The following is a 72,089-nucleotide window of genomic DNA, read 5'->3' as shown; positions in this document are numbered from 1 at the left end:
ATGGGATGGATTCAAACTGAAAAGCTTTTTATCAGCAAAGGATACAATCAATAATGTGAAAAGAGAGCCTACAGAGTGGGAGAAAATCTTTTCCACATGCCCTTCAGATAGAGAACTAGTATCCAAAATTTATAAAGAACTTACAAAACTCAAAACTTTACACCCAAAATACAAAGGACCCAATCAATAAGTGGACCAAGGAACTGGACAGACACTTTACAGAAGAAGATATACAGGCAATTAATAAATATATGAAAAAGTACTCAGCATCTCTAGTAATTAGAGAAATGCAAATTAAAACAACTCTAAGATTTCATCTTACTCCGAGTAGAATGGCTATGATCAAGAACACAAACAATAACTTTCTTTTAAACTCACTTTTTTCAGACTTGAGTCCCTACCCTTTACCAAGCCACCTTTGAGCCCCCAGTAACCTTCGTGTGCTCCTGCCAGGTCTCTGTCCTCACTCTCTCCACTCTGTCGCCCATAACTGACATGCTTATCGAGCTTCCTTTCCTAATGCAAATCCAGCACAAACTCCAGCACAGCCCAGGCTCCTGATCTTTCCCACACCTCACTCTTTCTCATGAGTTCTCTTGATTGGTTCACTGAGATCGATGACCTCATACAACTCATGATTCTGAATGTTATGCACAATCAAATGATTCTCGTATTTATATCTTTGGCTCTTCTGAATCCCAGAATGCATTTTCTAATTCCCATGTGATTTCCCACTAAGATTTCTAGCCATTATCCCACATTAATAGGCCCACATTACATTTTGGATATATCTCCAAATTTTAATATAGGATCCTCTCCACCTTTAGTCTTTTCAAACAGAGCAAAGTCTGTACTTCTAGATACTTAGGACAAGAGTCTTCGAATCATCCTGGTTTCTCTACTTCTTTCACACATCCAGTTTTATTTTTAATTTCTCACCAATAAATTTATAGGAGAAAAATAAATTTCAATCAAAACAAAAGTGAGATACCATGTGCCTATCTATAGCCAAGTTTGAAGTAAAGAAATGAGGACTCTCTGTTGCTGACTTCAGGGAAAATTAGATTAAAATAGTCATTGCCAATATGTTAATTTCTGTATTTCCAAGTTGACTAATTTTAATAATAATTAAGAATGTACATAAATCATAGTTACAAAGATGAGCCTAATTCTTCTGGAAATTTTTAAAAATACAGAACAATATGAAGAAGAAAGTAAAAATGGTAAGAACTATTATCAGTTTGGTTTATTTATTTCTTTGTTTACTAATAATTATTATACTTGAAATATCAACTGAATTTCCTCCTGTCATTAAACATTATTTTAATATATAATTTAAAACAATTGTTTTGTGTATCAGTTGAGCTAGGGTCAGGCTATATAGGTAAAAGAATAATATGAAACAGTGGTTCAAACAAATGGAAGTTTATTTTTCTCCCTCTCACAAAAAGAACCCTACCTGCTTTATTCTTACTTCTTTGCATTTCTGAGACTTGGCCTTCTGCTTCATAAACCATAAAGGCTCCTAGAGCTCCAGCCATTACATCTGTATGCCAGAGAATGAGTTGGTCAAAGGGCAGAAGTATGGCCTCTCCTTTTAAGAGAAACTTGGGAAGCACCGTATAACACTGTGTTTGCATGTCATGGGCTAGAACTCATTAGTACCCAGCTTCAAGGAACTTCTGGAAATGCAGCATATTTTTAGTAAAGTTTTGTAACTGCATTCAACTTCCAGATTCATTTTTCACTCAGATGTATATGCACAGAATAATGATGAAGCCAATCCCCGCACCAGCACAAGACACTTTCAAAAATCTACATGTTAACATGCTTGAAGATGGAGAAAAACTAATTCAAACTGAGATATCAGAGCAGAACGACCTACATAGCAAAAATAAAATCCCAGTTTCTTCAGTTTTTAGAAAGAAAAACAAAGAAGTGACATCATCCTTCCATCCTTTGCATATTAAAAGACACACTTCTATTAGGAAAAATCTCAAAAGCTACTACTATTTTTAATCCTGGCCGATAATATTTTAAGAATATAAGAACAAAGACTAGTTTTTGTTTAGTAGCTGAAATACTAATGTTCAGCCAACAGGAAACACTCATTCTTCAAACTCTACAAATCCCTGAATGGGCTCTGTTCTTTCCCATTGTAATATATAATGGTTCAGCCTGTTGTGAACGCAGTGACCCATTCCCATGGCGCGTGGCTTCTTTGCAGCAGGGTTTAATGTTCAAGGATCTATAACATGAGTCACTCTCCTTGATTTTGACCCAGTTTGAAGAACCATTTAGCTCTTCTTAAGCTTATTCCACAGGTGAAAAGGGGGTTGCATTAGTAACTCCTACACCACCTCTCCAAAGGCCTGGGATTTTATGGAAATACACATGTCTTCAGAGATCGGGCGGTCTGGTGATAACACTGTCAAAACATCGCTGTATTTCTTTCGTGCTGGCCACGTGGGGAAGTTCTCATTACAGAATGACAGCCACAGGCCATTTTCCCTGTTAAAGTCAGATGAAAACTAAGCTCCTTTGATCCAATCCTTTTGAAAAGATAAGACTGGTGTTATGGTTAAAACCTCTGCTGACAGATTTCAAATAGGACCATGGTTTGAAGCTATGGGGTTTAAGAGAAAGAACAAAGCACCTCTGGATCTGCTTACAAGGGAACAGCTGGTTGGATGGAATAAACTGTGTGGAACCTGAACTTTTCTTATCCGGTGAGGCACCCTTCACTTCTACAGGACGGTCCTAACTGCTCAAGTCACTTGGTTGGAATACTTTTCAGGCTAATTACCTGTCGACTATCATTAGAAATATTAATGGCACTTTTAAAACCGCCTATTCCTCAAAGCTTCCTTTGGGGACTCTGACAAAATGACATCCAATTGGGGACCTACAATAAACCACAGTGATCCTGGAGTGATCCTGGAGTGATCACCACAGTGGTGATCCTGGAGGGGTGGGTGTATTATAACCAAACCACAATGCGTGGTAAATAGTCCATTTTGTGCAGGAATGTGTGGCCGGCATTGTGAGTGACGTCTCAGGACCTCCCACTCTCTTGCTGGTTGCTGGAGGAGACCCTTGTCCCCCTCAGAAGTTCTCACTGTCTGCCGCCAGGGCTTCTGCCTCCAACCCTTGTCGATCTCCAACCCCAGAAGTGGAGGCACCCTGAGGCTCACCAAGCTTGAGCTCTGAGGCCTCTCAGTTGCAGAGTCCCCGTCCAAGTACCTGCACAAAACTGTCATTCACAATATCGCATGCTTGTTCTCCTCCCCTATATGATACTCTCTTTAGGCCACGGCGCCCTGAGTTCCTCCAGAAGATTCCTGTGTACGATATGAAAGCAAAACCAGACCTCTGAAGGTGTGCTCCTTTGACTTCAAGCCAGGATAGAGAGAGCCAGCAGCATATGCTCCACATCCACACATCCTTTGATCTCTCTTCCAAGAGTGCTGTCTGGCCAGGTCTTCCCAACACTCCTGACCCGCTCCTGTCCCCCTGCTCCCTGGTCTGCATCCTTGGTGCCACCCGTATCTGACCAGCGCCACACGGGACATTCGTCTGTTTTCTTCTCCTACTGTAATGTGTACTCCAAAGGGGAGGGTGGCCTCGTGTCTTCCTCTCAATTCCAACATCCAGAACAGCGATCACCACATCGTGGAAAGTGACCATATGCATAACGCATTGTCCCAACATGGACACTTTTGACAATAAAGGGAGAATTGTTAGTAAGTAAACCAGAATATCAGCTATAAACAGTGCTGGTTTTAGAAAATGGAAACCAAAGTCACCCTACCCTAAACCCACATTGAATTTATCGCCACGAGAAAGTGAGAGAAGACGACAATTTCAGAGGGGGCCTGTCCTGACTTAGGTCACCCAGGGGTCTGGCCTACGTCCACCTGTTCCTCTGAGGGATGGATGAACCTTTTAACAGAGAAGCTCCGTCTAGTCCCCCTTCACTTACAGTAGTTCTGTGTTCTCAATCAGGAGCCACCTACTCTCGTCCCCAGCCTACCTAGGGGACAATGGATGATACTGGAAGAATAGTCGGTAGTGTGAGGACAAAAAACCACTCAGTCACCAAAGAAGAGATCCAAGAAAACAATCTCCACTTTTTAATCCAATTATTCCTCCCATTAAATAGTCTTTTTTTTTTATAGTGTGACACAATTAAGTGTTCTTCAAGGTTCTTTTTAACCCTTGACCAGATCAGAGTCACTCCTTCCTAGACATGGATTTTGAGGGACCAGGAAGGAAAGAGAGGTTTCCAAAAGTAGGAAAATGTTGGAAACATGCCAAAGTCAGTTTTCATCCTGTTATTTTTAGATAATGGGAATTTAGCAATTTTATCAAATAATAATAATATGATACCTTCACAATATTTATTAGGCTTCAGATTTTTTTTTTTTAAACCAGGCAGATTCTCACTAGATCCTCAAAAAGATGTGCAGGTATTATGATCCCTGAAGCAAAGAAACTTAGCCATGAAAAAGTAAGACGTGCTCAAGATGGCTTATCCAGAAAGAGCTAAGTTAGCGTAAGGTTCAAAAGGGGGAGGAAGGGGTGGAGTGAAGGCTGATGAAAACTTAACTCTGATGCAGGGTCTGTTCGTGCTACACAGTTCATGGCACTTAGTCCTCACAGTTGTCCTGACACGTGCATCCTGACCAATGATTGAAACCCAGGTCTCCTCACACCCTGTCTAAGGCCATCCCAGAAAACTATGCGACACTTAACCTTTCTTCACTCATTTAATTCAGCACGTATTTATTTTTAACATACACACAACGTGTAAGACCCAGTCCTAGGCCCAGGAAAAACAGTCCCAAACAAAACCAAGTGTGAGCCCAAAGGGAATTTCATTGCCCTTAAAACAAAACAAAACAAAGCGCTGGCTTAGATATTCATTTCCTTCTCCCTGGGAACAGAGCCATTACCCAGCCATTCACCCCAAGAGCACCAGCTGGCACATGGAGTTGGCGGGGTGTTGGGAAATGACTGTGGAACACTTTGCAAATAATTTTTGCTACGTTATGTTGTTTTGAAAGTGTTATGATGTTAAAAGAGCAAGGTAAATTCTTTTAGCATTTTCTATAAGAATCAGACTGGCTGCGAAAACTAAGTTACTGACGTGTTGCTGTTTCTTCTTTATGCAAAGTGAGCTCTCAGAAAGCCCTGAGCTGAAAGAACGAGAGGAACGAGCCGTCGGGTTAAATAAGGATGAATAATCACAGTCACCTAGGGGAAGGCACGAAGTGGACATGGAAAGAGTCTAAATTTTCAACAAAGAGAGGAACCACATGATTCTATTACAATCAATTCCTTAGCAGGCAGCATGCCATCTGAGAAAACGGTACGCACATTAGGAAGAAACTTCCAGTGGATTGCCTTAGTTGAATCGAGCAGTACGACATAGAAGAGAGGTCTTTTAAATTTGGACTGTGACATTTGAATTCTATTTCTACTTCTGATTGTGATTGAATTCATTTATGCATGTACTGTCTAAAGTAAGAAAGAAATGCAAATGTGTCACGTGATGCTAAGTGCTACAGGGCTGAGGTGGGTATGTCACAGAGTGATGGAAGGTTCTCTTTTTGATGAGGTGTGAGTGGAAGGACTCTGGGAAGTGATATTCCAGTGGAGACTTCATGAAGGAGTGAGCCGTCTTGACATCTAGATGGGTGTCCCAGGCAAAAGTAGACTGACCAGTGCAAAGTGTTTGGAGTGGGAGTTGTCTTGTGGTATTGGAAAAATCGTACTATGCTCTGGAAATGGGGGGATCCCACAAAAGCTTCCAGGTTGATGCAGGGATGGTGAAATGATTAGCTCACAGAGCTGCAACCTACTCAGTTCATTAATTCATTTGATGGATTGATAATTCATATGCACTAAGTGGGTACTAACTATGGGCAGGTGGGGCATGATTGAGGAAGAAAGTCACTGGAGTGTGCACCTGGGAAAATACACCTGGTCCCCGATGGCTAGTTCTTCCTCTGCTTTCTGACTGCAATGACCTGAGCAGCTTTCCTCCTCCACATCCTTCCATCTTGATGTTCTGACCCATCTCAGACCTAGAGCAATGGAGTCAGCCAACCATGGACTGAACCTGGGAAGCCATGAGCCAAAATGAACTTTCTTCCTCTAAGTTGTTCTTATCCGGTATTTTGATCACAGTGATGTAAAGCTAAAACAAATGGCAAAGCAGTCAGGGTGGCCGGAGCACAAGGTGCCAAGAGAGAAAGCAGAATGAGGTATTCAGAAAGGAAGACTGAGGAACCATCTTGGAGGGACATGGTAAGGAGGAAGTGAGGGAAGCCATTAGAGAATTTTGAAAACAGAGATAGCATGACCTGAGACACTTTATAAAAGATTACTTTGACTACTATGGTGCTTTGTGGGACAAGGAGGAATCACGGAGACCCAGTAAGTTAATTTGCCAGGGTGAGGGTGGTAAGCAGTACCCGTGTTCTAGGTGTCTTTCAGAGAATTTAAGATTGGATAGATGAGATATGGGATGTGAAAGCAAAAGAGAAGTAAAGAATGACTTGTTTGGATTAAGCAACTGGCAGAATAAATTGCATTTACTGAAACAAGAAAGACTTCTGGAGAAGCAGATTTTGTGAGGAAATTTGAAAGTTCAGTTTCTGACGTGTCAGATTTGAGATGTCTAATTAGCATCTAGGTGCAGATGTCAAGCTGAAAATTGAATACGAAAGCCTGGGTTTCAGGCCTGAGATAAGGGCTAGATGTAGAAAATCAGAACACTCTAGGGAATAGATCATGTGCAAAACCCTAAACTTGGGTGACACAGAGATAAGGAATAATCAAGGACTGAGCTCTAGGGCTCCCCAATATTTGATGTTTGGGAAGTTGGGGTTAATCCTGCAGAAAAGTGAAGCACAGTGAGGTGTGAGGAGAGTTATTATTAAAGGCAAAGAAAGTGTCTCCAGAAAGAAGAAGTGATGGGCTATGTCAACCTCCTGAGTAGGCTGTGTAGACCAATGAGTTGGCAACAGGTGGGTTATGAGGTTTGCTGAGCAGCTACTGTTGAGAAGTGGGGGCAAAAGCCCTTTGAAGAGATTCACAAAGCAAGCAGAAGTGAAGAAACCAGCAAGCTATCTCAAGGAGATTCTCTGTCCAAAGGAGCAGCAGAAATGAGATTAGTATTGAAAGAGATGGAGTCAAAGAAGCCTTTTGTGTGTGTTTAATCAGTGACATTACAGATGAAGATTGCAACTCCTAAATTTAAATCCAAAATTATCCCAATTGATTTCCTACCTTTCCCACATGAACCTGTTCATCAGTACGGGCACTAGGTCCCATGGAGAGAAGCTGGTCAAACTCCTCCACGTTTGCCTCTCTTTCAACATCCAGGAATTCATTCATGTGTGCATCCCGTTACCCAAGTTCTCACTGGGTGTTTACAAACTGACAGGAACCATTCATCCCAGACTGAGGTTAAAGAATCCAAAACAATGAAGACAAGGTAGGTCCCTGTCCTCATTAGGCCTATGGTCTGTCCTGGAAGAATGACACTAAAATAAGACGAAAGTCAATTAGTTATGAAAGGGGAGCACACAGAGTCGCATGGCACTGTCCCTTACTGGAACTCAGGATGGACCCACCTGTCATAGGAGGCCTCCACGTCAAGGCGTGAGGAATGAGTCTGCACTGGCCCGGGGCAGCAGCCCAGCGAGCTCTTCCCCAGTAGCTGCAGAAAAGAGCGCTTCCAGCACTTGGAGGAGCTTCAAGAAACCCAGTGCCAAGAAAGAAAATGGCCAAGGGACCAGAAAAAGAGGGCCCTGGAGGAGTCAGGGATCGAGTCCTGACAAGCCTTACTAGCAACATTAATTGTTCTGAGTTTTCAGCAGAGAGAGGCAGACAGATCTGTTTTTATGTTGGCCTCCTGGCAAACTCTTCCCCTCCTCAAAGCCTTTGCATACATCTCTCCTTCTGCATGAAGCACCCTTTCCTCACTTTTCACATAACTGATTTATTACTGTCCTCGAAGTCAGTCTTGGCATCCCTTCCCCGGACACCTTGTCTAATGTTAGGTCCTCAGTACCCTTCTCACAACATATCTTTCAAAACATCTATCCTGAATGCCATGCCTGACTCCTTGTCTCGCCTGACCCCTTTTCCAGCTCAGCTTTAAAATCCACGGAGTCAGGGATCTGCCTATTTTGTTTACTACCATATCTCCAGCACTAGGCAAATAGAGCCTCCAAAATACATATAAGTGGATTTATTGAATGCAGTCACAAAAGAAGGAAAGATGTTGCCAAACTTTCTGACGTGAACACCAGGAAAGATGGAATAAGGTGCATTTTAAAAGGAAATTGATGTATTAATGTTCTAGATTTAAAGATGCAAGGAGAAAAGTGGAGAATGAGCTGGAGGCAAAGACTTCAGTCTTGACATAAATAAACAGCAAATCCTAAGAATGGATAAGCATTAGTTCTGGAAAACGCAGAGTGAGAATGGAGGAGGACCTACACCAAACAGCATCTGGGGAGGTACCTGGATGCCTGGTTAGTAGTGGGAGGTTACAAAGACAAGTGGGAAAATTCAGCGCTGTGGGACGGTGGCATTTCCAGTGCCCAGAGACGTCAACCAGATGCTGTGAGACTATCAGACAAAGCAAGGGTGAAAGCACCCATTGATTTGGGGAGGTGAAGGCCTTTAGTCGTCATTGGTGGGAGCAGCTGGTGTGGATGGAGGCAGATTGCAACCAGTCGAGGAGTGAGTGATTGACAAGGGCCACCAATTCCTTGCACGAGGCAACTGGCAGAGTCTTGTGGGGACTGTGGAAGTTCACTGGCTCATGGACTGGAGATAATCAAGCATATGTGAATTCTGAGACTACAAAAGAGGAAGATAATAAGGGTGCAGAATTCTCCACTCCACTGGTTCTTCATAGGACAAGGACATGGGGCAAAAAGACATGTGGACACATTGGCCTTGCAGAGGAAGGAGTTTCCTATGCCATAGAACCAAGAGAGAAAAGACAAAAGAAATCTATGTGCAAGTAAGTCTCGCCAATTTATTGGTGGAACTGAAAGACTTTCTATGAGATGTCTTCTAATTTCTCTGTGAAGTAAGTTGGTATATGTTCCAACGTTTCTACCTATTTCTGAACTGTCACAAAAGTCCCCTAGGTCCCTCCTGCTCCAGACCTGCCCCCTGCAAGCCAGTTGTCCCTGTCACCTGTATGTGGTCTGCAAAGCTGGTGTTACACCCTCCTCCTCCTCCCGGCCCCTCCCTCTACACTGTGTTTGGCATCTGCATCCGCAAAAACATACTGCCATCACCATACTGTATCACTAGCCACCCTCATTTTAAGGGACATTACCTTATTTGTGTCACCCGCCTTGGTGCCTAGTCAAGCACCTCAGACATATTAGTTGCTCGGTTGCAGTTCCCTGACAAACAGAGGAAAAATCACAGAGAATGTGTCTGGATAAACTGCGCAATGAATAGGTAAACAAGCCTACGTCCTCATGTTTCTTTAAATCTTATTCCAGTTTATATTTTTATTTGTCTTTACTATGTAAGAACTGCTTGTGAAAGTTATACAGTTAGATTTTAATAGATTAGGATGACATTTTTTAATATCTACTTATGCTGTGAATTATCTAGGTCAACCAAGTCTGCTAAGGAGATTTAAGATCATCCCTCTTACCCAATGATAACACCGACATCTAGTGGTTATTACTCTGAATTTTGGTTAGCTCTCTCATGCCCACGAAGGACAAAGCTATTTTAAAATTTTTGAAGTGCTGTACAAATACCAGCTCATATCTCAGGAATCGTTAGCACAATTCAGAAAAATACCGTCAAGTGGAGGGAACTTTTGAAATGAATTCTGTAAAGAAATATGAAGTGTGAATCCAGAATGTGAACTGTTCAAGGCTCTTGTCGGAGGGTCCACCTCTGTGGATCCCACGGTGTTTCCTGCAGCGCTTTAGTGCACCGCGGCCTTGATAAGTGTGTGCAATGCAGATTCCGTGGCCAAATAAATATTCAGCTTTTCCAACCCCACTTGTGCTTCTTTACCCCTTTATTTAGCTCCGCAACACTTGGCACAACCTGACATACTATTTATTTTATTTATTTACTTCTTCATTGTCTCTGTTCCACAAAGGATGGTAAGTTCCATAAAGGCAAGAAATTTTACGCCTTTCTTCTCTTCCATGTTCCCGGAATGCTTGACTTACATTGGGAGCGCAAGGAAATATTCACAATTGAAAAAATGAAATTGGAAACATGGGTAAAACAAAATTTAAAAAAAAAAAAAAACAACTACTCCAAGGATTCTCAGGACCATTAATATGCTAATATGCCTCTGGAATTCCCAAGGAAGGCATAGAACATTTCCCAAATATCCTTCCTGCCCAACCCTCTTCATACCACAAGATTAATGTTCTGCTGAACACATCTTGACAAAAACTGATCTGATTCATGGATCTAACTCTAAATCCATTCACATTGAATTCTGTGGTTCCTGCCATACTATTTGGTCATATTTAAAATTAACACGCTATGCAATACTTACAGTACACTAAATTGAAGAGAAAACACAGAGAATAAATTGCACCTTTAATACTGAATCAATACACAAAGAGGAAACAAAACCTATTTCATTGAATGGACTTTGACAGACCACATTTAAATGCTATGTATACCTGAACCCTGCTTCTTCTGACCTTGAGCATTATCAAAATGGAAGTATGAATTACATAGAAAATAAAAGAAAGGGCTTATCATGTGGATAAATCAAGTTGAATGGAACAGCATGGCAGAATAATTGCTCTCTTTCATCTGAGAAAACATGGGCATGATGCATAAGAAAGACAAATCATTTCAACTGCTACTTATTTAAAGCAGCAAAAACCCTGTATGACAATCTTTAGGGGTGAAGCTTGCAAAAATGTGTAATGGAAGACCATGACCTCTTAACATCCCAGTCTCGTTTTACTTTAGCAAAGCCCTTTCTGTTTCATTCCTTTCTTATTTTAGTAGCTGCATGGGGAATAGACAGAATCCTTTCTGGAAACGAATTGCATGGTATTGTTATCCCCGCACGCTTGCCATCTTTCATGGGGAGCACAGGTCGTTCACATAGCCATGCGCACTTTGTTAAGTCTTTAGGAACGTTGAGAAACTCAGCATAAAACTAAGGTGGTACTATCCATTACAAGACAGAAGCAGAGTCTGCACGGCAAAGTTAAATTGCCTGTCATCTTTTCACATATTGAGCTAGTCATAGGCACTGCATTACTATTAAAAGCACTGTATATTTAACAGTCAGTTTCTTTAAAATAGACATTTTTTTTAAAAAGCATAACTACAAAAAAAAAAAAAAAAGAGAGAGAGAAGAAGAAACAACCACAGAAACTTCTGGAATATATCTGCTTTATCGGCAGGAATTAATCATCATCAGTCTAGGCTTGACTTCAAAACCTTCCCAGGAATCCTAGAAAACAGGTTGACCAAAACAGTTTAACTCTGCCCTCAGGCTGTCATTTCCTCTAACTAGGTATGGGACAGTGTGTTCTCAGTGAGAGGAGATGGTCTCTTCATATCAGATCTCAGGACACCTGGGTGGAAGTGCCAGGTCAGCCACTAACTAGTACTTGAACAGCCCAATTCATGTAGCATCTTTGACCTAAAATGTGGATCATAATTCTCGTTCTGTCTTCCTCACAGGCATGAAATAACAGATTTGAAAGCATCCTTTGAAACCACAGATAATCTCCAAAGTATTGTGGTAATGAGAGGATAGAGAGAAGAGAAAGCCTGTTGTGAAAAAGAACATTGAATTTGCTGCATGGGATTAGGTCATCCTAAATAAGGATATTGCTGTTTGCCATTTCAATCAGTCTGTGAGAAATTTTAAGAAAAATTAGAACAGGAAGTTCATATCCTACCTGGAATAACTCCTCAGTACATTAAATAGGCAGCGAATGCTAACTAATTCTCCTTATGTCTCCAAGTTGTTAACAACTGTTATTCATGATACCAAGATGTTTGCTTAAAGACTTAATCAAGTATGACACCATTCAGTAATCTGGTTTGCAGCAATTGACTAATAAAACTAAATAGTTATTTTGGAATAAAAGTTTCAAGAACCAAAAGTTTTGCAACCTGAGCTATTTTAAAAACTGAAGAATGATGGTTGATTCTATGTGTCAACCTGACCGAGTTAAGGGATGCCCAGGTTGCTGGTAAAACATTACTTCCGGATGTGTCTGTGAAGGTGTCTCCAGAAGACATCAACATTCAATCTGCAGGTGGAGGAAAGAAGATCGCCCTCATATGTAAGTGGGCATCATCCAGACCACAGAGGATCCAAATAGGAAAGAAAAAATGGTAAAGGAAGAATGACTTCACTCATTCATCTTGAGCTGGAACAGCATCTTCTGCTGCCTTTGGACACCAACGTCAGTGCCCCCAGTTCCTGGATCTTCAGACTCGAATTGGGCCTGTGCCATTGGTTCCTGGGTCTTCAGACTCAGATTGGTCTTGTGCCATTGGTTACTATCCACACCTCTGAAGCACTCTGGCCTTCAGGTGTGGATGGTAATGACACCCATGACTTTCCTGGGTCTCCAGCTTGCAAAGGACTCAGCCTCCATAATCACGTCATCCAATTCATCATAGTAAGTCTCTCCCTGGATGTCTATATATCTGTGTCTGCTTCTAGATCTGTGTACATAGATCATACTTGTAAAGTCTGAAGAAACCTGCCTCGTATGGGATCAAAATATTCTTCTCATGAGAAGAATCCACTGCCCTTTGATTCACCTTGCTCTTTCCTACAAACCCCCTCCTCTCCACCTAATGCCAGCTCTTTCCCTTTTATGCTAATTGGAGGGAGGGGGACGTTACACCTTTCCTGCAGTCTTGTGCACATAGATGCCTCTCCTCCTCACGCTGCCCCTGGGGCTTTGTTGGATGGTGCTTCTCAAGCCCGGCCCTCTGTAGGAAGGTAGGTTCGTGGAACTGCATTAGCTCCCTAACCTTCCTCCTTACCACCCTCACATCTGGATCTTTGTCAGGAAGGCAGGTTTCCTCTGGGCAGTCTTGAACTTCACAGCCATCAGCTCTGCGGCTGCTACCGGCAAACGTGCAATGTACGAGTGGCACTGTGTCTCATCTTCACGGGAGGAAAACCATGTGCTGGCATTTGCCCACATTTCCAAAGGGGTAGAGTGTGACTGGGTATGAGGATGAGAGCACTGCGTGACCTGAGACCCGGAGACCTAGATACAAAGGCAGCCGCCAAGATTGCTCCTGGTGACGCTTGTTGTCAGGAAGTGCTAGGTCTGACGAAGAGGGGCAGCTCTGAGGAGTGGGGAGTGATGGTAAGTCACCACCATTCATTTCCATCTGCCACAAGATCACTCAAATTAAGAGCAGCAGTGATCTTGTATATGGATGCTTGGTGTTTTCTGGCCCTTCGTGCAGTACAAATGAAGTCATCCCTCACCAATCTTTTCCACTTTTATTGAATCTGTTAAAATTTTTTTTTTTTTAAATAGTGTGCTCACTCTATAAAAACAGCTCTGAAACTTCAAGCCTGTTCTAAGCCCTGCTCCTGTGAACATGTCCTCCCAAGTCCATCCTCTGTACAATGCTGGAGACCCCTGTTGATAGGGAACTAGATGTGTCAGTGACCCCCAAGCTTTGACCAAGCGTTGAGATAGCCTTTCGCTTTGTGTGGCATGGGAAAGGTGTCCGGGGCGTGCTGCGTGGAGGGAGGTCGAACTCTACCTGCACTCCAAGGAAAGGAACGATTAGAAAAGCCATCAGGACGCCCCTCGCAGGACGGCCAGGCGCTGCTCTCAATTCCCGTCAGAAGAGGAGTAGATCAATCTCTGGGGCCCCCAGGTGACTTTCATATGAAAGAATGGAGATTTTTTTTTCCCCCTAAAATATAACCGTTGATGTATTAAAAGCTCAGTGAGTTTAGTCACTTTTTATCTTTCCCTTTAAATCTGAATGATTGTACTGAGCTTTTAAGGTCCGTGCCAGCTAACTAGGGCATTTTAGTAATCTATTTTTAATATGTACCAACTTCTGTTCTTTTTAGTTCTGCCTTAAGACATACTTTTATCTTTACTGGTATGCAGAGATCATCAAAAAATATAAGTTCTCCATTACATGACAACTCATAATGAGTCTTAATGAAGCTGGGGAACAGCTGTTTAAAAACCGCCGTTGAACAGTTTCCTAAGCCGCCACCACTTATGGTAGCCTCCTGCCGCAGCGACGCCTGAGACTCGGAACCCGCCACATATAATGGGGAGGGTGAGAAAGAACTCTTCCTCCCGTTTCACTGGATTTTTTATTTTAATCAGAATGCTAATACACTATTACGAATTAGTGCATTATGAACCCTAGCTCGATGCTGTTCACCTTTTTAATTATATTCCTTCATGGAGCAGAAAAGAAAGTAAATGTGACTATGCAAATTTTTTTTTCTTTAAGAATTCATGTCCTCTGTAAAAAGGAGAGGAGGGAGAACACAGAACAAACTCACTTTTTAATTATATTGGAAACACGTTGCTACTGCAAAATGTTGAAAATCAAGCTAAGCCCAGATGATTTCAAATAAGATCCACAATCTGAAATTTAGAGGACTTTAACTTCACTGTGTAGGTTAATATGTGTAAAGAACAACTAAAACAAACTTCCAACATGAACTTAATCTCATTCCTTTTTTCATTTACACTTTGAAATGGACTCATCTGGCTCTCTTAATTTTCTCTCTCCACATGTCGGGAGCCTTAGAAGAGAGTTAATGGTCAGGAGAGTTTTGCTATCTTCTTTATTCCCATGGTCCTCATTACTTCAAAAAACCAGTTTTCTCTCTATGGAAGTTTCTTCTTACTTTTCACTTTGATTTGTTCTCTGTCAATCATGTCCATGGCAGAAGCCATTTCCTTTTGCCCTTGGTCATGAAATGGCCTGCACTATGCTAAGCCCAGGAATAGACTCACCCAGCAAGTCTTACCCAGCAAGTAGAACTCACCCAGTAAATCTCTTTATCCTTCATCATTAGGACCTTCAAGTCCTTTGCATATTCCTTAAATTATCCTGCTAATTGCTTAAATCATAATGTGGAATTTAATTAGTCAACCACAGAGAGCCCTGATGGATTTCCCATGTGTGTGATCACAAGAGCGCTATGTGTGTGTTAGATATTTACAAGGCCGTCTGAAAAGAACTTATTGTTCATTCGCAGTAATGGCAAATTATATTTCTATCATCTTTACTGTTTTACTTCACCCTGTTTTTTCCTGAATGTTTCCTGGCAACATATTCCAAGATAAATATATAATCATGTTTATAAAAAAAAAATAGACCTTTTGTTTTCAAATATAGGACTAATGTGAGCATTTTCTTCTTCTCTTTTGAGCAATCATACAAATACAATAAAGAGAACAAGAAACAGAAGCCCAGTCTCTATCTTTGAAGGAACTAAATGACATTTGTATGTCAAATCAAATATCTAAATAAAATCTGCAAAATGTAGTAGTAAAAATTTAATATGAGTGTTGTAAGTAAGAATCTATGCGGGGCTCAGTGGTAGAGCGCTTGCCTAGCATGTGTGAGACACTGGGTTCATTTTTCAGCACCACATAAAAAATAAAGATATCATATTCATCTACAACTAAAAATATTTTAAAAAGAAAGACTATATGGAACTGTTTCCATGGCTTCAGGTCTCAGAGAAAGTCATCACAACACTGTTCTCTGAAGCAAGTGGCAGAAACTTGTGACTAAAATCAATAATCTTTCATTTGCAGAAATGATACAGGTCCTGGTGGCAACGTATTTTCTTGACAGACTTGGATATTGTTTCTATAAGTAGCAGATAGAGAACTAAATGGTACGTCCCTTCCTTCTCTCTCCTCCCTCTCTCTCTCTCTCACACACGCGCGCACACACACACACACACACCTCATCACCATACCTCAAGAGGGCAGACAGTTTCTGAGCAAGTTGAAGGACAGAACTGGGTGGGAGGTACTTTGCAGGAAGGGTCTCTATCCTCTTTGATAAATAAAGACTAAAGGATTCTTTAGCACATTATTTTGTTACCCAAGGAGAATTGCTGTTGGCATGACAAGAATTGGATTTTTTTTTTTTTCTGTAAAGAAATGATAGTAAGTATGTTAGGCTTTGTGGACCACAGAGTCTCCATAGTTATCACCATCATCATCGTCTCCCCTACCCTCATTTCTCCTCCTCCTCCTCCTCCTCCTCCTCCTCCTCCTTCATAAACTTTTACAAAATCCCCAAATCATAATAAAAGAATCTGTGAGCTATAATAGAACTACTGGTTACAATTTGTTAAAGCAGGACTAGAACATTGATTTGATATTTTCTTCACCAAAAACCAACAAAAAAATGCATTTAAATAGTTGATTAAGAAAGAAATAGTTGCATTGAAACATGAGCAATAAAGGACCAATAATAGACATTTGTATAGAATTGTACTACCAAAAGAATTTTTAAAATAAAGAATCATTTTTCATTATTATTCCCTTAATTCTGACAAAGTTAAAATGTTACCAAAAAAATTATTTTATTCAGATAAAAATATCGGAAGAATTTTGTAGAAATTCAAAAAAGCACTCACTTTAACCCGAGATCATAGCAGAGAAACAACATTCAAATGTACATTCTACCAGAAAAGAAATGCTTGTCCCCTTCTTCACTCCTCTATTACCAGCTCCTTGAATGTCCCTGGAATGGACTCAGTGTTTCACATATATTTTAATAGAAAAAATGAATGACAAATGAACTAAAGAAAAAAATAAGAATCTGCTCAGTTTAGAAAACAGAAGGAAAACTAAGCCTTGTTAGGAAAACTAAGTTTTCTTAGGAAAGCCACTTTAGGGGCAGCAGAAAGGGCATAAGACAACTGTGAAAATCACTGAGTGAAAGATGAAAGTGAAGGATCAATAAAATAATTAAAAAGATAACAAAACTGCACAGGTAGAAAACAGAGAAAAAGACATAAACTGTATACATAGATGTAGTGACCAAAGAAAAAATTCAAGAAATAAACCACAAATATACAGCAGCACCATTAAGAAGTTTTCCTGAAAGAAAAGACTTAAAACTACCGGCTCTAAGAACACACCCTGTCCTTCCAACACAAACCAACAAATAAGTGATCAGGAAGGATACAGAGGCTCAGAGATTTGCTGCACATCAAAGGCAATAAAAGAATTCTTTGGGCATCCAGCATAAAAGATCAATTCACTTAAGTCAAGAAAATGTAAGCCTTTTATAAGACTTTCTTCTGTATTGGAGTATTTAATGATAAAATCTGAGAGAGCAATTAAATCTTCACAGAGATGACATGGTGTGATCCAAGAACTGACAACCACTCACTGCTATTCGAGTGCGAAGGAACAGACCACACGACCTGCGCCGTAGCTCCACGCTCTTGAAACCATTAAAGGACTATTTCAGCCCATGAGAGGTGAGTGGGAAAACGAAGGCAGGGACATTATGGAGAGCACTGAATCCATGCCAGGGTAAATCTCAGGCTAGAAAAACGTAAGGGTCATCATTACAGAAAAAGACCTAAATGCTGTAATTCAGTAGTGGGAAATGTCATGAATCACAAAAGTCAAAAGAAAAGGCTTCAGTAGGTAGTATCAATGCACTGGCTTCCTCATCGTACAGCCTGAAATACAAAACCTCCATGACACTTGGACAGGAATATGCAGGGCTGCATTACTTGTAATGTAAACTATAAGCAAGCATCAGTAGGAAATTGAATAAATAATTTGAAACATTACCTATACAGAGAAAACTGTGTCATGAAAAGAAGGAGGACACTTTAAAAACTAAGCAGGAACAACTTCCAAGGCAATGTAAAATTAAACGAAATCAAGTTGGAGGCCAGTATGTAGGAATTGCTACCATAGATAGAAAGATAGGAGATAGATGACAGGTGATAGGGGAAGAGAGAGAGAGGATAGATAAAAGATAGATAGATCGATAGAGCTTTTAGAAAATTACATATGGCACTAATGTCAATGATTGGTGTCACCTTATAACTGAAATTGCCCTTGTAGAGAAAACATGAGGAACTAGGTATGGAAATGAGAGAAATGTATGTTTTTCAATATATTCTCTGCGCCTTTTGAGTTTACATTGTACATGAGATACCTAATCAGAAAAAAAGAAATACATAATTTTGTCAGTCAAACACAAGGCAATCATTTCACATTTTGCCCTGCCTCATGTTAGATAAATGGTCTAGAAGGAAGCAAAATAACCTTCCTGGATTTAGGAAGAGCCAGGAGTTCTGTTTGGGTAAAATGATGTGCTGGAAAGAAAGAGGATAGGGGAAATGCAGGGGTCCACATTAGGCTAACTTGAGAAGGGTCAAGTAAACTCATCAAATGTGAAGCAAAGATGAACTCCAAAGGGACACAGTTAAAGAGATTACATAAGGGTCAATCGACGAACTGGCCAGGGACACTTTGCTCCATACCACACACTAGGCCTAGGTGAGGAGCTGAGCAGATTGAAGCTAACCACAGAAAAATCAAGTAGGTGGGGAATCTCCCCTGATGCTCCCAGGAGATGCTTTCCTACTCCTGCACATTTTCTCCTGGGAAATCATGATGCAAACCCTGGCTGATCACATGATCTCAGTGACAACTGGTCAGAACCATGTTCACTCCATGTTTTCTTGGGTCAAACCTAGAGGCACGCCTCTGCTCTAAGCAGAGCTGCATCTCTGAGTCCCAGAGGGATTATCTGTCCTTTCCCATTCTGATTACTGTCATCCAATAAATGGGTTTGCTTTAACAGCTTCTGTGTCAAATATTTAATTTGACAGGCTCCATAAATGTTATAGGAAATAATAAACGGGATTCAGTGTTAAAAACCATAGTTATTCCAGTAACTAAGACTTAACTGACCATCAGCAGGAAATTGCTATAGTCATGGGCCCATCCCACTTCTAGTAGGACTATGGAAGGCAGGATTTTATGGAGCTATGAGAAGAAATGATATCCCTCTATAAAATAAAAACTGTGTATAATTGACTACATGCTTGATTTTTGCATAATTATACAAAGCGAAATATTAAGGAAGATGGAGCTATAAATTCCCTATCTCTATTCACAAAGACCCAATGCAAACTTTAGTTCAGCTAAAGAATGCTTTTTCTTTGGTTTTAGTCTTGATTCTTCTATTTAGATTTGAACTCTGTGCTTCAAATTTCCTTGGTTCCAACTTTATCTATACTAATGTCATTTTCTTGTGTCAGATAAAGTCCTTTTTCACAAGATAATGGCTTGCATTTCACTTTAGATTCTCTGCATTTATCTATTGTACCTGTAAGAAGACTTTAGTTTTCTTCTTGTGTTCCTCAAAAACACCTGCCACCTGCAACCATGAGCAGTTTGTCCTCCTCTGATCTTTTCCTCCGAGTCTAATCTGAACATTCTGCATTTTCAGCTCCCTTTCCTGCAGGAAGGCATGTCACTCCCTGAAGAAGGAAAACGTTACGTTCTGGGTCCAGAGTAAAAACCACCCAATCAAAGTCTGGCTGAAAACATATTCCCCACAGGTGGATGGCAGGCTCCATTAGACTTCCTGAATGCTCAGCATAAGCTCCACTCTATAAACAGGTGCTATGGATATTACCATGTAGCTATTTTTGATTATCTAGTATTTTTGAAATTTTTATTAAAATACCTGTTCTGTTTAAGGTTTTTAGTTATCCATTCCATCCTATATGTAGAGACACAACCCCAGCCAAGAATTTAATTTAGTTATATCATCAAATATTTCATCGAAATTAACATTTTGACAAATATATATTAGATAAATATCACCTATATGCATATACATAAGACAATAAAATATTTAGGAAGCAAAACTAGGAAACTTATTTGCATTATTGATCGTCAGCTCTATACCATTATGGTTTTACTAAACAGGAGTAGAATAGAATTTCAGCATGGAGATGGAAATCTCCATATTAAGCAGAGTTATTCAGCTGCTTGCATGCAACCTTCCCTGCAGAAAAGGAATCTTAAAAATTGTTCTTCCCAAATTCCATCTTTTAACTATAGGGAAAGGTGGTGAAAAAAAAAATGTTCAGGCCTGGTTGCAAATTAAAATATCCTCTCATATTTATATAGAGTAAATTACTTCTGGGATGAAAGCATTGGATAATTCCTAAATAGCATGTTCAATCTCCATAGTGACTTCTTAATATGAATCACACATTTTAAGGTGTGAGTTTAAATTTCCATGCTTTCTTTCATTCAATTTTGCTTGTTTTATAAAGTATATGATACACAGCAGCAAAGGATTATCTTAGTGCAAATTATTAAAATAATCAGCATTGTATACCAACTTCAAGTTTAAGTGGGATGTGTGTTTATAAAATAAGACCTCTTAAAGTCAAAAACTACTTTTAAAAGACTTGCTTGAATACCTGGAAAAGGAACACAAAAACACAATAATAATAACAATTTTTCAACAAGGAAAATGTGTTTTATGTAATTTCCAACAGAAACCTTGATAGCATCATTCACTTTCACACCTTTACATAACCATGGTGTAGACAGTGCATTTGGTAAATAGAATTAAATGTAGATTATTTTACTCCAAGAGCGATAATCAGGGCAAATTCAGGAGAAACTACAATTTTCCTCTTCTGATTCTAGGGACAGTGAAGACAAATTCCCTGACTACCAACAGCCAGGAAAGAAGAGGGACTGACAAATACAAACCCCCACTGTGAGCCAAAGGGCAGTCCCATGAGGATACCTGAGTAGTCAGAGCAGGCAGGAAGAGTCAGATTAAAGACAGGGGCCAAACCTGGTGTTGGTCAGCTTTTTACCACTGAGACCAAGAGACCTGGCAAGAACAGTGTAGAGGAGGAAAAGTTTATCTGGCTCATGGTTTCAGAGGTTCAGTCCATAGATGGTAGATTCATTGCTCTGTGCATAAGTGAGGCAGAACATCAGGGCAGAAGGGTTGGCAGAGGAAACAGCTAGGACATGACAATTGGGTAGCAGAGAGAGACTAAGCTGGGCTCACCAGGGATAAAACTTACCCCAAAGGCACTCCCCCACTGAACTACCTCCTCCAGCCCCACCCTACCTGCCTATAGTTACCACCCAGTGAATCCCTACCAGGGGATTAACACACTGATTGGGTTAAAACTCTTATTACTGAATCTTTTCACCTCTTATGGTTTTGCATTGTTTCACATGTGAGCTTTTGGGGGACATCTCATATCTAAACCATAACATTGGTAACTAGAAAAATCAGCAACAGTCATTTCAATGCCTTGGAAAAAAATCTAAGTTTAATGTATGTGCTGAAAGAAAACTAAAAATGAATCAAGCAATTTCAAAATTTCCAAAGACAATTTTTATTATAAAAGAAGTGTGTATTTCTTAAAAAGAAAACACAAAACCTTCCACGAGTGACTATTGCTAAGGAAATCCCAAATTCAATACCCATATTAGTTCTGCAGTTGTATCAGGGACATTACAAAGCAAACATAATCACATTTATGTGACACCAACTTGGTGCCCAAACTTTTTACAAGAGGCATGAGCTGCATAGGAGGTACAATGAATAGAGACGCTGCTGCATCTCCCACACAAGAGAGTTTTTAAAATGTTCAGGACTATTTCTAACTGTGGACATCAGCTATACCCATGCCAATGGCGAGCATAGGAATGAACATGAAATGCATCTTTCTAACATGGCGACTCTCAGAAGACATTTGGAACTGCTTCCTGCTCTCAGATTCTAGGCAAGGAGAACCAAAGGTCCAGAAAACCTGGTGTTAACCTGGGATGCCATTAAATCTTGTGCACATTGAACCTCACCCTCTGGCTTCCATCTTCGCTAAAATGAAGGCGTCAGGCCAGGTGATCTGTGCCAAACACACTTTTTATTTTATATGACTTTCCCTACATAAATTCAAAGATGTGAAAATTACAGCAATCATCCAACTGATTTGATGAGTCCAGTCTGCATGTCTAGGTCACCTAAGTGAATACAAATCTTTTCTCCTAAATAGAAAGTTTAAATGTCCATTTTAGACATGTAATTTCTTAAAGCTAGCTTTTCAACCAATTCTCTATGGATGGCAATGGGTAGAGAACAGTACGGTCCTTCAGAAGGGTAAGCCCTGTTCCACCTGCAATAGCCAGGAATATTTTTTCCTTTTTAAAGATCTGAAAGTACCCAGCTTGGTTTCAAGTCTTCTCTCTCTCTCTCTCTCTCTCTCTCTCTCTCTCTCTCTCTCTCTCATACACACACACACACACACACACAAAATTTTCTTACTTTTACTTTGAACACCAGGTGGAAGTGAATTTCTTTCTACATTAATCATAATATACCCAAACCATGCATGATTCCCTCAGAAACAGAAGTTCCATTTGTAAATAATGCCCAAGAAACAAACAAGCACTTTGTTCTGGTGCTTAGTTTATGTTTAACATACTGGCAAAAAATGCATGTCTGCCAGAATGAAAATAAATGATATAGAGAATAAGGAACAGTATATAATTCCTGACCCTAAAGTAGAGTTGGTCATTCAGTTAATCTTTTCTTGGACCTGTGATATAGAAATGGTGGCCTCCTGAAGTGATTAAAGCTCATCTGGAATAACTAAAGAAGATGCCCATATAGGCTTGTTATTCTCCCACGCAAGAGGAAGTCAGACTGAAGCAGGATCTCCCTGAAGCAACAGCATCAACACTGTGACTGGAAAATATTCTCATCATGGAGTAAGGGATGGGACTAGGGAGTGTACTCAGCAAACAGAACAGCCCTGCCCAGTGTCCAAGAAGAACAGAATGCAAACACATGGAAAACTTTCAATTTTCTAGTGTGCAAACACAGAAGCAATACATCTTATTTAAACTGATAGATCCAGAATATCATTTCAACATACATCCAGTATTTTGAGAAGATTGGGGATATTGTGCCTTTTTGTATTATGACCTTGAAATCCAGTGTGCATCTTCATTTGAAGCACATTTCCATTTGAATTAGGCACTGGTAATCTATTCAGTAACCACATGGGTCAAAACTGGAGCGAGGTCTAGATAAAGTTCAGGTCGCACGCAGTTGTGTCCTCCCTCCACTGAACACACACACACAGATACACACACGCTAACTCTACCACCAAACTCAGTATCATCAAGTTTCTATCTATTTAAGATAAATACTTTGTGGATTTGGAGAGAGAGTGAAGATGGTTATTAATATTTCTTCATGAAGTGCCTGGGGCACATTGTTTCTTAATAACAGGTGACGAAAATAAAGAAAAAATTTGTCCTCATTTCCTGGTGCTGCCTTACTTTAGATATTGAGAGATGGTTTTATAAATTCATGAGTGTTATTTGACTCCACGTACATGGTACTCTTCCAAAAATCAATGCAGATGTACAAAAAATATATTTTTATTTCTCTAAAATTCCTATCTACTTCTATGGTCTCATTATCCTTAAGTCATTAGTTCTAGCAAGTGTTTATTGGGCATCTGCCCTGTGCTAAATTTTATTATAAGAAATAAGAACTGAAAATTCCTACTGTCTTGGAGCACATATTCTAGAGTAAAGGACACAGATGACTTGACAGAAATATATGTAATATATTGTATGCTACAGGACAGAAATCTTATTCTTTTTCTCTAGGACTTTCCTTCATTCTGACTTTCCGAAGTGCCTGGAACAGTGCCTGAAACACAGGAGGTGCTCAGTACAGGAAAGGCCGCTCATCCCCCGGCGTTGGCGATGTCCCCTGAAACCCAGACACCCCCCCGAACCACAGCTCTTGTCACCGCTGAGACATCTGCATCTCAGCCTGCTCCTGGCCCACAGGTGCTGCGGTCCACCACCAGGGTGCCTCACACTGCCACACCTTCCCGGGAGCCTGGGAGTGCCCTGCTCTTTCACGGTGACATCGGGGGTCATGTGTGTATCCAGGGGCTGTTTCACGGTGACCTGGATGTCACAGGACTTGGTGGGGCTGCCTGGAGGCCCTCTCTTCCATGGTGCCTCTGGCTTTCTGAATGTCGTTGGGCCATGGGTTCATGGCTACTTGTGGACCTGGAGATACTGCCGGACTCACCTCTTTCAATCTTCTTAAGGGTTTAGCAAGGAGAAGGGACTGTGGGGCAGAGATGTCTTCCAGAACCCTCAACTGTGTCTCCTTTTCTTGTTTTCCCCTTTCCCCTGGAGAGGATTTGTATCTCATTTTTTGAGGAAAAATACTGTTGATAAATGCATGATCAAATGAAGTGTTTTTGTCCAGTGTCTTAAATGACGCGTGGACTCCCTACACAAATTATTTCATTTGGCCTAAGGGAACCTCATGCATTAGAAAATGATATTGTTTTCCCTTCTATTCAATGCCTATTGGTAATGACTGACTTTGTTAATACACTGAAGATAAACAGAGGGAAATAGTAGAACAGAAAGTTAACCTAACTCACGCTCACTCTTTCACAAGTTGGTGGGACTTTCTGCTCCAGGTAACACTAGGTGAAGAGAACACACCACCCAGTTGAAGCAGGAACAGCAGGAGAATGCACAGAACAGTCACAGGCCTGATCTTTGCTCTTAACCTATTTACCTGCACACATACAGGAAAGCTGTGCGCTCTTCCTATTAAAAGTATCCCATCTGCTATTGCACAATAGGGCCACCATAGATACCAAAGGTGTGCCGTGCACTGCAAAATGCTGGAAGCAAGGATTTTGAATGTTTTCTCCATAAGAGATGATAAATATTTGAGGAGAGAGATGCGTTTAATCTGATTTAAACATTACACAATGTATATGTGTATCAAAATATCATACTACTCCAGTCACATGGAAATTTTGTTTTTATATATTAGTTAAAAATGAATTTAATTCAAAAAAATTTTAATGTTTAATAAAGTCATGTAAATATGATACACAAGGAAAAGTCATCTTAGACATTGGGGAGAAGTTATATGATAAAACCTCTTCAGAGAAATGGGAGGACTCATGTCAGCTCAAAGGAGCAGAGCAGAGGGACCGCAGCGCACAGCATCAAAGGCCAAACCCAAGGCAACTGAAGCCAGAGGTGGACACAGCGCCACTGTCATCTGTTTTAGGAAGAGCTCAGCGTGCAATTATGGGGACAATGGCCATAATGCTGCCTCTGAAAGGCCTACCTGGCATTGGTCCTGTTTGCAGGTGCAAAAAGCAGCCATCTGCATCAACCCTTGTGACACAGCGTTTGCCGTAACAGAAATGGCGTCCTTCTTTCCACTTCCTCAAGATATCTCAAATGCACGTGGCTCCACATTCACTTACACCAAGCAGACTAAGCATTCATTTTCAAAATAAACTGTAATACTTGCCTATTTACTATAATATTGCATTTATTTGGAATCTGAACTACTTAAAACTGTGACAGGATTTTATGTTTTGATTAACTCTACCACTTACAAGACTATATTGAATTTGTGTTCTAGTCCCATGCACTTTCTGCATAAAATTTCCTAGTATAGTAATTTTTAAGAACATGCACATTAGGTTATGTGAGAAATGACTCTACATTTAAAATCATGGTATATTCGATGCTTTCCATTTCTTAGAGCACTATTACCCTTTAGAATGGTCCTGATGGATTCTCAAGTCATCTTTAATTCTAAGATAATACTACTGCACAACAAAGCTGTGTTGTGTACGTAACAACCCATAAAGACTGATTTCTATCAGGATATGTGTACTACGGGACTCAAGATGCCTGGTTAGAACACCCAGCACCTATCCTGATTAACATTTGACCCTTTATTTTTAGGCCTACTTAGAAATTCATCCTTTGCTAAACTCTTTTTTTATTATTAAAATATTTTCTATTTTTACAGACACATTTTGATTCATTGTACATAAATGGGGTATAACTTTTCATTTCTATGGTTGTACACAATGTAGATTCACAGCATTCATGTAATCATACAAAGATACAGGGTAATACTGTCTGTTTCATTCTACTGTTTTTCCATCCCTACCCCCTCCCACCCCTTTTTCCTCTACACCATCCAAAGTTCCTTCATTCTTCTCTTTCCCCTCTTCAACCCCCATAATTATATATTGTCATGCACTTATCAGAGAAAACATTTAGCCTTTGGTTTTTTGGACTTGGCCTCTTTCACTTAGCATGATATTGTCCACCTTCATCCATTTACCAGCAAATACCATAATTTTACTCTTCTTTATGGCTGAGTAATATTCCATTGACTATATATACCACAGTTTCTTTATCCATTCATCAATTGAAGGGCATCTAGGTTGGTTCCACTAAACTCTTGATAAAGAGTTGCATTAGATTTTTCTAAAACTTTGAGTGTTGGGAGAAGATGAAGACTACAGATTATGCAGTTCCCAGGCTCAGGGAAGGGGTGTAAAATGGGACAGAAGAACGTGAAGATAAAAGCAATAACCATAAAGTGGATAAAGAAGGTATTTACAACCGGAGGAAAGGGGTGTCACCAATTTCTAGTCAGGGTTTTAATCTGCTTGAAACATCAATGGGGAATGAAGGTGGCTCCCATCCTTCATGTCCCAGATAAGCTAGTACTCAAGTGTCACAGTCGAGTTTATAGTTTATTGAATGCCTATCGTCTCCTTTCATTCTTTCTGAGACAATATAAGCATCATCCCCAATTCACTGAGGTATACATGGAGAAATCCACACAGGTTCACACAAGTCGTTCAAGACAAGGCCAGACCTGGGACTCTAGAGCCACATCCACTGCCAAATAGGTGTCATAGACCTACTGGGAATGCCCTCTGTTGTAACCAAGTTACAGATTTGACTCTACAAAAGCCAGTGTCCAGAGTCTATGAACTTCCTCGCTAACTTTGTCAACAGGTTCTTTTGTTTTTTTCCACTTCAGAATTTCTAAAGTAACACAGACTACTTTCTCTATCTCTGCTGAAAGGCTCCTTGCTGTTCCTTTTGGGTAAACAAATTAGGGATCTTCTCAACTAGAAGACACATACTCAGAAAATTTTTTAAATGTCAGATTATAATGGAAGAACTTCACCAGTGGGGAGGTGGAAAGACAGGATCTGAAAAGCTTCCCATTCTTCCTCCTCAAGTCAGATGTACAGGTTGTTCATCTTTTCACTTTCCATGTGGATCTTTGATACTGAGAAGGTTTACATAGTCGATTCATCCAACTCAGTTGCAAAAACAAGAAGCCACCATGGGTCAGGAGTTATGCACACCAAATCATAAAGAAGGAGAACTTGCTAATCAACCAGTTGTCAAGGAGGCTTGAAAATAGAGCCCAATCAGCACACAACAAATTTCTTATCTCCAAGATGCACTTGCCTATTTCAAATAATTCTATAGCATTGTAGAAAGGAGAAGTCTATTTTTGAATGCTAGCATGTATTGGAAAAAAATCCAAAATGATTAAGTCTTCTGGCATGTATTTTAGCTATTACAGCTGTTTGCAATATATATATGTGCTACATCTATATTTGAAATCTCTGCTGTTGCCATTCACCATCTGCCCAAAGATGGGAGAAAATGCCTCTGTTTTTTGTTCGTTGCTTATGAAACTGAACATAGCAATTTACCAAACCTGGATTATTTTTTTTCTAGCCTTTTTCAAGCATCTAATCAATATCCTAGAAATGTTGGAGTAGAAACTTTGAAGTTGCTCAAATCCACAAGTGTCACCCGGCATTTACATTAGATGCTTAGGATACCATTCACAGTAGTTTTGACTACAACATTGACTATTTTGTAATAACCTGATTGTTCAGAAAACTGGCTTCCAGAAATGTCAAGCTCAGAAATACAGGGAAGAAAATAATGGAGAAAGAGTAAGAAATTTTCACGAATTGCAGCGTCACAAACACATCCCTTAGGCATGGAGTATCCAATGGTGGGATCCTTGGAGTCCCTTGCTCAGTGAGTTCTCTCATAGAGTTCTCACTCTGCTGGTCCTCTGATATATATACTTCAGTGGATTTAGGGAATTAGAAAATTATTAAGGTTCACCTACAGAAAGACACAATGATAAAAGAGAATATAGCTAACTCATGGTACAAATAGGGAGAAAAAAACCCTGAATATTATAGTAGGATAAATGTCAAAATTCTATAATCTACTGCAGAAGTAGAGCATACTATAACCATCATAATACAAGAGGAAAATAACATTCTTCCAAAATCATTTCTAAAACTTGTCATATTCAGTGGTCCCAATTTAAAGTTTAAAAAAGCAAACTCTTTCTATCAAAATTGTTTAAAATCCATAAGCTTGGGGAACTTAATGATTAAGTTCCAGTTGCCAAGAAAGTTTGTTTACTGTTGTGAAAAGATGACACTGAGGAAAGTCACTTCTATAATATAGTAGTTGTATTAAAACATAATGTCGTATCATTAACATCCATGATGTAAAATCATGTGGACTGAGCTAGAGTTCATGATTCCAGTCTCAAGAATTCTGCCTCAAACAACACTCCACACCCAGATCTGAAAGTAAGTTCCACTTGGCAGAGGTGGTTCCCACCGGCTTTATACACAGGACTCCTTCCTCAGACAACTGAATGCACTTGAAATCAAAAATCAGAATTCTGGCCACTCAGATTCTTCTGTCTCTGCAGAATTTTCTCTGAATATATATGACAATGGTAACCTTGCTCTGCACCATCTTGAGTTGATTCCGAGTCTTCAGGAATTTTTTTTTTTTTTTTTTTGCATCAGATGAATTGCTTGAGATTCTTTTATGGATTGGTCAGTGATCCGTCCTTCTCTCTGCTTATTCTGTAATTATTATACTTGAGAAGCACAGTTTCACATTCAGATTACTTATGCCATAAACACAGTCGAAGCCTGATTTGAAAACAAATGTCAAAACTTGTAATGGGAGACTCAAATACCCCCCATTTCCCTTGGTGACCAGAGGAGTCCCTTCTTCACTGAGTGGGTGTAGTGGTCAGTCACAATTTCCACCTGGCCTCCAGCCAGAGACAGTCACACCCTGTGCCGGAAGACAACACTACAACACACTTTGGCTTTGCCAATTCTGTAATGGTTGAAGGAAGACCTTACTTGACAATCAGTTTAGTGATGGCTAAATCTATCTGATGAAATATGTTAAAAGTTCTCTTTCAAAGTTCAGGGACTTGCTGATTGCCCTTTTAAAATATGCATTTATTTCTAATTATATTTTCTTTATAAATCTTGGCCCTGAAATTATTCAAGATTGGACCATTAAGTAAGAGAAAGTTAGAATACCACATTAAATACAAAAAAAAGTTTGCACTGAATGAGGAAATAGAGTTCAGTTTCAGCATATATATCCTAGATGGTTCTTGCTCGATAACAAATTAAAAAGATTTGAGAATCTCCTTTCCAATAATTCAGTGTTTATTATAGGCATTGAAGTCACTTAGTGTATGATGTGAGGATGCTACTTCCTCACTGAAAATGCTACATAAATTTTTGCTGAAGCAAATTGAAACAAACTGTGACATACATGTAAACAGATAAATGACAATTCAGAATAGTAATTGCTTGAACAGAGGTCAAATAGGTTGCTATGGAAAAACAGAGCGGGTAGCAACTAACTGTGAAGAAGGATTTTAAAAGGTCTGACCAAGGAAGTTGCATCTGGGTACACTCATAAAATCCTTATTTAGTACCTAATAGGAATTTAAGGGGTTGGAGGAATTCTAAAATATGACTTCAGCTGACTCTGTGCAGGGATTTATTTTCTTTTCTGCCTTAAAGTCTCTGATTATCATTAACGGCTTTTGAGCTAGTAGCATTACTTGGTATTAACGGAAGCATAACTATCATTTTAGCCAAGACACGGCAAAGAGAGAGGCTGGGAACCAAGAAGAGGGTGAGAGGCCTCTTTGTCTATGACAGTCATTACAAAGCAGAGTGTATATTAGAATAAGCTCAGTGCTGGAACCACCAAGGGCCTCCCTCGCCAGCCTCTTTGCTCACCTCTCCAGCTGACTCCCAGCTCAGAAAGTGTAGGAATGAAGATCTTCTTGATTTTCCTTTCCCTCTGAATGCTTGGGACCTACAGGTTTTCTATTTACTTTTCTTTCCTCTTTTTTTTTTTTTTTTTTTTTTTTTGGAATTATCCCAAAGTAAAGTTAGGATTCCTGCAACCAGAGTGCCAGATTGGAAGCCTGGTCCACAACCCCACAATGTGCATCTTTTCAACATTCATAAAACATTCCAGGCCCTAGTTGCCCCTGCTATAAAATTATAAAATGAGATCTCAGAAGACTGCTGTGGGCACTAAGTGAGATAATATTTGTAACGTGCTTAAAACATTACCCACCCCATGAGGAAGCATTTTGATAGTCTGGGGTTCATGTCATTTTGTCATCCTAGAAGATAATCAAAATGTTCATTGAGTGAATGACTAATTACCAGGTGGATGGACTAGCATAGTGGACATGGCAGGGCTTTTGGAGATAGACACACAGCTTGCATCTGTGTATGTGAGTCACACACAGGGACATGTCTGGGTGCCCTCAGTGAAACCTAAAACAGGACCTAAAACCACTTAGAATAAGACTCAATAGGTGTGAAGTCCTGTGTTCAATCCCAGGACTAAGAGAGAGAAAGAGAGAGACTTGGGTACTGATTCAGGACACCAGTGCCTCCAAATGACTCAGCCCAAGGGTTCACACGCCACCCTTACTTCCAACTTCCTGCAAGGCCTGTGGACTTTGACACCCTCCTCCTGGCTCCACATCTTGGGTGTCCACAAACCTCTGCTCTGTCTCCTTCATCAGCTCCTCCTTTCTGAACACCGTCCACACACTGCCCTCCTCCAAACCCGGCTCTGGAGCTGTCCTCTGTGCTCTCTCCCTCCATCCAACCGTCAGCCCACAAGGTGCTGAGGCCTGTGCACAGCCGACCACGACCACCACACATCCTCAGCCCAGACCACCAACTCTGTCGCCTGTGTCGGACGATTCACATTCACCTTCCGCGAAACAAATGCGATTACACCCCCAGATACGCGCTCTTCCCCTCTTCTGAACACACGATACGGCAGATCTCCAGCAGTCATCTGCCTTCCCCGGAGCCCAGACGCTGAAGAGCACATAGGTCCTCTCTCCACCATAATTCTCTAATCCAGCCGTCTTCTCTATTTTCATTCCCACAATCGTCCTGGAATCCCTAACAATGTGCTACTTGATTTCTCTTTTCTGCATTTGAACCCCTTCCACCCATCCTCCACATAACGGTCAGGGTGATCTTTAGAATTAAAAATTAGATCCTGTCCTTATCATGCTTTAAATGCTTCGAAAAGCCTCCTCTGCCACTGAGAATATAAAACCTGCGAGGACCTAACGTGATCGAATCCCTCTCGACTCTGCAGACGTAACCTAGGTTCACCTTCCCTGGCAGAATACAGCTGTCTCCTCCGGGTTCCTCAAGCAAGTCAGCCTCTCTCACTGCAGTGCTTTCATATTTGCTGCTTCTCTGTCTGGAATAATCTTTCTGTGACTGACAAAGTGACTTCTTCTCCTCCTTTAGGTCTGAGTAATTGGACAAGTTGTTTGATTCTGTAGCAAAACGTACACAGCACCCTAATCATACCATCTTCTTACAATAGGACTTTGACATTCCTCCCATCAAAATGTGGGGTCCATAGTCTTTCCCCTTGAGTATAGGTGGGCTCCAGGGTGAATGATGAAGCAGTACAACCTCTGCGCTTCTGAGGCTGCATCATTAAAACCAGTACCGCTTCTGCCTCGCTCTCTTGGAACCCAGCCGCCATGCTTGAGGAAGCCCAAGCGGCCATGGTGAAACCACCTGGAGAGGAATCCATGCCCAGGCACCAACTGTGAAGCTCCCAGCTGACACCCAGACCAACCTGCCCAGTCGTGTGAGTGAGCCAGCGTGTCACGGGAGTCTCCAGCCCACACATCCATTCTGGGGGATGCCAGTGGAGCAGACAGTGGTCGACCTTGCCAAGTCCTGCCAAAATTACAGAGTTGAGAACAAAATAAATAGTTGTGGTGCCTTTCAGGTGCCCCATCATGAGATGGCTTCGGTGCTGCAGTAGATGACCACAGGTTCTCAATGAAGCTTCATCTGATAACGTGAGGATGCTCTTTCACATGAATCACCATCAATTAAAATCTGTTCACGTCTTTCCTGGCATCGGTCACAATTTGTAACTATGTATTCCTCCATTTTCCATCTATTACCTGTTTCATAAATTTTGTGAGGACAAGTAGTATATCTATTTTCTACCATTATACACAAGTATATGCATCAGTACCTGACAATATGCACTGACTCTGAAACATTTGATGAATGAATAAACATAGATATTGCAATGATCCATTTGCATGAGTCTCCCTGGTATCTGAAGAAATATTAAAGTCAAGGACCAGACTTTAAATCTTTGAATTCACTGGATCTTATAAAATGACCTCTGCCAGTCTTTATAAGCATTTTACATTTTACCAATTAATAGGTGGATACATCTAGATGCATAAAATTTTATACTTAACAAAAGCAGACGATAATTCTTATTTTAATGACTCAGCTACATTGACAGTTGGTAAAAGGGACTATATCTAGAGAACTGAAAAATTAAGCCCAGTAGTATCAACGAGACTGGCAAGATTTCCTGAAAGAATCATATAGAAAAGATTTTAGGCTTTCTGGGCCACATAGTCTCTCTCACTAGTACTCAGCTGCCTCCATTCCACACACGACTGTAGGCAATGCCTAAACAAATGAGCAAGGTTATGTTTCAATTTAACTCTATTTGCAAAAATAAGTGACTGTCAGCCTCAGGCTGCAGGCCTTGTTTCCCAACCCCTGATCCAGGTAATTCATTTGAAATAAATATCTTACTTCCTATAAGAAAAGCAACTAATAGAATTGTATTTCTTCTTATGTTACTTGGACATATATACATATGTATGCACAAATATATGTATATGTATATTTTTTGGAAAAATAGGCTTGCAATATTCCACTTATCAAAAGAAAACTTGCAAAGAAACATTTTCACACATCCTTATTTGATGTCAAATCGAAAGGTTCATTTTGCATCTATTTGCTTTCAAATTCCATTTATAGAATTTAACACAGGCTTTGGTTTGGGACAGAATGACTCTCCTGTGCTGGTCATTAAAATGCCTGCTCTTCATAAGACCATTTTATGTTCTCCTGGAATTTTCTTGCTAATGCCTTCTCTGTACTAATGAGGTAATTATAAAACTACACTTTTTTATTTCCATTTTTCTCCTCAGAATACCCATTATTTCTAAATACTCATAAAACATTCACAATTTTTCTTGGATGCAATTAAAATGCTGATGAAAATCGTACCAATATTTCAAACGAAGCTTTCCAAAACAGCCTTTGATTTAGATTTACTAAGACAACTATTATTTTACTATCTAAAAATAAAATCCAATCATGATTACAAAGATATAATAATGTATTACATTTATTTATCTTGGATGAGTTAACATAAAATGGCATATTTGTTTTCCTCTAGTAAGTTCTAAATAACTTTTTAATATTTAAGTTAAAGACATTTAGAAATATTCTTACAATATTAATTCTTATTGAGTGTTTTGAACCCTCTTTGTATTTTGGCTTATATGAAATCAATATACACAAAAACGAATCAAGGTTACTAATAATAGCATTTGTCCCTCTTTATTTTATAGAGGCTATGTTTTGTTTTGTGTGGCTTTTGCTTGATATATCAGTAGGATTTGTCTATCTATTTTGGTTTTGGAAGGGCTCTGACTGTATCTACATGATGCTCAGGAAGGAAAGGTCAAAGGTGGTTTTGACTCAGACAGCTGTCCCTATAATGTCATGGATGTACAGAAGCCCAGAATACCCCTCTCAAACACACATGCACCCACAACATAAAACATGAATGGATAAATCAATGTGGGGGGATCAACGTCAAAAGTTATTCCACATTTCACAGGGTAAAAGTTGCAACCTTATTCTTTGAGCATTTTATTGTTTGATACAAGAATTGTGCTTGGTAGACACTGAACAGAAGCTGAGCTGAGGCGATACACAGAGAGACCTTGTACTTCTGCACACGTGAGGACAGATTCATCAATGATTCCCAAGTGCTGCCCATGGACACCACCCTCATCGTGTTTCTCTAAAGTGAAAGTTACCACAATATTTTCAAACAAATGGCATTTTCACATACATGTGCCCATAACTTATATTTACTGAATTCATTAAATATTTGTGTACTTTTCCCTTCCCCTTGGCATCTAGCAACAAGAGCAGAATAGAGACCACTGGGGAGCCATTTGTGTGCGAGTGTCGTGTGACTCCTTGGTTACAGGAAGCAAAATAAGGATCCATAGAATGGTGGCACCTTCCAGATATAAGAGTGTGACTTTGAGAAAAAAAGGCTGAGAATTTACTTACTTACAAGGTCGGGGGAAATCAAGGATGGAATGAGGCACTGGTGATCACATAATGTATCATCTCAACCAAGACACTTCTGAAAGAGGAGCACTAACAATCATGTCAAGACAACAGACATAAAATGAGACCGCCCCGCACAAAACAAGATGTACAGTCACCTGAGGATCACTTCACCCCAAGGAGACCGAGGGTCAAGATCATGGTTGGAATAAGTTATAGAAGGAAGGGCCATTTCTCAAATGTCACCAGGTAACAGAGATCTAAGTGGTTGTCTCCAGTGATAAATGTCATGGGAGGTGCCATTCTGAGGTTGCCAGGTAAGACACAGGACTCCAATTAAATCCGAATTTTATATGAACAACAAATAGTTGCCTGGTTGTAAGTACATCCTAAGCAATATTTGAGATAGAGGGTATACTTTTAAGCATTGTCATTTATCTGAAATTCAAAGTTAGTTGGGAGTTCTGAATTTTATTTGCTAGATTTAACAACCAACTGGGGGTCCACAGCCTCCAGTCCTAGGTAAATTCCAGGGAACAAGCAGACCTCACTAAGCAGGGCCCGTGTAGTTCCAAATCCAGGATTCCTTGCAAGGACCACATTTTTTCCCTAATAATGATTAAATCATTTAGCAAAATAAGAAGGACCATCTGAAGTACAGAGAGCAGGGCTCAGAGTCTAGAAGCTGCTACAAAATGTAAATGTCTTGGGAGCAGCTAACTGATTATTTCTCAGCCAACACAGGACCAGAGGGAAAGGAACTACCTGTGAGCAGGTGGGAAGAGTGAGAGAAAGCCTGAAGGAAAGGCAGCCAAGGCCAAAACGCCGCAAATGATGACGATGTTCCAGTGGGGCAAATGGGTCCAGGTAGAGTCCCCACGTTCACTCAAGCAGTGTGTGCCAAGGAGAAGGGGTCCTAAGATGGAAACCGGGACAAAGTTCAGGCCAAAAGGCAGTACACTGTAAGACAGAGTCGAGACGCTTCAGGATTTAAGAAGCAACAGAGGCAAGTCAGGAGTGATGGGGAAGAAACTGGCAAGGCAAGATGGCGACCCTTTCAGAAATGGAATGTATGTGATTTTCTCTTATCCACCACCTAATGCAGGAGCCTCAGTCTTTCAGAATGGTGTCTCCTGATTTTCCATACAAACTATTAGAATGTTTGCAAAAATTATAGTCAACTTTAACAGTGATAATAACGAAAGTAATTATAGTAGTAATAGCTAACTAGTATTGAGTACTTATTATGTACCAGAAGAGTAGTCTCTTCTCTTGAATTAACATATTTATCACAATCCTACAGCACAGGTAATATTTTTACTTTAATTTAACTTGCTATAAACTATCTTAAGACTTTCTAAGTAGTTTCTTATATCAAGACAAAGACCAATGCTACACAGGGTAGACAAGATGGATAAGGACCTGGGGCACCACTCACATCCCTGCATGAAGACTACCTGGGGGGCACTGGCCAGGTTGCACTTTCCCTGAGTTCTGCTGCTTATAGCTATATAAACCTCCACCAGCTCCTTCATTGGTCAAAATCTTAATTTTGTTTTTGTTTTTGTTTTCGTTTTGTACAAAGGGGATAATAGTAGCTGCTCTCTTACATGCAGTAAAAGTGAAATGAGATAACATGTAAAGGGTTTAGCCTAATAGCCGGCACACCGTAAGAAGGCAATAAGTGGTCAGTGTTCTAATTCACAAAAATCTCAGTATTAAAAGAGATGGAAAGGCAACAAACATTCTTGTTACTATAGTTTATATAATGATTCATTTTTTTTCAATTTTTTTCTGTTTCAGTATCATTTGATATCTAATTTATGCGCTTCCAAAGACTTCTGCAGCCCAGCCTGTAATCTGTCTCCCCAGAAACCTACTCAATGAGAAGCATTAACTACTGCCACGTTAGAGAATATAGATTGGGGCACCGAGAGCTGAGCACTGGTGTGACCTGTGTGCCAATCCCCCACATGCCACATCCCAGTTGGCAGGAAGCAGAACAGGTACGGAGCCAACATTCAGTCTGAATGGCTCCAAGGAGGATTTACAAACTCCCACCACTTCTGCACTCAGTAGAAATGCATTAAATCTCTCTTCCTTCCCAAAGGGGATGGCAAAGTCAATTTGGAAGTGCATGGGAATGGATAACACCTACAGAAAACTTTGACCATTGAGAGGCAAAAACAACAGCTTGAACTTGCAGCCTCCCTATGCAGTAATTATAATCGTTAATTCTGCAATTACATTAGAACCATACCACCTGTCTAGAGGTACAGTGCATGACCAAGCAACTGCCTAGGGACTTTTCTTGTACAACAATGTGGTCAACTCAGTAACATGGTGGTTTGTATTTGATTTTTTTCCTTTCCTTTTCTTTTTTCTCTTTTTTCCTTTTCTTTCTTCCTTCTTTCCTTTCTCCCATTATTTTGTTTTGTTCTGTTTTTTATGTTAGTTTGTCTGCCTTGCTTCATTCTTTTCCCTCATTCATATATTGCCCTGAGATCTTTTTTAAAAAGATTTTTTTTAAAAAAGGTATATTATACACTGAATGCTCATGACCCCTCCCCCAAGTCATGTGTTAAAATCCTGATTTGCCAGTGTGATTGGAAGTAATTAAGTCATGAGGGTGGGGCCCTAATGAGTGGGGTTAGTGTTCCTACAAAAAGGAGCCCAGAGACTAGGTAGGCCTCTTTTGACATTATAAGGATAGGAGTGGTCATTGGTCTGCAGCCAGGATGGGTGCCATCACCAGATCCTGAGTACAGTGAAACCTGATCTTGTACTTCCAGCCTCTAGAACCTTGAGAAATAAGCGTCTGTGGTTTATGAGCCACTGGGTCTATGGCAATTTATTATAGCAGCCAGAACTGATTAAATTTATGAATGTTGTGCCTCAGGTAATTTTACTGAAGAAAGCAGGCTAAGAAAATTAGTATCATGAGTGGCCCTAGAAAACTTACCTTCAAGGTGTGATTTGGAGATCATAGGACCACCCTGTCTTAAGGCAGTCTTAGAGACCCTGTTGCAGGTAGTACAGGATTAATTCCACTCGACTGAGTAATATCATAATCAGTAAAGCTGCCCACGATAGAAACGGAGCAACAGTAATTCACAGAATTGTGGCATGGGGAGTCTGTCTCTGTGGCACTGGGGAGCTAGCTAGAACAAATTGACAGGTTCAAGACAGCTAACCGCTGATTAAAGGGACACCATGAAAGTCGATGGGCCTCTATGAAACCAGAATAATTCTCTTCTATAGCTTCAAAATGTACTGTGCATGGGGATCAGGCTGCAGGGCAAATTATAACAGTGGCGGAACAGCAGAAGAGGTGGCAGGGTATTCTCAAAGTTCCTCTGTCAAATGACAGGTTCTGAAAGGAAAATCATGGAACTTTATCACTTGGAGGATTCTTAGACCCTTGAACTCCTAATATCCAAGCTCCCAGCCTACAAAAACTGCCTTTCCCTTAGTAGAGGAGAGGCGCTTTCCTTTCCTGGGTCCTTGGAGGTAATCCTAATAGATTGTTGAAATGATTCCCTCATAATGAAACATGAAAATAGACTATGCACTTAAATTTTTTTTAATTAAAATAGAATATTCTACCATCAAGCTGGGGGTTCTGGAATTCCTGAATATGCTTGTGAAGAAATGGTCAGAAGGCACAAGCAGAGGGGATTGTGAGAATGGACATATTATGTAAGACCTGAAAACCAGTCAGGGCATGCTATTCTCCAGGGACACCTAGAGACACCCCAGCTACGGAGGCAGCAGGGAATTCACAGTGTGGGAAGCCCTGGCATCTCAGTGGGCAGCTGTCCTCTGCAGGCTGGTATGATGGGCAAACCCAACATGGAACAGCACCCTAACATTAGTGGGAATGGCAAGATTCCTAAATGGTAGTAGGGCCATTTGAGGCAATTTGGACATAATTACTTAAAGGCCAGAGTGACAATCAGAATATCTCAATCCAGGTCACCTATTGTAGCAGCTAACATATCACAGTGTTCTAGGGGCAAGAGAAAGAGAGGGCTTGTGAGAGCATTGAGCAAGCTCTCGATGGCCGACGCTGGAACCATGGGAATGAAGTCATCCAGGATCATAATGTAAATGGGAGCAGAAATCTGTGTGAGTCTTCACTGATATTCATAAGTCACTAAATAATAGCTTAATACAAATAAATGGGAAATAAATCTCTTATCCAGAAGAATCTGAAGTAAACTGTGCAGAACTCAACTTCTTGATGTGCTCTGCCACACTGCCCCTGGGAAGAGGCAGGAGAAGAAGAGCTTTATATTAGAGAAAATTGACAAGCACCTGCTGAGCAGGCGTCCGGGTCAACATGGGTAGTCACATCATCCCTGGTAGCACAGAGCCTTGATGTAAGGTGATAAAAACGGCCCTTTACCTCTGTGAGCCTCACTCCAAAGATGCATACCCATCCCAAGTTTAATCATGAGAAAACATCAGATAAATCCCAAAGGACACTCCTCCAAATACCCAGATCATACTCTTCAGAACTGCCAAGGCCATTAATTTTTTTTTAAAGTAAAAGAAACTATCCCTGCTAAGCAGAGCCTCCAGAGGCAAGATGATTAAATATACTGTGATATCTTGGATGGGATCCTGGAACTGAAAAGGAATATTAGGTAAAAACTAAGAAAAATGAATAATGCATGGACTTTAATTAATACTAAGGTGTCAATATGGATTCATTGATTGTGACAAATTTACCATACTAATCCAAGATATTAATGATAAGGAAAATTGGGTGTGGCAGATGTAAGAACTCTGTATAATCTTTATAACTTTTTTGTAAATCTAAAACTACCACATCCTAAAATCAAAAGTTTACTTAAAAGAAAAGGCATTATTCATGAACTGTAATCACATCTTCTCTGCTCAAATTTCACAAACATCTGTCACCATATATGTCACCATGAAACCTGCTGCGGAGCTCTTCATAAACTTTTGGAATGTATTTGTCACATCACACCCAACACATAGGGTGGATTACGGTTTTCCTGAGGGAATCCTTCCAGAGCCTCACCAACCACCTTGTGAAGCTTCTAGAACATTAGCCTCATGTCATTAACTGCTTGACTCTGGTCACAAGTTACTTTAAATAAAAGAAAGACACAAAGGCTGCAATAGAGACTAATGAACTGTCCCAAGTGACAGCAGTCATCTGCGGGATGTGCCCCCTAACATCACAGTTTGCAAACCTCCCAGTATTCAGTGTCCTCCCATCTATACCTGTGATGGGCCCGACCTGGCTGAGGGTCCTACCCTGGTGGTGGCGGGAATTTTCCTCCCCCTTCTCTACTTAACTGGATCCTGGCTGTCTCAGTTGTGAGAATAGTAAGAGGAAAAAAATAAAAGTTTTATATGAGACACCACTGTAACCTACCCCGTGTGACTAGGCATTTTCAGTGGTACACATGTAGCTCTCAAGTCACCCCAGGAGGACGATTTTATATTTTTATGTACCTGTTAAGAATAAAACAAAAAATAATTTTTAAAATGACCTTGCAAAACAAAAAGGGTCACCTCTGTGATACTAACCAAAAGAGAGACACATCGCAGGTGTTGGGCAGAACTGCAAGTTATCCAGCCCAAGGGACACAAAAAGTTGAGGAGTGTGAGTCAGAGGCAAGAGACAAAGCCGGAAGTGTGCTCCAGACTTGCAGTTCCCCCCGCAAGCCACACCAGGGGATTTATCCCAAGAGCAACAAGAAGACGCCGAGTGGATGAAGTAGGAGTGACATAAGCAGATTCACTCTTTACAAACAGAACTCACTATGGTGAAAGAGGAAAGAGAATCGCCAAGTTTCTGGGAATATAAAAATAAATAAGGTATGCGTTCATTCCCCAAAGCTCAGAGCCTATGAGGAAAGTTCAATGTGATGATTGAAAGAACTGATAAATACTACAATTGTACCTGGGTTTTACTTTTGCAACCTGTGTAATTCCATGGCATGTTTAGGTGTCCATTCTCAGAAATGGACATAAAGATTCAGTGGTGTTCACACATCTGTCTTTGTCTATGTGTGTTGGTATTTGGCAATCTTTTTGTCTTTAGTAGAAAACTGAAAGATCAGGACCTGCTCAGTGATTCACATGAGGTGTATCAAAAATAAGGAAGTTAATCTAGGGAATCCATTGCTTTGGCAGGAAAAAGCAGAGAAGGAGGGACCAAATTGGAGCCCATTAATACTTGTGAGTCAGAACCCACAAGTCTGCACCTGTGACCCCACTGAGGAGATGCAGCACAGCCAGTTCCAGATCCATCGAACATGCGCTGTGGGACCTGGGTAGGAAGTACGGTGAGGTGTTCTCTCTGTCTAGACCACTGGTGTCCAGAATCCTCCTACTTCCTCTGCTAGCACAAAGACTCCCAGAACATTCCAGCAACTGCTACCAACTGTCACATCCCTGAATCCCAAAGCAGGAAGCCTTCCCACCCTCTAGCTTCCCAATTTCCTACCAAGATACCCCACTGGTGGAGCACAGCACCAAGCCAGCCAGCAAAGGTGCCTGAAGAAGGTGGATTTGACATTTGAGTCCTGCTAGAAAGGACATGAAGGATGGCACAATGGAGCTGAGAGACCACGGGTAAATAACCATCATGCCGCCTTACATCCCAGTGTTCTGATTTGGGGTCATTTCTCCTAAATGTTTTAAAGCTGGGAGCCCTCCTAGACCCACTTCCTCGAGAGCATTTGATCTTGGAAAGCAGCGCATTGAATCAAGGTGGTCCTTTACCACAAAGGAAGCAAGGAGAAGGTATGCACTGAAAACTCAAGTCATAAATGGCTGAGACATCTGCACTGCCATGTCACTGGCTGTCAGTCACCATGTTATAAACAGTGGTCAACTATAGGACTTAGGGAATTTACTTGCATGAAAGCAAGTATATTCTGGGGACTGGAATTTACTATGATACTGATTAAGATGAAAGAACAGTAGCACTTGCCAGGTTACTTGGCAAAATTCATCCCTCAAAGTGAATTATTTTCCCAAGGAGGTAACCAAGAATCATTGGCCATGATCAATGGTTTGTCTGAATGATTCCAGGTTAAGAACTCCTTAATTTTGGTGGACTTCACCGCAAAATGACCCGAAGGGATCTAAATGATATGCAATGCTGATCACTGTCAGCTCTGCGTACCCATTAGCATCAATAAGGAGATGATCCCAGGTGATCTTGTCAAGCAAAATTGAGTTTAATCTTAAGAAATTGGTCAACAGGAGCCCTATCCTTGACCTAGTTTATGGGCAGTTTTCTCATCAATCACAGGTGTTGGGATTGTGCTAAGTACAAGGTGAGCACCTCTTATTCCAAACGCCAGGGACCAGGAGTGCTGATGATTTCAGAGTTTGCCAGATTTTGAAGCATTTGCATAGACTTTACCAGCAAGGATTCCCAATCCATGAATTCAAAACTCAAAGCCTTTTGAGCATCATGCTGGAGTTCAAAGGGTTTCAAATTTCAGAGCATTTAAGATTTTAGATATTTGGATTGGGGATTCTCACCCTGCACTGGTGAGGCAGAGACCAGGCTCCTGCCTTCAAAAGTTGGTTCTTGAGTAGTGGAGGTGAATATCAGCACGCAACAGTTTCAAGCAGCAGTCAGTCCTTCTGAATTTTTAGTATTACCTAACCTGCACCTTCCTCGTGTAACACTGACTCACTATTAGGAGTATGAAGAGTGTCCAAGTTAACCAAATCAGACTTAGAGAGACAGCATCAGACTACACCCAAACCGGAAATTCCATGGGGAGCCGTGCTAAGGAGCCATCACCCGACTGAGGATGCCTCTTCTCCTGAGCACCTTCTCCACACAGAAGCACTGGCACCAACTCTGGACTGAACTGGCAATGATTCCTTCCTGTACCTCCCAGGGGCTCAACAGGCCCCCAGAATTGATCTTCCTCTAATTGCTCCAAATCCTCAAGTCATTTTAAGAAAACCAAGCCCTTGTTGGCATAGATCAAATCATGTCTTCATCTCTTAATTTCTTAGAAAATTACAACCTAAGTAGGCAATCTCTTCACTCAAATCTAGAATGTACTTTCATTATTAAACTACCTTAATTGTTTATATTATGTGCGTTATCTTTTACAGCACACCCATCCTTCTCAGTGTTTATGCTTTATTTCTACATACATGCAAACACACAAGATTATAAACATATCTTGCACTACTTCTGCTCAGTTATGGTGTGGGATCTGTAGTTCCCCCAGGCGCTAATGTGAATTGCTTACTAGAATGACAGAATGACTAAAATCAATTCTTTTGGTGTGTGGGGATTACTGGTGATGGAACCCAGGGACACCTAACACTGAACCACACACTCAGCCCCTTTCATTTATTTATTTATTTATTTTAGTTTGATCAGGGCCTAAGTTGCTGAGGCTGGCTTTGCCCTGGTGATCCTCCTGCCTCAGCCTCCAGAGCCACTGGGATTACAGGCCTGCGCCACTGCATCCGACTCACGCATTCTTTTGAAAAACAATGAATGAGTCCCTTGCTGCAGCCCCGGTACTGGGCTTGTACTGATAGGCAGCCCCACAACACCTGCCTGGGAGACCCCAGTGAAGTTGGGGGCCAGGAGCGGGTGGGCAGCGAGCGGTGTCGGGAGGGAAGCTGAGCAAACAGTACTAGAGCAGTACTTAACTTTTATTTTCAGTCTGGGTCAAGAGCTTTTACTCTTCACCGTTAATGTAATGCCTACATTACTTCATCCATAACAGTCCCAAAGTAAATGTGATTTTTGAGTATATAAGTGCATCTGTCTAAATATAGTATTAACGAATAGTTTTCATGAGTATTCTTCCTAATGGCGATAGCGGAAGAGAACAACCTGACCTTTCTCACAAAGTCTCAAGCGTCTGCTATAATCCTCTGGAAAAATTAAGAGTCCAGGAATAGGAAAGGGGACAGGCCGTGTAATTGCACCTAAATAATTGTTTCTACCTGACCTTCAAGTAGGCTTGTTCAAATAGTGCAAAACCATCTCTCAGGGATTTTCTAACCACAAACTTTGCAAAACAAGAATGGTGTAAATCAAACACTTTTGTGAGATTTTTTAAAATGGATACTGGGTTTCAATGAACTTGCAATTAGCAAACTTCATGGACCAAAATCATGTCAAATTCTTTGAAAGAAGTGATGGTCCCTCTTAGTTTAGCAAGATAACTTTAATAAATGTGTCCTTGGCTTTTTATTTTGTCACTTTACATTGAAACTTTTTAAATTTTTTTAGATTCATTTCCAATTATGACTCTAAGAAATGACTTTTGAAACCATACTGCTCTGTTCTCAAGGGACAGAGTACATAGGTCATTATGTACATAGGTCAAAGATCCAGACGACATTCTGGAAGACTCAGACTGCCTTAAAAGAGGCAGACATCTGGTGTACCTCTCAGGCTCTAGTAGGAGACAGATTGGGACATGAAAAAAAATTTTAATTTACTAGTGTATGTCAGGAGTACCCAGATGTGGGTCAGTCATGTGCTTAATCACATAGGTAGTCATGGTGTGATATCTCCAATAATGACATATTCAAATTTTAGTCTCAAGGAAAAAAATCTTTCCCATCCCCAAAATCTCTTCCTATTCAACATGTTACTAAACATGTTTTGCTGCCCTTACTTTGAATCTGCTCATCAGTTTTTTTAACAGAGCAAAATCCCAAAGAAACAGTACACCCATAGCTGGGAACACAGGAAGTAGATAGATCCTAGGTACATGGAGAGGTTGCAAAGTAGAGAGCCCTTGATAGAGGTCAAGCATGAAGTACTTGAAAAACTTAACACAGGAAAAAAAAATGCCCTTGGAGTAGAAGTAACACGGTCTGTTTCAAGATTTACCTAAGGCTACCTCCAAAAGCAAGAGTACCTGTATACAGGGAAAAAAAAAATTCTGACAGGCAATCTCAGAAGTCAGATTCTTGAGTTCAAATACCAGTTCTGCCACTTACAAGCTGATACTTGTCTTACCAAGTGTCTTAGCTTTTCTGTGCCCCATTTCCTTATCTTTGAAATGAAACATTAAAATATCCATCTCATAGCTTCTATGAGGGTTAAAGACGGTTGTACATGGAAAGTACAGAGAAGACGTGTGCTTGGTACCCAGTTCAGCACTCAGTATTAGTCACACTTAGTGTTACCAGAATCTTAATCTTAAAACTCAGCATATTGATAATGGAGGTCAGGTTAGAAATATGTAGTTACACCTCATCCCTGTGGGAATCTGAAAACTAAGCCTCATGATTGGTAAATGATTTACTCAGAGTCACACGGATGGAAACATACAAGACTAGAGTAAGACTGGAGATGCATATTCATATAATTTATGGACAGCATAATGAGCCTTGGAACTACAGAGAAAGACACTAGCACTGGAATATTCCTGGAGGAATAGGTAAGTACAGTCCTCGAGGTTAGATAAACTTTCCCAACACCCAGGGTGTTCTGCCTTTTCCCGTATCATTAGAGACCCTTAATCCACAGGAACGTAATGCACAGTTCCATTTGGATTGCAAGGTATGCATCTCTATTGCAGCACTCTGACCAAGCATCAACAAAACAGAACTCTTCCAAAGGTTGCCCATTATTTAGTTATCTAAATAGCACTGGTCTCTTCATCACACTGAGCCCTAAGTTGGAAACAGCCCACCTTTCGCTCCTGTCTTCTCTCCTCTCCCCACGCAGTCTTATCGTTTGCACGATTATAGATGCAGTTAAGTTGTGTCAGCAATTTTCTGGATGCAGCCTGTTCGCAAATGTTTATAAAACTAGTTTTTGTGGGGGAAAAGTATGTTTTAAGCTGAAACACAGCAAGTAAAAATCCCATCACTTGAGAGCAATTTCTTTTATCTACCTTGCAAAAATGTGATGTGAATATATAAAAAGATACTAGCTAATTTAAGGTATATGACAAGGTAGGAGAGAAAATGAGACTACAGGGATGCGTGAGACCAATGGACTCCAGAGGAAAATTTCTTTGACATATGGGATTGTGAGTGTGTGTGTGTGTGTGTGTGTGTGTGTGTAGATATTGAATTTAATGGACTATATAAGGAGGGGAACACAATTTTGAATTAACAAAGAAGACTGCACTATAACTTCTTCTAATAAGTAGGCAACCAGCTGAGGCCAATGGAGAACTGCTGGCAAGCAGGCCACACGGCCTAATGTCTACTCACAGACTTTCACCACATGCAAAGAGAAAAGGCCAAACACCATCTCTGTATGCACACATTTTTTTCCACTGCATACATTACCGCACCACGTATCTGTTCAGAAAAGAGATTTTATGTGCAGCCAGACAGGTCCAATGTATTTAAAAATTTATATTTGGACTATGGTCTGAGAGTCTGAATGAAAGGTATTTCAAATATGTTGAAGAGACCTTAAAAACAAGATTTCAATTACTCAGAGCATTTTAACTTATTATAGATGAAAAGTTGATGGAGACTTAATATGCCACCAAGTCTTGGAAAGTCGCTCTCCGGTGCGATTAGATACTTAAATGAAATGGGGCATGACCAAGAAGACACGCAGGCCTGACTTCAGCTGTGCAGTGGGCACAGTGGCAGCTTCCAAGGTGGGCACATCCTGACCCCTCCAGCCCGTGACAACATTAACAAAAGGCGTCGTGTAGAATGAGGAAGGGAGGTGTTAACTACGTTGTCGAGGTGCACCCGGTCTGGTCACCAGAGTTCCTGACAGCAGAGAACCCGTGGGGCTGTGGTCCCAGAGACAAGAAGTCAAAGAGACGTGATGTGCACAGTGCCCAACCTGCTGGCCCTGGGGTCAAAGGTGGAGCACAGGGGCCAAGGACGCAGGCAGTCAGGAGAAGCTGGAAAAGGCAGGGACGCTCCTGGGGTCCTCCAAGGGGCAGCTGGCCTGCCTGCACTGGGACTGTGCTGGGGAGGCCAGGTTTCACCTCTGAACCTCAAGCTGGAGGATCCTCGTGCTCTGTGCCACCTAGTGTGCAGGGACTCACTTCAGCTCAGTGAAAATCGAATGTGGGTTATAACTGCATGACCTGAGGCTTAAGGGGAATTCTAAAAACAAAACCAAAAACAAAGAATCTAAGCTACCATCTGATTGTGAGAAGAAAAATGAAAGGAAAAAGGAATATCAACATGAGAAAAGGTCCCCCAAATGACAGAAGTTCAATTAGTTGAGAAGGTATGTGCTACTATGTGTGCAGAAGAGCAGAAAAGGATGAGGAGGCTATTCTTCCAGAGACCGGCAACGCTTGGAAAGCAGAAACCAACTCCTGTTCGTCTAAATCAGAATGATCCTTGGCACAAAACAAACTTTCTAGTTTTCTTTATAGAAATGTTAGTTTTTTTATTACACCCCTGATTCCTCTATGAGGCAGAAAAATTGTTGGGGGGAAATGATTTTCTAAAAGCATTGTTGAAAGGACTTTCAGTCACAGATTTTAAGGCACTGATAGCTTCGAGGATCCCTGATTGCTTAGTATTTAAGGGTTAGTTACACAAAACCCAGAAGAACTGCAGAGTCAGAAAATGACAAAGGAGCTAGCCACCAGAACTATACCCCAAATTGTCGGGGTCTTAAGCCCCCTTGCTCTTCTCCAGCGACAAGGGAAGGGGACACTCCTTAACAAGGTCAGACCGGGATAGGTAGGGCCGACTGACCGCCTGCACGCAGCCCTCCAGGTGGAGGACAATCAGACACGTCAGGAAGACCAGTCACAGCAGGAACTTGTTTATTGAGGAAGTCGCACAGCTTTTATGTAGGGTGGGGGCTAGGCAGAATCCAATCAGCTTAAAGGTCAGCAAGGCAGGGGGGTTCACGCAGGCAAGAGTCCCATTGGACTATATGGCAAGCATGAGCTGATCACGTTCGCGGAACTGTTGTTAACCAATCCCTGACGGTGGTCTGGTTTATCGTCATTAACTATTAAAACGGCCTTTGAGGCCTTGATCCTGCTCACTCACCAGGAAGTAAGGAGTCAACCTGAGTTAAAGTGTCATTAGTCCCAACACCAAATTAGCATAGATTCAAAAAGTAAAAAGGAAGGAAATCAATTTGCACATTATAAACTTACAAGGTTAATTCTAGGAATGAGTCTTCTGATGACCAATAAAAATATTTTTGAGAGCTGACAAATGTAATATTTAATTAGGAGACATTGGAAAGACTTATTGGATATATTTTTGTTTTATTTTATTGACAAAGTTACAAATGACAAAAGTTGAAGAAACTCTTCAATCAAGATGCTGTGATTCTAGTTTTTCAATAGATATTTAACTATGGTTTACAAAATATTCCTGTAGGCAATATGGAGAAATGGAATTAATTAGTAAATTTGTTCGGTGACAATAGCTAAGACCAGGGGTTAAGGGCACATGCACCTTTGAAAGGATATGTGTAAAAGGAAACCCAGTAGACGCCTCTGGTTAACCTTGTCCTTATCAGTCAACGTCCCAAGAACATGGATGACAAGTAAATCAGATAGTTGGATGAGATAAAGTTGGAAGGGACCTCAAATCTAGTCAAAGGCTAAATCCAGCCAAAGACCAAATCTAACCTATGATGTATATTAATAGCTTTATAGAAAGATGCCACATTGTGGGTTAAAGAAATAAGATTACTAGTAGTGGTCAAGTTGGCAAAGAAGAGAAGGTTCCTTCCCAAACTACTCTATGGTGCAGGAGGAGGGAAAAGGAAAAACATCTTCTCTTGGAGGCCAATAAAAAAAGAAGAAGAAGAAAAAAAAAGAAAGAAATCCTACTGGGATTTAATACTGGACTCTCAGAACTGCCTTGGGATGCAGAATAAACTAGAATAAAATAAAAAAGGAAGAAAGAGAAAAAACCCACAAAACCCACCACGGGCAATGGTGGCTGCCGCAGTGGATCCTGGGGGGGCCTCAAGAGAGGGAGACTGAGAGGGTCTGCGTTTCAGGTGGCACCCAGGAGTGTCTGGAAGCCCAGAGGAGGGTGATCCTGGACACTGGCAGGCTGACCCAGTGGGTGGGCTGCACTCTGCATTCCTGAGGGAGGGACGCTGGCTCCTCCAGTGCCTGAGCAGAGTGGGTGGCTGCTATCCATTCCCTCTGTGCTGTGTTGGCCGGCAGGTGTGGCCCAACCAGGCGCCCAGACCTGTGCCAGTCAAGCTGGATATGAAAACCTGAGCCGGCGGGGCTGCCACACCGCCCTGAGTGTGACCAGAGAACCAGGTGAAATTCAAGTGTGGAAAGTGCGACACCAGTAGGAATTCGGGACCCCCAGACCCTGGGATTCTGGGTGTCTCCTACCTTAGTATCTGGTGGTTGGTGGCTGGCAGAACCAGCTGGGGAGGACAGGAGGCCCAGATACAGGAGCCAGGGAGGCAGAGGCAGGTGAAGGACAGCCTCCACACTGGAACAGAATCCAGGAAAGGCTGGAAGCAGCTGGGCTCTGGAGTGTGTGGATTTAACAGCTTCACCAAACACCATTCCACAAAGCAGGATGGGTCTGGCTAGGAGCTCCGCCTGTGGGACCCCTTTCACAGAACTCTACAGAGACCCTGCACTGAGAGGGGGGCAGAGGACGCCCTCCACCCACCTCACTCCATGCCCCTGAGAAGCTGAGAACTTACAACAATGAGGAGCCCCACTAACACTCTTGGGACTGAATACTAACATATAATATTAGAGACAATTTTTGGATGATCACAGTGGAAACAATCTCTTAATCTTCCATCAAGAACCTTTTTTTCTTTATAATTTTTGTGTGCTGAATGGTCTGTGAACATTTGAACACATACATACTTGTCTCACTCATCTTACTTCAAGCATTTTTTGAAGGTTGTTATTTCTTGACTCATCTCTTGAGGACTAGGGTTTTGGTTACCATACCTTGGTTTTGTTGTTTTATGTCAGTTTTTGTTCTATATTGTTTTTCTCCTATCTCCCTTGATCCTCTTCTTCTCTTATCTTTCACTAACAGTCAAATTCCCTTGTTCTCTGCCTCACTCTTCTTTTAACTCTTTACTACTACTCTCTCTCATCCTCCCACTCATTTATGACATCCTGCATCTCCTCTGCATTCTCGCCTTCACCTTTTTGAAATAGCAAAGGCTTTTATAAACATATCTCTATTGTTGTCAATTGTCTACCATACCATTTCAGTTTCTAGTGTCAATCAATATTGTAGATGTCAAAATAGGAACTAAGTGTTTAGATTCATGCTGAATATTGATTGCTTTGGTTGTTGTTATTATACGTCTCCCCCTAAAATGTGAGGTACTAAAAATCTTCAGGAACATTATAAATTCATAGGGTAGACTCTCTGCCACCTCAGATTCTCACTGATAAATGGATGACATGCAAACAGCATGAAAAAGCAATGTAACAAACCATCCCAAACAAATCAAAATACATCATTAATAGAATGCAGTGATATCACAGTGGAGAAAATGCCAGAGAAGAAATTTAGAAGGTTCCATAGTTAAACTGATCTTGCAAAGTAAAAGATGATGTAAGGAGTGAAATCAGAAAGAAAATCCAAAAAGTCAAAGATCACTTCAATGAGGAGGTAGAAATCCTGAATAAGAATCAATCAGAAATTATCAAAATGAAAGAAACAATAAGATAAATTAAAAACTCAATGGAAAGCATCACCAGCAGACTAGATGATTTGAAAGATAGTTTCAGGCAATGAAATATATAATTTGGAAAATAAAGTTGATCATGGAGAAGCTGTTAAGAGAACATGAATACAACTTTCAAGAATTACGGGATAACATGAAAAGACCAAATTGAAGATGTATCAGGATAAATGAAGGTTTGGAAAAACAAACAAAAGGAATGAACAATCTTTTCTATGAAATAAAGGCAGAACATTTGCCAAATCTTAAGAATGAAATGCAAAATCAAATATAGGAGGCTTACAAGAGTCCAAATATACAAAATTACTACAGACCTACACAAAGGCACATCATTATGAAAATTCCCAACATACAGAATAAAATAAAAATTTGTAGGCTGCTATAGAAAAACAAAAGATCACATTTAGAGGGAAACAAATCTGGATTTAGCTGATTTCTCAACCCAGACCTGAAAGAGGTGTTAGAATAATACATAGCAATCCCTGAAAGAAAATGGATGCCAATCAAGAATACTATATCTGGCAAAATTAGCTTCAAATTACATGATGAAATAAAAACCTTCCCCAGTAAACAAAAGAATTCACAACTAGAAACACTGCACTACAAAACATAACCAATAAAATATTTCATGAAGAAGAAATGAAAAAAAAATTGAAAACCAGCAAAGGGAGGAATGACATTTGAAGAGTACTTAATCAAAAATAGCAACCAATTAAGATTAAAAACCAGAAATAAATCAAAATGAAAGGGAATAAAAATTATTTCTTTATAATAACATTGAGGCAGTTGCAGAGCAAGCTGGCGGGTGAGTCAGGTCGCCTGCACTGTGGAGGTAGCAGGTGGGCACCCAACCCGCCTGCCTTGTGGAGCTAGGCAGCGGGCAGCCTACCCACCCAACCACTAGGCCAAGCACAGACGCCATCACTGAGCAACCCCACCTGACCACCACCCCAAGGTCTGTCGTTATCGCGGAGCAAGTCGGCAGACCAGCCAACCCGCCTGCATCGCGGAGCTAGCCAAAGACTTCTTTGGAGGCTGGTGCGGGCATTTCAAATTATTCCTGGGGGCATGGCCATCATCATTGGAAGGGCAGCTCCCATCCTGAGACACCTACAGGAGGCTAGAGGACCTTTGACAAGACCCAGGAGTCAAGAAGAGGATGTATTTAGAGACTCAGGACCAACTCAGAGCAACCAGGTGAGTCTCTCCCACTGGTCAGGCTCCCCAGATGGGGCAGTAATCCTGAAACGCAAGGAACTTCGTGCAGTAGACTGGCCCAGTGAGACTCCCCTGCTGGAGCCAAGAACCCAGTCAACCGGGAGCTTTGCAGAGGAGGACCACACAGCAAGAGGCTTGGCACAGAGTGAGGGTCCGAGGTCCAGGCAGTAGCTTCGGTCCCCAGGTAACATAGCAGAGGAGGGCCGCTCAGACAGGGAGTCCCTCACAGGGACAGGCTCCCCAGCCGAGGCGGTAGATCAAGACCCCTGGGAACATCACAGAGGAGGGCTTCCCAGTCCAGGTGGTAGTTCTGCTCAGAGGAGCTGCCCAGCAAAACTTCCCCACTGGGTGAATCTTCCCTGCTGTGTGAGGCTTTCCCACAAGGGAAGCAGAACCAGAGACACAGCCCAGATCAGATGTGCCCCATTCTGCAGTCTAGTCCCCCTTTGGCCGACCATCAATCAACAAGTGGAGGTGCCTTTCCCACTGACAGGGAAAATACCCCAGCTGAAGGCCACCACCCCTAGAGGGGCAACTTCCTAGTGGACCACCGCATTATCAAGTTCCTCCAAGACTTCAGGCTACTGAAGGCTAAGAGGTAAGTTATTGGAAATCTACGGACACAGTATTAGTCAATAGAGGAAATCTGCAATATCCCAGAATTTCACTACTAGAGGGGTAGATACCTGAGCAATATGAGAAAACAAGGGAAGAAAATATCCCAAACAAACCTAGATGGTATAGCAATTAAATCCAACGACAGCATAGAAGAAGAAATGTCAGAAAGTGAGTTCAGAATGTACATAATCAAAACAATCAGAGAAGCAAACAAGGAGATGAAAGAGCAAATGCAGGCATTAAAAGATCACACCAATCAATAGTTAAAAGAGCAAATACAAGAAGCAAAAGATCATTTCAATAAAGAGTTAGAGATATTGACAAAATACCCAACAGAAATCCTTGAAATGAAGGAAATAATAAATCAAGTTAAAACTCCATAGAAAGCATGACCAATAGGATAGAACACCTGGAAGACAGAACCTCAGACATTGAAGACAAAATATTTAATCTTGAAAACAAAGTTGACTAAACAGAGAAGATGGTAAGAAATCATGAACAGAATCTACAAGAATTATGGGATATCATGAAAAGACCAAATTTAAGAATTATTGGGATTGAGGAAGGCTTAGAGAAACAAACCAAAGAATGAACAATCTATTCAATGAAATAATAACAGAAAATTTCCCAAATCTGAAGAATGAAATGGAAAATCAAGTAAAAGAGGTTTATAGGACTCCGAATATACAAAATTACAACAGACCCACACCAAGGTACATTATAATGAAAATACCTAACATACAAAATAAAGACAGAATTTTAAAGGCCACAAGAGAAAAGAATCAAATTACATTCAGGGGGAAACCAATAAGAATATCAACAGATTTTTCAGTCCAGACCTAAAAGCTAGAAGGGCCTGGAACAACATTTACCAAGCCCTGAAACAAAATGGATGCCATTGGGTACAAGAATCTTATACCCAGCAAAACTTATCTTCAGATTTGATGATGAAATAAGATCCTTCCATGATAAACTAAAGCTAAAAGAATTTACAAAAATAAAGCCGGCATTACAGAAAATTCTCAGCAAGATATTCCATGAGGAAGAGATGAAAAACAATGATGTAAGTCAGCAAAGGGAGGAACTACCCTAAAGGAACAGCCAAATAAAGGAGAAACCAAGTCGTGTCAAAAAAAAAAAAAAGAGCCAAATGATCGGGAATACAAATCATATCTCAATAATAACCCTGAATGTTAATGGCCTGAACTCATCAATCAAAAGACATAGACTGGCAGATTGGATTAAAAAGAAAGATCCAACAATTTGCTGCCTACAAGAGACTCAATTCATAGAAAGAGATACCCACAGACTAAAGGTAAAAGGATGGGGAAAAACATACCATGCACGTGGACATAGCAAAAAAGCCGGGGTATCCATCTTCATATCAGATAACTTCAAGCCAAAGTTAGAAGGGATAAAGAAGGACATATCATACTTCTTAAGGGAAGAATAAATTGGCAAGAAAGAACAATCATAAATATCTATGCCCCAAACAGTGGCTCATCCATATACGTCAAACAAATCCTTCTCAATGCCAGAAATCAAATAGACCATAACACAATAATACTAGGTGATTTTAACATACCTCTCTCACCACTGGACAGATCCTCAAAAGAAAAATTGAACAAAGAAACCATAGATCTCAAAAACACAATCAATAATTTAGACTTAATGGACATTTATAGAATATACCATCCAACAAAGAGCAGATACACTTTCTTCTCAGCAGCATGTGGATCCTTCTCTAAAATAGACCATACATTATGCCACAAAGCTACTGTTAGCTAATACCAGAAGATAGAGATAATACCTTGTATTCTATCAGATCATAATGGATTGAAATTAGAATTAAATGACAGAGTAAAAACCAGAAACTACTCTAACACCTGGAGATTAAATAATACACTATTGTATGATGAATGGATAACACAAGACATCAGGAAGAAAATTTAAAAATTCTTAGAGGTAAATGAGAACAAAGAAACATCATATCAAAATCTCTGGGACACTGTGAAAGCAGTACTTAGAGGAAAATTTATTTCATGGACTGCATTCAATAAAAGAAGAAAAAATCAACAAATTAATGACCTAACACTACAGCTCAAAGTCCTAGAAAAAGAAGAACAGAGCAACACCAAAAGTAGTAGAAGACAAGAAATAGTTAAAATCAGAGCTGAAATCAACGAAATTGAAACAAAAGAAACAATCAAAAAAATTGACAAAATAAATAGTTGGTTCTTTGAAAAAATAAACAAAATTGATAAATCTTTAGCCACACTAACAAAAAGAAGTAGAGAGAAAACCCAAATTACTAAAATTTGGAACGAACAAGGAAATATCACAACAGACACGAGTGAAATACAAAATATAATTAGAAGCTATTTTGAAAATCTGTACCCCAACAAAATAGAAAATCTCGAAGACATCAACAAGTTTCTAGAGACATATGACTTACCTAAACTGAACGAGGAGGACATACACAACTTAAATAAATCAATTTCAAGCAATGAAATAGAAGAGGTCATCAAAAGCCTACTAACAAAGAAAAGTCCGGGTCCAGATGGGTTCTCAGTTGAGTTTCTACAAAACCTTTAAAGAAGAGCTTATTCCAATACTTCTCAAAGTAGTCATGAAATAAAAGAGGAGGGAACCCTCCCAAACTCATTCTATGAAGCCAATATCACCCTGATACCTAAACCAGATAGAGACACATCAAGGAAAGAAAATTTCAGACCAATATCCTTAATGAACATTGACACAAAAATTCTCAACAAAATCTTAACAAATCGAATACAAAAATATGTTAAAAAGATAGTACACCATGATCAAGTGGGTTTTATCCCACAGATGCAAGGTTGGTTCAACATCCAAAAATCAATAAATGTAATTCACCATATCAAGACACGTAAAGTCAAGAATCACATGATTATTTTGATAGATGCAGAAAAAGCATTTGATAAAATATAGCATCCCTTTATGCTCAAAACACTGGAAAAAATAGGGATAGTGGGAACATTCCTTAACATTGTAAAGGTCATCTATGCTAAGTCCATGGGCAATATCATTCTAAATGGTGAAAAACTGAAAGCATTCCCCCTAAAAACTGGAACAAGGCAGGGATGCCCTCTTTCACCACTTCTTTTCAATATTGTCCTTGAGACTCTAGCCAGAGCAATTAGACAGACCAAAGAAATTAAAGGGATACAAATAGGAAGAGAAGAACTCAAACTATCCCTATTTGCTGATGACATGATTATATATTTAGAGGAACCAGGAAATTCCACCAGAAAACTTTTAGAACTCATAAGTGAATTCAGTAAAGTAGTGGGATATAAGATCAATGCTCATAAATCCAATGCATTTTTATACATAAGTGACGAATCTTCAGAAGGAGAAATTAGGAAAACTGCCCCATTCACAATAGCTTCAAAAAAATAAAATACTTGGGAATCAATCTAACCAAAGAGGTAAAAGGCCTCTACAATGAGAACTACAGAACACTAAAGAAAGAAATTAAAGAAAACCTTAGAAGATGGAAAGATTTCCCATGTTCTTGGATAGGAAGAATTAATATTGTCAAAATGACCATACTACCAAAAGTGCTATACAGATTCAATGGAATTCCAAATAAAATCCCAATGATGTACCTTATAGAAATAGAGCAAGCAATCATGAAATTCTTCTGGAAGAATAAGAAACCCAGAATAGCTAAAGTAATCCTTAGCAGGAAGAGTGAAGCAGAGGGTATCACAATACCAGAACTTTAACTATACTACAAAGCAATAGTAACAAAAATGGCATGGTATTGGCACCAAAATAGACAGGTTGATCAATGGTATAGAATAGCGGACACAGACACAAACCCAAATAAATATAGTTTTCTCATACTAGACAAAGGGGCCAAAAATATGCAATGGAGAAAAGATAGCCTCTTCAACAAATGGTACTGGGAGAACTGGAAATCCATATGCAACAAAATGAAACTAAACCCCTATCTCTCACCCTCTACAAAAATCAACTCACAATGGATCAAGGACTTGAAATCAGACCAGAGACCCTGCATCTTATAGCAGAAAAAGTAGGTCCAATTCTTCAACTTGTTGGCTTAGGATCAGACTTCCTTAACAGGACTCCCATAGCACAAGAAATAAAAGCAAGAATCAATAACTGGGATAGATTCAAACTAAAAAGCTTTCTCTCAGCAAAGGAAAACTATCAGCAATGCAAAGAAAGAGCCTCCAGAGTGGGAGAAAATCTTTTCCACTCATACTTCAGATACAGCACTAATTTCCAGAATATATAAAGAACTCAAAAAACTCTACACCAAGAATACAAATAACCCAATCAACAAATGGGCTAAGGAAATGAACAGACACTTCACAGAAGAAGATCTACAAGCAATCAACAGATATATGAAAAAATGTTCAACATCTCTAGTAATAAGAGAAATGCAAATCAAAACCACCCTAAGATTCCATCTCACCCTAATTAGAATGGCGATTATCAAGAATACAAGCAACAATAGGTGTTGGCAAGGATGTGGAGAGAAAGGTACACTTATACATTGCTGGTGGGGCTGCAAATTAGTGCAGCCACTCTGGAAAGCAGTGTGGAGATTCCTTAGAAAACTTGGATTGGAAACACCATTTGACCCAGCTATCCCACTCCTCGGCCTATACCCAAAGGACTTAAAATCAGCATACTACAGAGACACAGCCACATCAATGTTCATAGTCACTCAATTCACAATAGCCAGATTGTGGAACCAACCTAGATGCCCTTCAATTGATGCATGGATAAAGAAACTGTGGTATATATATATATACAATGGAATATTACTCAGCCATAAAAAATAATAAATTATGGCATTTGCAGGCAAATGGATGAAAGTGGAGAATATCATGCTAAGTGAGATAAGCCAATCTCAAAAACCCAAAGGATGAATTATCTCACTGATAAGCGGATGATGACACATAATGGGGGGGTAAGAGGGGGGCAAGAATGGAGGAAGGAGGGACTGTATAGAAGGATAAGAGGGGTGGGAGGGGTGGGAGGGGTGGGGGGGAGAAAAAAATAAGAACAGAATGAAGCAAAAAGTGTTACCCTAGGTAAATGTATGATTACACAAATGGTATGCTTCTACTTTATGTACAGATAAACAAGATGTATCCCATTTGTTTACAATGAAAATGAATTTTAAAAAAATAAATAAATAAAAATGTATGTAAGAAAAAATTATAATAACATTGAATATAAATGGCATAAATTCATCAATAAAATGACACAGACTGTCAGAATGGATTAAAAAATAAGAGCACAAAATAAGCTTTCCTCCAAGAGACACACCTTATAGGCAAAGATATTCACAGACTGAAGGTAAAAGGATAGGAAAAATCGTATCATTGACATGGATCACATAAACAAGCAGGGGTTTCTCTCTGATAGATAAATGAACTTCAAACCAACGTTAATCAGAAGGGACAAAGATGTTTCAGGCAATGAAAACAAAATATACTGCTTCATACTGCTTAAGGGAATTATACATCAATGAGATAAAACAATTGTAAATATTTATGCCCCAAACAATGGAGCACCCACCCACCCAAATCCTTCTCAATTTCAAGAATCAAATAGACCACAACACAATAATACTTGAGGACTTTAACACACCTCTCTCATCACTGGGTAGATCATCCAAAGAAAAATTAAACAAGCTATAGGACTAAGAAATACAGTTAATAATTTAGACTTAACAGACATCTGGAATATTTCATCCATTAATAACTGAATAGACTCTACTCATCAGCACATGGATCATTTTCTAAAATAGACCACACCTTAGGCCACAAAGCAATGCTAGAAAATATAAAAAAATAGATATAATACCTTGCATTCTATCAGATCATAATGAAATGAAATTAGAAATCAATGATATAATAAAAAATAATTGCTACTCTAATATGTGGAGACTAATACATTACTGAATGATCAATTGATAATAAATCAGGTATGAAACTAAAAAATTCTTAGAGATAAATGAAAATAGCAACACAATATATCAATCTCTGGGACACTATGAAGGTGGTTCTGAGAGGAAAGTTCAGAGCACTGAGCTCATTCATTAAAGAATAGAAAGACATCAAATAAATAACCTAACATTACATATCATTACATATCCTGGAAGAAGAAGAACAAATCAACACTAAAAGAAGTAGAAGACAGGAAATATTTAAAATCAGAGCTGAAATCAATGAAATTGAAAACGTTCATAATATCAATGAAACAAAAGTTGTTTCTTTGAAAAAAATAGATAAAATCAATAATCCCTTTGCCATGCTAACCAAGAAAAAAAGGTAAAAAAACTCAAATTTCTAAAATTTATGATAAAAAAGGAAATATCACCACAGATACCACTGAAATATAGCAGATAAGCAGAAATTGTTTTGAAAATTTATATTCCAATAAAATAGAAATTCTTGAAGACATGGACAAATTTCTAGAGACATATGACCTACTCAAGTAACAAGGAGAACAGAAAATTTAAACACATCTAGTCTAAGCAATGAAATTGAAGTTTTCATCAAAAACCTACCAACAAAGAAAGCCCAAGTCTAGATGATTCTCATCAAAATTCTACCAGACCTTCAAAGAAGAACTAAAGCCAATCCTCCTTAAAATATTCCATGAAATAGAAAAGGAGGGAACCCTTCCAAATTCATTCTATGAAGCTAGTATCACCCTGATACAAAACCAAAGACACATCAAAGAAAGAAAACTTCAGGCTAATACCCTGATGAACTTTGATGCAAAAATTCTCAATAAAATATTGACAAATCACTTACAAAAAACACATTAAAATGATAGTGCACCATGATCAAGTAGGTTTCATTCCAAAGATACAAGCTTGGTTGAACACACAGAAAACAATAAATGTAATTTATCACACCGATAGACTTAAAGACAAGAATCACATGGTTATCTCAATAGATGCAGAAAAAGCATTTGACAAATTCAGCATCCATTCATGTTCTAAACACTAGAAAAACTAGGGATAGTAGGAACATATCTCAACATTATAAAAGCTATCTATGATAAACTCAAGGCCAACATCACACTAAATGGAAAAAAAACTGAAAACATTTCCTCTAAAAATTGGTACAAGACAGGGATGCCCCCTCTTTCACCCATTTCATTCAATGTAGTCTTTGAAACTCTAGCCAGAACAATCAGGCAAAAGAAAGAAATTGAAGGGATATGAATAGGGGAAAAAAGAGCTAAAATTATCCCTGCTTGCTGACAACATGATTCTACATTTAGAAGACCCAAAAAATACCACCAGAAAACTACTAGAACTCATAAACAAATTTATCAAAGTAGCAGTATATAAAATCAACACCCACAAATCAGTTGTTCCTATATACCAATGATGAATCAACCAAAAGAGAAATTTTAAAAACTATCCCATTCACAATGGCCTCAAAAAAAAAAAAAAAAAAGCCTCTATAGTGAAAATACAGAACAGAACACTAAAAGAAAGAATTTGAAGAAGACCTTAGACATGGAAAGATCTCTCATGTTTTTGAATAGGTAGAATTAATCTTACCAAAATGGTCATTCTACCAAAAGTGCTATATGGTTTAATTAAATTCCTATTTAAATTCTAATGATGTTCTCCGTAGAAATATAAAAAGCAATCATGAAATTCATTTGGAAAAATAAGAGGCCCAGAATAGCCAAAGCAATCCTTCCTTAGTGAGAAAAGTGAAGCAGGAGGCATCACAACACCAGACCTTAAATTATACGACAGAGCTAGAGTGAAAAACACTGCACAGTATTGGCACCAAAACCAACATGGAGACCAATGATACAGAATAGAAGACGTGGAGACAAACCCACACAAATCCAGTTGTCTTGTACTGGACACAGGTGCTATGAACATACACTAGAGAAAAGATAAATCTCTTCAACAAATGGTGCTGGGAAACCTGGAAATCCCTATGTAACAGAATAAAATTTAATCCCTGTCTCTCACCCTGCACAAAGCTCATTTCAAAGTAGATCAGAGACCTAGACATTAGACCAGAAACCCTACACCTACTAGAGGAAAATATAGGCCCAACACTCCATTATGTTGGCTTAGGAACGGACATCCTCAACAAGACTTCTAATGCATGAGAAGTAAAATCAAGAATCAGTAAATGGAATGGTATCAAACTAAAAATCTTCTTCACAGCAAAGCAAGCAAGAACATGAAGAAAGAGCCTACAGAATGGGAAAAAATCTTTGCCACTGTACCTCAGATAGAGTATTAATCTCCAGGATATATAAAGAACCAAAAAACTTAACACCAAAAAAACAAATAATGCAATTAATAAATGGGCTAAGGAACTGAATAGACACTTTGCAGAAGAAGAAATACTAATGGTCAATAAATATATATTAAAAAGTTCAACATCTCTAGCAATTAGAAAATTGAAAATTAAAACTATACTGAGATTTTATCTCACTCCAGTCAGAATGGGAATTATCAAGAATACATGTAACAGTAAATGTTGGTGAGAATGTGGGAAAAAAGGTACACTCATACATTGCTGATGGGACTTTGAATTGGTGCAACCACTGTGGAAAGCAGATGGAGATTCCTTAGAAAACTTGGAATGGACCAACCATTTGACCCAGTTACCCACTGCTTGGTATATATCTAAAGGACTTAAAATCAGCATACTATAGTGATGCAGCAAAACCAATGCAGCTCGATTCATAGTAGGTAAACTATAGACCCAACCAAGGTGTCCTTCAACAGATGAATGGATAAAGAAAATGTGGGATGTATACATAATGGAATATTACTCAGTCGGAAAAAAGAGGATGACTTTATGACATTTGCCAGAAAAAGGATGGAACTGGAGACCAATATGCTAAGCAAAATAAACCAACCCCCCAAATCCAAAGGGCAAATGTTCTATCTGTTATGTGAATGCTTACAACACAGGGTGGCGGAAGGGAAGAACAGAAGATCAGTAGATTAGACAAAGAGGAATGGAGGGAAGGGAGTGAGGAAAGAAATAGGAAAGACAGTGGGATGATCCTGACATGACTTTCCCGTGTCCATATGATACACTACAGTGAGTCTCTACATCCTGCACAACCCAAAGACTGGGATCCTAATTAGAACAGATGTGCCCCATATTCACATAAGTCAAATTATACACTATGATCACGTATGACCAGAACGAACGAAAATTTTAAAAGCTAAAAAATATTTTTAAAAAATAATTAAGGAATCCTTAAAAAAAAAAGTTATGGTGGCAGGTAGAACAATCCAGGGGAAACACAAAGACAAAACTTTGAACAATTAAACCACGGTGTTTGCCAAAGGAAAAAAAATAATAAGTTCACTCAATTAATAGTGTCAGCCCTGCCACCGCTTGGTAAGTCGTCTTGTAAAATGTCCCTGCCCTTTCTTTATCCCAGTTCCTTCATCTGTAAAATAGAAATCATGACAATTCCTACCACACAAGTTTGTTTTTATACTAAAAAAGATGATCTATGAAAAAACAAAATTTTAAGCACTAAATATCATAATCCTTCATGATATATGCTTTTATGCTATACCAACTTTTTAAAAACATACATATTATATTTCAAAAAAGCTTATGTTATCTCATTTCATTTACTCAGTCATTGAAAAATCGTTATGATGGACACAATCACACACATTCATGGGGTGCAATGTGAAGTTTTGATGTGGGTATATATCATGAGATAATCACATGAGCGTAGCATATCCATCACCTTAAACCTTCATCATTTTTTAGTGACAAAGACATTCAGTTTCTGTCTCCTGGCCATTTCAAGATGGACAATGTGTTATTGTTAATTGATTTACCTGCTGTGCCTCTGAACACCAGAACTCATTCCCCATAGTCAACTGCAGCACTGTAACCAATTACCAACAACTATTCTTCCACCACCCCATCTCCCCGTCTTCTGGTAACCCCCACTCTACCCTCAACTTCTGCAAGACCAATGTTTCAGATGCCGCATATGAATGAGGTCACATGGTATTTGTCTTTCTATACTTGGTTTATTTCACTTAATATAATGTCTTCTAGATCCGTACACCATGCCACAAATAACAGGATTTTATTTTTCTTATGCCTAAATAGGATTAATATATATATATATATATATGTGTGTGTGTGTGTGTGTGTGTGTGTGTGTGTGTGTGTATGTACATATATATGGGCTACATTATATATATGCATACATACATAAAAATATATAAATGTGTATAAAATGTACCTCATTCTATCTGTTCATTCATCCATTGATAGGCGCCTAGGTCAATTCCTATCTTGGCTGTTGTGAATACTGCAGCAATAAACACAGGAGCTCAGTTGTCTCTTTGACACACTGATTTCATTTCCTTTGAAGACGCACTCAGTAACGAGATTGCTGGATCATGTGGAAGTCCTACTTTTCATCATTTCAGGAGCCTCCATACTGTCTTCCCTAAGGGCTGCACTAACTTTCACTCCCACTAATAATGCTTAAGAGTTCTCTTTTCTCTGTATCCTCACCGGCATTTGCTAGCGCTGGTCTTTGTGACACAGACATCTTAACTGGGGCAAGGTGATATCTCACTGTGGTTTTGATTCATGTGTTCTAATGGTTAGGGATGTTAAGCATTTTTTCATTACTCTAACCTATTTAAAATAAAATAGTCACAACCCAGAATGTGAAATATATCTTAGAAGTTATGCATTAAAAAGTTAGGACTTTATAAAACTTTAGTAAATTCAACATTGTGCTGTGTCTGCCAAAAAAGATCATGTAATTCTCAGCTTTGGTAATGGACCAAAAAAAAAAAAAATCCTGCTCTTGTCAAAGGAGAAACGGCCTTCCCTGGAGCTGTTTGGAAAGCCCTGGTACTGAATTCAATGTCAGACACTGGGTTGATGGTTTAATTTTGATGGCTCAGACTCAGATGGCCAAAGTGATTAAGAGAAAGAAACATCATGAGGAACACTGAAGTGATACTGAACTTCCAAGAAGGGAAGAACTAGTCAGCTTCTCGTACTTTCATGACTGTTAGGTAGGAGACATTGGTTTGGGGAGACTTCAGAAATAGATGAGGATCAATGAAATACTGAGTGATCAGATTTCAGGCCAGTATAGTAATATTCATCTCAGTGATGGTAATAATGACAGTAGCTGAAGCTTACAGGAGGCCCCTGAGCCAGACACTGTACTGAGTACCAAATAATGCCATTTAATTCTTACAGAGATCCTCGGAAGGTATGACGTTGCCTCCAATTTAAAATAGCTGAGCCTGAGGCGTGGAGAAGCTAGACTGGACAGCTTGCCCCAAATCACACCAGTGCAGTGTTTTCCCCCCATAGTTACAAAGAAAAGAAAATTGAGCGGGGAAAATGACTCAATTATTAGATGGGTCAGAAGACGAATGCCCAATGACAAACAGCAGCACCCTGGACTAGAGCTATGGGGACACTGACCGCATGAGTGGAGCCTCTGAGACCTCAGAGGACAGTGTCCCACGTGAATGCCTCAAGTTCAAGATCAGTGAGTGAGTAATGATTTTTTAAGGACAAAGGAAATAAATGCAGCATTCTTCCCACTTTGTCATTAATGGGAAGGACTCCATCACTATCGTGGGACAAGAACTTACGCGGTCTTGCTTTGCCAAAGGAACACCCGACAATATCCTTTCTTCTTTTATGAAATGATGATCACAATTCTAAAACCCAGAAATGCTATTTGTCCCCAAGTTGCTTCCCTATCAAATATTGATTTCTTCACATTAACTTTCAATTCCAGATTCTGTTTTACCTCCCATTCCACAGTGTGCTGGCCTCCGTCAGGGGAGATGGTGGAAACACTTCCTATGGGACGGCACCCACGTGTCCTCCTACACGGGGACTCTGCAGTCACTACTGAAGCCCCACTGCCTTGACGAGCTCCAAATCATCAGGGAAATTCTTTACGTCAATGTCATTATCAGAAACGTTCTAATAACAAATCATTTCCTTTCCTATTTTACTCCTAGCAAGTTCTCATTTCTTGCAGATGTTGTATAAAATGGGAAAGAAAATGCAGGAATCTCTTTCTCTTAGTAAAGTACGAATTTATTTGTTTGGGCTCGTGTGTTCAATGGACAGGCAGGAGGTGATAACAGTGACACCTTATGTTCCATGGAGCCACCTACGTGGCATCTCACAATCTTTTATGATGTTTTTATATGGTTTCTGCTAAATTCCACTTCAGAATTACCCCTGCCTGGATCTGCAAGACTTTTCATTTACAAAACCCTTGGTGGTCACCCTATGCAGTCCGCTGGTAAGTAAAAAAGCTTGCTGGGCTGAAGCATTAGCTGTTATCTTATTTCCAAGGGAGGCTTTGCCATCAGAGGCGTGCATTGATTGACATCTCCATTGTATTAGGTTCTCAGGCCAAAGAAAGACTGCAGAAGTGGTACCGAGTGACCCCTCTCCCTCTGCATCTCATCACCAGAGGAGGCTGAAAGCAACCCAAACTAGATGGAGCAGATGACTCCAGTCACCTCCTGATATGCACAGGGGGTTCTCAGTCTCCTCCAAGAGAACAGCTGCCCACTGACATGTCACATGATTGTCATCTATAGCTTCCTGTTCCAACTCGCAATGAATTCTTTCTATAAGATGTTAAGATTGGTGGTTGTTTTAACTAGCATTATGTCTAATCAGAAAATAATTACATCAATAAATTAAAAAATAAAAAGAATTCCTTGTGATTTTGGCGCATAATACTCCAATTAAAAAGTCATTGGAAGAAAAAAAAACTTCCTCTGTTCCCCAATTAAAAATTTTGCTTCATAATTTGGTGATTAGGATGACCAGAGTGAATTGAACTCTTGCTGTAGATAATTCGGGGATCCAAAACACAGAAACTACTTTGTGTTTGTTAATTGGATAGTATTAGTTCTCTTCTATAATTTCCGAGCATCTGCCTACAAAAAATAAAGGATTACTAGAAATAACAGCTATATATTTAAAGGAAAAAGAGGAAGATCCTTTCAAGATTCCCATGGTTATATTTCAAATATCTATGATCTGGACCAATGAAATAAAACTTGGGAAATTCTTACACATTTAGCCAAAGTGGGAAAAATCAATATAACAGCAATAATGACATGACAACAATAATAAGCATTTATTGAATCTGTACTATGTGCCAAGGACTGCTCTAGGTTGTTTGAAAGTATTGATTCATTTAATCCTTCAATCCTCAGTAACTCTATGAAATGAGTACTGTGTTTATCCTCAATAATACTTGAAAATATTATGCATAGTCCCATCTGATTTACCAAATGTGATTAGAAGACATGATAATTTTCATGTTGGCTTCTTCCTACCTTTTAACTATCTTAGCCCTCAAAAGTCATTTATCATCTCTTTGTTAGGTGATGGATAAATTAAGGTGAAAACTTGGCACAGAGGAAACATATAGCTCCAGGTTTCACTGGGGGCGGGGCCATTATGGAATGTATGCCTTTCTGAGTGTTGGAAATGCTGAGAAGTCTTCCTGTGTTCCACTCTCCTCCTCCAACTTGGTCAATTCCCCATAACCTAACAGATTGCTTCATATTCTAATAATCATAATGTTCAATTAAATTTCCATAACAGGACTTACTTCCCAACCTGATCCTGGTGAGTTGTCAAGGCTGGCTAAGCGGGCATCAGTGATTTGATGTGGCTAGCTGCCTAAGGCCATCGTAGACAAAAAAGAAAGGTGTCCTGTTTGGATGTGAAGTATCTCCCAAAAGCTCCTAAGCTACTGCAGGAAGGTTGGAAGGTGAAGTAGTTAGATTACGAGGGCTGTAACCTAATCGGTCCCTCCTAGTTGAAATGCACTACTGAGCTAGATGGTAACCCTGGGCAGGTGGGGCATGGCTGGAGGAGGCAGGTCACTAGGAGTGTGCCCTGAAAGGAGGCATCTTCCTGTGCCCCTTGCCCTCACTCTGCTTTCTGGTGACACAAGGAGAACAGTGCTCCTTCCCTACACCCTTCCACCATGATGTTCTGACTCATCTTGGGACCACAGCAATGGAGTCAGCTCACCTCTCATGAGCCAAAATAAACTTTTTCTCTTCTAAGTTGTTCTTGACAAGTAGTTTGGTCACACTGACAAAGAGCTAACAGATCTCCCAAATTCTAAGACACTAGTAAGAGCCACATTAATCGAAATAGCTTGGAAAAGATAGATTTGGGTAATATCCTATACTTCAAGGTTTTAATATTTGATGAATAATCGAAAATGGAAGCTGAAGCAGATAGAAAGCATGAAGACACTTAGATTTCTAGCTAGGTGTTGGCATGGACAAAAACAAACAAGATGAGGAACACCAACTATCCTCCACTGGGGAGGGGCCACAGAGCAAGCGCCAGAGGCTGATAAACAGTTGACTTGTACACTTCCTACAGATTTTTACATAGGCAACTCGATCAGGTGATGAAGTGGATAACAGTTCAGGAATGTAAAAAGTCAAAGATAAGGGATTCCCTCTTATGCATCATTTAAAACCTACCAGCTTAACCCTGTTCCAGATCCTGTCTTAGAGGCCAGTTCTGAGCAGCTTCAACCTGCTCCCTGTGAGTGCCGCTGACACCACCTACCGCCATACCATGTACCTCTTACTCATTCCCCTGGGGTACTTTGGCCCATGGGAACTCACTGGCATGCTACATATGTCCAGTCCTAGTATGCAACTGACCTCTGTCCAAGAACTCACCCTTGACTAGTGGGGAATAGGAACCAACAGATAAGATGCACCTGTCACAGACTTCTCCTTGATCTCCTGGGCAGAGATTGAGATACACACAACACAGGCCCCCAGAAAGTCCCATGGTTGGGGCATGTTGTTCTCCACTGTGACCTTGTCCATGACGCATTCTTCTGTTACAACCACCCCTGTTTCACCCCTCCAGTTCCTCCCTCTTACTCCTTGAATTCATTTCCTGAAGAAATGACCTGCATACTGGATCCAGTACACATTCCTCTTTCAGGGAAGCCAAGCAAAAGAGTGGTCAAAGGGACTTAAACCTAAACAGTAAGTAAGAAAAAAAAAAAAAAAAAAAAACACAAACATTTTGCCTTGGCTCCAACATATTATGATAATTAATTTAAATTATGAAGGTTAAGATTTAATTTATTTCAGGATTAACTTTGCTACCATTAATATGAGAGCAAATTTGAAAAATTAATAATACCGCATTATAAGGTAGCAGAGTCATGTCCTCTCCAGACACAAGTAATTTGAAAGTGAGTGTGGTCTTATTTTAAACACTGACAGGTCAATAATGTGACATGAGTAAATATATTATTAGCAAAGTTCCTAAATGTGTAATATTGTATTTTCTACTTAGTCCCTCTTATGTAAGGGTGAAAAAAATGGGCAAGTTTCCATTTTTAATAATGTAAAACTCTGTATTCATTACACTGACTCCTGATTGATTTCTGAAGATGTAAACATCTTTTGCCTCCCTAGCATAGAATGATGAAGGAAAGCAGGAAGTGAAATTGTTGAGGTTTGCCATGCCTGTGTTCACCTCTGTATGAGGATATGTGACAAAATAATCCAGGTTTACAATGCAACAGAAAACTGAAATTGTCACTTTAAACAAGATTTGGATTAATGATACTTTTTGAGCATCTCTGAATGATTATTATTTTATAGTGTTTGAAAACTTCTAGTTACAGACACTATAGTAGAAAAATAAAATCCATCTATTCCCAGTATTTGGTAAGCTCTCCTGCCAGTAATTCCACTTAAAATAAGGCTTTTCTTGCAAAAGTCTATTTGTGAAGCCCCTTGATGACCTTTGTGTACAATCACAGGTTGATTCATGTGTGGAAAAAGACAGTGTCAATCTTTTTAAAAGCAGCTCTCCAGTTACATCACAGCTCAGAGAGGAAAGCATAGGAGAAACACACAGGGTATAGGGTAACTCAAGCCAGGCAGGGGGCATGGCGTATCAGTGGTTAGCATCAACAGCCCAAACCCCAGACCTAAGAGGAAAACTTCAAGTCTGAGCCTTTGAAGAGATTGTCACTTACACAATTACCATATCTTCCTCTTAGCATCAATCAAAACTCCTAGAGGATGTCACTTAAAACCAGCACCTAAATACAAGCAGATTGCCGCACATATGCCAACAGACAAGAACAGACACCCAGCACTGGGTTGCAGAACATAACTCTTAGGGAAGAGAGCTATGTGGCAGCTTTGTGCTGGTTCTGATTCAGCACAGAACACGAACGTTCCTCCCAAAGACACTCGCTGAAGGAGGAAAGTGAGCCAAGGCATTAATTTCCAAAAGCTTGGAGATTTTTTTTGAAGTGTCAAAAATGATACAAATAAAGTTTCAAGATGCGGAAGTTTTTTTGTTTGTTTTGTTTTGTTTTTACCATTTCATGAAGCTTCACATCTCAATTTAGTTCCATAGCTAAATACAGAATGCAAGTCTGGTTGTATCTAATGCCAGCCATTTAACTGGAAAAGTATAGAAGGAATTTTGCTTTACAACAATTTGCTCTATTATTATTTAAATATATATATATATATATATATATATATATGTTGTGTCTTGCACATGTCTGATGCTCTTAAAATGGAAAAACATGGATTATTAGATTCATCTCTTAAATCAATCCTCAACAAGTTCTTACCCTTAAGGATAATTCAAATCAGACAGGCATAGTGGTGTTTGCCTATAATCCTAGGTCTCGGTAGACTGAGGCAGGAGGATCAAAAGTTGGAGACCAACCTTCACAACTTATGAAGACCCTGTCTCAACATTAAAAAAGAAAAGACATAGGGGGGTGGGGTGCAGCTCAGTAATAAGGCACCTGCCCAGCAGTCACTGGGCCCTGGCTCAATCCCTAGTGTGGCGAGAGAATTCCAATCATTTCTGAAGCAAACACTGATTTCCAAATACCTGAAAGACTTTTTATAACATATCATATTTTCAACAATTATGGAGACTTAAATTGTCAGAGCAAACAGAGTATTTGGCAGTTATCAAATATTTCACCATTCATTTTTAATTTTCAAGCTTTACTCATATGACAAAATTAAAAAGTAAAAGTGTTTTAATTTATCAAGTATAATAGTTAAAATGATCCAGATCTTCAGGAGAGTGGAAAATAATTATTTCTAAAAGTTTGTGAAAATCCATGTGATTCATGTAGGGAAAAAAAAAAAAATTTTTTTTTGTTTTTTTTTGGTCTAACAATTCAAACAGAATCCTTCTCATTTGAAAACCAAATACAATTTTAAAAATCAGCAAAAAAAAAAAATAGATTGCCAAGAAAACCGTGGGCACTTTTCCTTATCAATCTAGGGAGGCCTTTACACCGGGGCCTCTGGTTCCATCAGTGATGGGTGGCCATGTGTCCCCTTCCTCTGTCCCAATCTCTGGCTTTGCTGACTTATCTATTACCCAGTGAGACACAGACCCAGCAAGGGGACCTAACCCTATACAGAATAAGCATCAAAGCCAGGGGTAGCTCAGCTGGGCAGTGACAGTCTTTCCCTCTTTGAGAACACCACTCCTTCCACACCTTCCCCTCCGAGGCTGGATTTCCACCCACATTTGCCCTCCCAAGCCTTCCACAGACCCTTCCACTGCCCGCGTGGCACTGCCACCAAGAGGCTCTCTTTGGAACTTCAAGCACAGTGGATTTTTAAAGCAAGTGTATTTCCCTCTGTCCTTAGATCTTCACACTGTTCTTATTTTTGGAAATAGCACCATCACGAGCACACAGGTGAAAACTTCAGGTTTATATTTAAACTCTCCATCATTGATGCTGGCAACTGCACATGGGGAAATGAGCAGTCCTTAAGTGGGGCTCTCTATTTCCTCGGACATTTTTTTTTTTTTCAGTTCTGGGGTAAAACCCAGGACTTAGTGCATGCTAGGTAAGGGCTCTACCCCCAGCAACCTCCCCAGGCTAACCCCCTATTTTCTTCTGTTCCTAGTGTCACCATCCTAAGTCCCTACCATCTCTCTGGTAATTTAGAGAACCACCTAACTGAGGGCACCTCCCTGGGAGCAAGTCCCTCTCCTATTCAAATCAATTGTTTATATCCCTACAAATAACCCTCCTTAAACACAGCTCTTAGGGTTCCCCACCTTACTAAATGAAGTCCCAGATCAGGGCCTACATGACACAAATCAAACCAGGATCCTATTTTTTTTTTTTTTTGTTTTTTGTTTTTTGGTTTTTTTTTACATTTCAGTCAAATACAAGTGCTCCAGTCAAGATGGGCTGATCATCACTGAACAATTATCTTCCACACTCACCTACTATAAGCTTTTATGGGAAACATTTCATGGACTTATAATCCCTCTTTTTAACACTTCAAGCTCTTTAAAACTTATTAGTTCTTCAAGAACTGGCTCGTGGGCTTCCCAACAATGCTCGAAATGGTACTCCACATAATCTATATGCAACAGAAATTAAATTGTACAACGAAACCCTGAAGAGGCAAACCTCTCTTAACTCCAAGTCTTACCCTGAAAGGTGATGTGATATTTGATTATGGGAAACAGTCAGAGGCACCAGACTTTTGAGTAATGAAGTAAAGTCTCCCAGGTAGAAATCTAATCAGAAGTCATTCTTATTTTCTCCCAACATCAAGGAGACTGCAAAAAAAAAAAAAAAAAATTCTACCATGGCAGCTGCAGAAAACGTTCTCTTCTGGAGGCATTCACATGCATTCTGAAGAGCACATGAAGAAGTGCCTCTGCAGCACGTGCAATTACATGTGGCAACAAACAGACACAAAAATAGCCCGAGTGGAAGCTGATGTGTCCTAGAGACTGGACATCAACCAGTCGCATGCAAATAAACTAAAAATTATTTTCAATTAGCATAGCACTCCGTTGTACAAGAAAGAGACCAGCATAACATGAAAAAGACTGACTCAGCTTTCAACGTAGCAAGAAAGTAAAGAATGATGCCAAATCGGGACAAAGCTATTACTGGAGCAACTCCTGGCTGCAGCATTTACTCATAATCTAACCTACAGGACTGGTAAACCAGACTCATTAGAGAAATGCAAATGCATTATTTCTAATCTGTGAAACTGCAGGCAAAGCTGTGAACATCATCTATCAATTCTTCAATTCCGTCTTAAACACTAAAGCAGTGGTATGGTCTGGGTATAATCTGAGTGTCCTCCAAAGCTCTATAGGTAAGGGCCTGGTCACCCAGGTGCAGTTTTGGGAAGTGCTGTGGACCTTTAAGAGGTAGGACCTGAGAGGAGTCCTTCAGTCACTGGGAACATAATCTCAAAGGGGATGTGGGACCCCAGTCTCTTCCTCTCTCTCTGATCCTGCTTTGAGACATAGTCCCACTTGTTTTCTCCTCACATACACTCCCACCATGGCCATCTACCACGCACCATGAGGAGACGCAAAAAGTGGCACTGAGCCTGCACTCCAGCATGTGGGTTTCAGACCTCTAAAGCTGTGAACTAAATGAGCCTCCTCTTCTTCCTGTGTCAGGTATTTCATGATAGTGATGAAGAGCTAATGCATGTAGAATCTCACGCTTTCTTATTTTCCTCTAATTTCAAAAATTATACAGTTTGGGCTGGGGAGATAGCTCAGTTGGTAGAGTGCTTACCTTGCAAGCCCAAAGCCCTGGGTTCAATCCCCAGCACAGCAAAAAAAAAAAAAAAAAAAAAAAAAAAATTATAAAATTTCTTGTTTAATAATCTAACACTTCCACACTGAAGATCTGTGGAACTCTAAGGCAAAAACAAGCTTGACAGTAGATGTTACTTGTTTTTTAAACCAAGCATTGAGCCATTTCAAGATGGAGATGAGAGCACATTACAGCGGATTTAAATAATAATAGAAGCAGGATTATAAAATTCGATCCGAGAGCCTGGACTTGTGTCATTAATTGAAAGCTAACTTTATGGACAATAAATGGTCAGGTGTCATTTTGAATTTGCTTTTCTGGAAGGCACATTCTTTCTTGTTCCTGTTTTCTGCTCAGAAATGACATTAACTTGATGAGATGAAACTATCC

This window comes from Sciurus carolinensis, chromosome 10 (assembly GCF_902686445.1).
Source record: "Sciurus carolinensis chromosome 10, mSciCar1.2, whole genome shotgun sequence".
Classification (NCBI taxonomy): Eukaryota; Metazoa; Chordata; class Mammalia; order Rodentia; family Sciuridae; genus Sciurus; species Sciurus carolinensis.
This window is presented reverse-complemented; position numbering follows the sequence as displayed.